This window comes from Ptychodera flava, chromosome 7 (genome assembly GCF_041260155.1).
Source record: "Ptychodera flava strain L36383 chromosome 7, AS_Pfla_20210202, whole genome shotgun sequence".
Taxonomy (NCBI): domain Eukaryota; kingdom Metazoa; phylum Hemichordata; class Enteropneusta; family Ptychoderidae; genus Ptychodera; species Ptychodera flava.
The window spans coordinates 1,321,812-1,382,759 of NC_091934.1; the positions used below are offsets into that span (position 1 = coordinate 1,321,812).

Consider the following 60,948-nt stretch of genomic DNA (forward strand, 5'->3'; position numbering starts at 1 on the left):
AACAATTATCCGAGATCGTTGATTGACCTCGATGCCATTAGCATCGCAACATACGATTCGTTGGCATCGATCACCACAATGGCATGCACATGGCAGCCAGTGTTGATCGCAGGAAGTATAGCTCGCAGGTAACTCTGTGATCTATACTTCCCCAGCGATCTATACTTTCCCTCTGCTATATCTACGCTTCTCCAACGTATTTTATTATTACCGTTCAATTTATAAATTCGATTTAATACTAAATCACACCAAAACAATTATCCGTGACCGTTGATCGATCTCGATGCCACAAAGATCGCAACACACGATTCACTAAGTAGTATCACCACAATGGCAGCCATTGTTGATTGCAGGAAGTATAGCTCGCAGGTAATTCTGCGATCTATACTTCCCTAGCGATCTAAACTTCCCTTTGCGATCAACGCTTCCCAGATGCATTTTATTGTTTCGTTCGATTGATAATTCAAACTTAATACTGAACGTTTGAAAACAATTATACAGGATCAAAAAAATTCGATACCACAAACCCTGCAACATAAAATTCACATCCATCGCCAAGGGGAAGCCATGCAGTGTTGGTCGCAGGAAGTTTACCTCGCCGATACCTCTGCGATCTATACTTCCCTTGTGATCTACGCTTCCCAAATACATTTTGCTGATTTCGTTCAATTTATAGACTCCAGTCAATACTAAGCCATTCTAAAACAATAATTAGGGGTTGGTTATCGATGCCAAAAACCTCACGACATAATAGTCACAGGCGTCACAGCCCCGGGGTCACAGCTCTTCATACAGGTGCAGCCAACGGAGCTATTCATCGAAAAAGCTATTCCAGGAGCAATATTTGAGGGCAGGGGAAATTGTAATTTTGCTTGGGCAGGGGACATATTTTTAGGTGGCAGGGGAGCAAATTTTATTTTTTTTGTCGGGCAGGGCAGATATCGGTTGGTTGTCCCGGGGAGAGGGCTTTGCGAAAAACGAGGAGAGGGGGAGCTACTTTTAAAACGGGTCAGGGGAGGTTGAGCCATGGTGTTTTCATGGTAGCTTCATGTCTGCAGGGGAAATGGAATGACAAAATTTGTTTGGGGGGGGGATTTTTTGCAGGGTAGGGGAAATCGGCAAGTTTTTTCCGCCACAGGGCAGGGGAGCTTCAAAAATTGACAGTGGGGAGGGGGAAAAGGCAAAAATAAGTGGGGAGAGGGTAAAAATGAAGTTTTAGTGCGGGAGGGCAAGTCAAAAAGTTTTCAGTGGGAGGGTAAATTATGAATAGCTAAATAATTACCCTCATGACTTAAAATTAGTCAGTTCACATTACTTTTTAAGCACAATATATCTCATCATAGTAAGGACCCCTTTAAAAGTACATTGTTCGTTGGCTGCACCTGTTCATAGCCAGTGTTAATGGTCGCCGGGGAAGTGTAGTTCGCAGGTATAGCATGAGCCTGGTAACCATAACACTTCCCTTCGAGACCACGTCAAAAGATAAAAATCCGAATTCTTTAAGTTTGGGTGGGGAGGGTTTTGTGGTGAGGGGGGTTTAACCAAAAAAGTTTCATCCTGCAAAATATTCTTGTTTGAATTTGTCTGAAAGACATTTATATATTGACCTGCTTATATTAGGCCTACAGGGACTGATAAGCTTTTTTAACAGAAAGAAATGTTTTTTTTTTCATTAGAACATTGTCGTTATTTGCATCTTTCTGTCCTGGTAATGTTTTGAGTATGATTGGAAGTATCACAGTGAAGATTAAATGGGAACCTCTGATTATTGATATTCATCAATTAAGGTTCAATGGAGGTGGGCGTTTGGGTGTACTTGGATCAGAAATTTTGAACTTTTGACGTCGTCTCTTATGCAGGTCATCTATTTTCCATTGTCATCTATACTCCCATTGCCATCTACACTCACATTGCCATCTATACTCCCATTGCCATCTATATACGTTTCGATAAAAAATCCATTAAAATTTGGACAGCGAGTCCCGCATGTCAATAGCCTATTGACAGGCGCGGCGTGCGTTGCAAGGTGCAATCGTACGCGGTAAACTTCTACAATTACTCAAAATTACGACTTTATTCATATTAAGTGTACAAAAGGCTTTATCAAGCAATCTAACAAGCATTGCACAGTTTATTAGGCTTAAATATGGTGTATTTTGGCGAAAAACCTCCCGCGTGTCAATAGCCACATCCTGGCTATTGACAGGCGCGGCGTTGGTGCAACATATCGTACACGGTAAAGTCTACAATTACTCAAGATTGCAGCGACTTTGTCCATAATTGAGTGTACAAAGGCTTTATCAAGCATTCTAACAAGCATTGGACAGTTTATTAGGCTTAGGCCTAAATATGGTGATTTTGACGAAAAACCTCCCGCGTGACAATAGCCAACTTTCAAGTTGTCTATTGACAGGCGCCTGTCAATAGCCGGATTCTGTCTATTGACAGGCGCCACGGCCTAAAATAATAGAATTCTTCTCCTTTCTAACATTGGAAAGGTTACTAAACATGGACAAGAAGTTCATCACATCCGTAAGCATAACCTCTCTGTGATTGAGTGATCGTAAAAACCACCTTTCTCCCATTACATTTTCGTATTTACCAGACTCCATTTTGAAATAGGCAGTGTAGTCTGAATAGAACTCGCTGTCATGCATAAGTAGCAATATTTGCATAAATCTAATTAATTATTCATGAGTGGAAGAGTAGATCGCAGGTAGGGTAGGTCGCAGATCACCGGAAATGAATCTTTTCTGAGTAAGTAGCCTAATAGATACTGAATTGCATGGTTCGCATGCCCAGCCCGCCTCACAAAACGTGTACAATTAACAGTAAAAGGGGTGAAAAATGACTTATTGTCCGGACCAGAAGTCAGGCTTTCTTGACACACAAGACGAAACGTAATGACACCACCGTCAATCTACGCAAGCACAGTCCCTCTATGGATAGAGGGACTGTGACGCAAGTTTTGTTTTACTGTGGCGTCCATAGAAACCTATGCTCTTCGAAAAGGTCTGGTCAATCGAAACTTGAGACTCAGCCAAAGACGCGCAAAAGTTCGGCGAAATACTGGAAAGACATAAATATGTAAGTGTTTACAGATTGTTCCGACTATAATGAGCCGTGCAAACAAACGTCTTGAACAGCTAAACTAACGATGGAGGCAGTCCGATTGTAAGCTTCATGCAAGGCATTGCACGCTGTGACCGACGGTACGGAGATCAAGTTTGCTGAATGAATTGAGAGAGAAAAACATACATAAATAAAAATTCAATATTTCGCCATCGTAATCATTGAATTAGTCGTTTCTTCCATTATGGAGTAGGCCTATTGCGAAAATTTCGTTGAAAATAAATGACGGGACTGCTTCTGCTCCGTCTACTCAAACGAAGTTTGGTGTACGGCCGGGCTACGCTGTATGTACAGGATAGGCAATACATGTACAGCCCATCAACTTCGCATATCGTTGCCGTAATTGAAAATGCTCAGAAAGGAACAAATTATATCTTGAATACAGTATAAAAGTCTTACTTAGTAATTTAAAAGTATTTCCAAATAATATCAAACGTAACGGGTATCTAATCCTCAAAAGGACTACCGTAGTACAATTACCGGCTAGATGCGAGCACAACATTAATGGTGCTCCAGACATGGTAGAAGTTCGAACACAAGAGAGATCCCGGCCAGCCTCACTGCAAAGTCGACCCCGTGCACACTCGGCCCAACAGCAAACTAACCTCTTGGTGTGATTCTGTTGTTTACTTATTTTTTAAAGAATTCATGACACATATATCTGCACAATTTTCTTAGGCTGTAGTCTAGAGACGTTCGGAGTGAGCTATGGCGTACTGCTAAGCATGGACGTAGCCTAGTATTCGGTCCATGCGTAAGCCAGGCCCCAAATAACGTTCTGGCTATCGACACGATGATCGTATTGGTAAGCAAGAAAAAGCACCTTATCGTATCGTACCTTATCGACACAATCATGATAACTTGCGATTAAATGCAAATTGTACACTTAATATATGTCACCATTTTGCTGTATCAAATGGTCTCAAATATATGGCTTTCGTGTTGTAAAGAGTTTCCTCGTGTGACTAAAAGTGTGTTCTCCATAATTTAGCCTTAGACCCACCTGTTCAATTGACAATTGAATTGCTGACATCCCTTGCTAAAATCCTATCGCTGTTTTATAATAAACAACCAATGAAATCGTGTTCGCGATCTCAATTTTGCACGTTTTCGAGACTCAAACTGCCCCCCTAAAATGAATTCGAGAACATATACAAACAAAATTGCAGCTTCAAACATACAACAACACGAGGTGTGCGGATGAATGCTCCCCCCCCCAGCAAGTGTGTTCGAATCCCACTCCGGATGAACATTTTTTCTTCTTTTTTCTCTTTAATTCTTTCCGTTATTTTGTAATTTTTCTCTTCTCTCACCCTCTTTTTTCCGATTTTTTCTCTTTTCTCGTTACTGTCATTGCATTTTGACAATGTCCGCTGATCTTTGATGAAGATTCAGAACTTTAAATTTACAAAGTATCATGCCTTTAGCTATAAGGAAGACAAGTGCGCGGATACACATTAAAGTAAATTTGCTTGCCCGACGAGGCATTAACATTACTGTTATCAGTAAATTTGTTGATACGTTATCGGTTAGGAAAAATTACTACGTTATCGGTTGATTTACTACGTTATCGGTAATTTTTTACTACGTTATCGGGTTTGATACATTATGGGTTAGTTACTACGTTATCGATTGTAACATCAGGTCGTAAATAATGACGGTTTCCCTACTTTCTGCCAAAGGCCATCGCGTTCACTTGCATTCGATAGGCTGCCGTGCATTGCCAAAATATGTTGCTTCGATTTTGCAATCACCTTGCCGCTAATGCGGCAATCAGCTGAATTTTATTACTTTAAGTGACTCAATGTTGATAGTTATTTGCCTACAGAAGTGAGCCAAGTGCATATAGTGTCGTCTTGATTTTACATCGGTACCGGGAGTTCCTGTGTGACCTTGTGCAGGGTGCGCATCCGGCTCTGCCAACTTCAGTTTGAATAATCCGTATATAACGCACACATTGTACCAGAATAGAATGTCAGCCTCCTCTCCCAAAGTTCTGTATCCTCTGAAACACAGTAACAGTACGTTTTTGAGCAGAGGAGAACAAAATAAAATCATTTGCAGGTAATTCAGCCAGCGACCGTGGACGTTTGCCCGGGCAGGGCGCGGCATGGCCCCAGGAATTTTTTGGGACTGTTGGCTGATGAGAGCCTCTTATTATACGACATTGAACTATTCTAAGGTCTTAAAATACGTTTAAGAACATTTTTCTTTTATCGTTTCCTAGGAACGTTCCTTGTCTACGATATTCAATTACCATATTGTCGTTTTTCTGAAACCGTACGATGACGAGAGCTGTACTTCCATGCGAGCGATCACTCGAGCCATGCATGCTGCAAGACGTATACATGTGCGTTGTCAACAAACCCGCGCGGCAATCCAACTCGATCGGGCAGTATTTAGCGTTTGTATGTCAGTACAGAAGCACAAATTTGGCTTAGTTATTTCTTCACTGAACAACATTTCAAGATGGATGAAAGGGAATAACATGTAATTTCGAACAAAAAAGGTTAAAAGTTAAAAAATAATGGGGCTTTAAGGCCAGGAAGAAAAAATAAAATAAAAATAATCCACTGACGGAGTGTGTTAGTTGACGCATGGATGTAAAAAATCTATTTTTTACATCCATGGTTGACGTAAACGCATTTGCTGTCGACGTAAAACTCAGAGGTCAAAGCTAATTTCGACCCCTTAGCATTCTAGTAAAAATTGACACCACAATTTTTGTGACGACATTTGACGTAGGCATGACGCTGTGTGACGTAGGGGTCTTGTTTCGTGTCATAAGTCGAAACTAATGAAGTTGAGCTTAGGGAGTTCTATGAGGGCCCGTTCTGGTCAAAATTATGTTTTATTAATTTTAGTATGTTAGAATTAATTTTATGTAGATTGGAATTAATTTACTAGCACCTGGAATTAATTGTATCTTTCTTTTAATTAATTTTTATATGCTTTAATTAATATTGTGTAGTCATACCGAATTAATTTTATGTGTTCCAATTAATTATTTCTGCTTATCTTTGCTGTAATTAATTTTATGTAGTCTAGAATTAATTTTGCTAACATTTCAAATTATTTATTTTATGTGCCGGAATTAATTTTATGTAGTCTAGATTTAATATATTAATTCCTTCAATTAATTTTGGGTTCAAAATGTTTTCACGTGCTGCAAGTTGAATGTTTTGCTAGAATTAATTTCTACCAGTGTCTTGAATTAATTTTGTGTTCGGTCTAAGTAATTATCTGTGTGTACGCTCGAATTAATTATATGTGTTCGCTCGAATTAGTTTTATGTGTTTGCTCGAATTAATTATATGTGTTTGCTCGAATTATTTTCGGCCGATCCCACAGTCCTTTGCGCACACTTTCTTAAATCAATATGGCGGCTCCTGACCCGGAGTGGTATTATTCAGGCGCGCTCTCGAACCGTGATCTGTAAAAATGGATATCAATAAACTGATCACAAAACTTTTGTGGTGTCTCCTGTCTGAGGGATCTTGTATGTGATTGCCCATAGAGCCAAGCCCAACCAATTTTGTGTTTTCACCCTTTCTATCGGGCTTTGCCAATCATCATGTACTGTAGTGTAGTGCATTGTACTGTAAGCGTACGCAGCATTCAAGGCGAAAATGAAATCTGCTGAACAGATATCTACGAATATGAAAACCAATAAAGAACTTAACAATGACCACCAGGAAATGTCTCCAAGCTTGATTACTGTGAAATGTCCCTAATTACAAATATAGCATTCGGCAGTTTCACCTCTATCTGTATATGTATACAGATAGACACAGAGAAACTGTCGCTATACGCGAAGCCGGCCTGTTTTCTCCTCCGGTATACAGGCCGGCTTCGCGTAGCGACAGTGTAAGCGCCTGTGTCTATCTGTATTACATATACAGATAGAGGTGAAACTGCCGAATGCTATATTTGTAATTAGGGACATTTGACAGTATTCAAGCTTGGAGACATTTCCTGGTGGTCATTGTTATTATAAGTTCTTTATTGGTTTTCATATTCGTAGATATCTGTTCGGCAGATTTCATTTTCGATTGCTGCGTACGCTTACGGTACACTGCACTACACTTCAGTACACGATGATTGGCAAAGCCCGATAGAAAGGGTGAAGGTTCACGTCTGACGTAAACACAAAATTGGTCAGGCTTCGCTCTATGGGCAATCACATACACGATCCCTCAGACAGGAGACACTACAAAAGTTTTTGTGATCACTTTATTGTATTGATTTCCATTTTCACAGATCACGGTTCGAACGCCTGAGTAAACCACTCCGGTCGGGAGCCGCCATATTGATTAAGAAAGCGTGCGCAAAGGACTGTGGGATCGGCCGAAAATAATTCGAGCAAACACATATAATTAATTCGAGCAAACACGTAAAATTAATTCGAGCGAACACATAAAATTAATTTGCTCAAAGACATAATTAATTCGAGCGAACACATAATTATTTCGACCGAACACAAAATTAATTCAAGACACTAGTAGAAATTAATTCTAGCACACATTCAATTAATTGCAGCATGTGAAAACATTTTGAACCCAAAATTAATTGAAGGAATTAATATATTAAATCTAGACTACATAAAATTAATTCCGGCACATAAAAAACATATAAATAATTTGAAATGTTAGCAAAATTAATTCTAGTCTAATAAAATTAATTACAGCAAAGATAAGCAAAAATAAGTAATTGGAACACATAAAATTAATTCGGTATGACTACACAAAATAAATTAAAGCATATAAAAATTAATTAAAGAAAGATACAATTAATTCCAGGTGCTAGTAAATTAATTCCAGTCTACATAAAATTAATTCTAACATACTAAAATTTATAAAACATAATTTTGACCAGAACGGGCCCCCATAGAGTTCAGTACTTGAAGAATTCAGTGACTTGGTTCAGAAATCGCTGACCACTTGAAGGATTCAGTGAGTTGGTTCAGAAATCGCTGACCACATGAAGAATTCAGCGAGTGGGTTCAGAAATCGCTAACCACTTTGAGGATTCAGTGAGTGGGTTAAGAAATCGCTGACTAGTTGAAGGATTCAGTGAGTGGGTTAAGAAATCGCTGACTAGTTGAAGGATTCAGTTAGTGGGTTCAGAAATCGCTAACTAGTTGAAGGATACAGTGAGTGGGTTCAGAAATCGCTGACCACATGAAGAATTCAGCGAGTGGGTTCAGAAATCGCTAACCACTTGAATGTAAGTGAGTGGGTTCAGAAATCGCTGACCACGTGAAGGATGCAGTAAGTGGGTTCAGAAATCACTAACCACTTGAATAATTCAGTGAGTGGGTTCAGAAATCGGCAAGCCGAATGTGGATGACTAGTGGAATAATTCGGTCAGTGGTGTAAGAAAACGGATGTTAATTTTGGCATGCATTACGCGCCATACTTGGGGGTGTGAGATTCTATTAATCTCACCAATGAGTGCATTTCTCACTGCCCACCGATGAGAATTCAAAAGTGCTCACCGGTAGCAGTGAGAATGACAAGATATTCTCACCAATTGCAAGAAAGCGTCACTTTCTCGCTCCAGTCTCGCAATTTTTTCCTATAGTGACACCCCCAGTGGCAGTGCTGTGTGCGTCCGCACTCTGGAATGGTAGTTTTAAATGCGATTCACAAACTCACTTTTTTATCCAGTTTTATTTGTAATTTTTATACGAATTCCTTTCGTTGATTTTATTGTTTATAATATACTTTGATTTTCTCTTTGGCTTCATGTGCACTTGTACTTTTATAACAAAAGCGGACGCTAGACGCGTAATGTAGGTGTCGGCATTCTAATTTGAACACTATACACGCGATTGTGCAATACCTTAGTCCAAGCTTAGTCAAAGCTTATATGAAGCTTGGCGCCGAAGCTCAGAACAATGTTTTGCGTGCCAACCTTAAATTAAGACTGGGACGCCCAAGATTAGCTGAAGCTTATCCTTGCACACCTTTGTTGAAGCTTAGGGCAAACTAACCTTTATAAAAGCTTAAACTTCCAAATCTTGTTCCAAGCTTGGGCAGTAAAGCTTGAGCCGAACTTTACGGATAAGCTTTTTATCATCCTCGTTTCTACTGTAGCTTTTGGGTCCCTTGACCCAGCATTTGACCTAAGGGTTATTTTTTTGCTCAGTTTAGGGAGCCGATTTTGCTGCAGAGTCTTGCAAAATTATTGGTTTGAAAGTTATGATCCACATTTAAGTAAAAATATAGACCAGTAGGCGGGCTTTGGATAAAATAACCACGAACGCGTTGAAATATGTTTGCGTTGAGACCGACATCGCGACGGGAACACCTCTTGTCATCACTGTCCAGTACGCCCGGTGCTCATGTCGTCTGCACAGCTGAAGAGTGCGGCTTGATCGACTGCATCACTTTTATGAATTAACCGCTATATGACAAGTTTCTTGTTGACAAGGTTTAATACCGATGTACTGAATTATATCGAGTATAGCCAAAATGAGCCACAAAAATTCGACTACACTTCTGAAAATACACGACAGCGAAGAGATGCACACACCACACTTTACGATTTGTAGTGACTCAGAAAGTTCGTGATCCTGTTCCTTGTAAGTTTTTGACACAAATCATATTACGTAGTAAAGATACTCCCACGAAAGACAAACTCGTTTAAACAAGTTTAGTCATATTTAGGCAAGCCAGTGACAAAAATATACGATCAGACGATGTAAATACCTTTGAAATGGTTTATTCGTATATTGCAACAAAATATACACAGTAATCAGTATATACACAAGTTACGAAGTTGTACTCACTTCAAGTATTCCCTAATCCGCTCACAAATTCCTTTCTAAGATGATAAATTCGGCATATTGGACGTGTTAGGAAGGACATGGATAATTCTTGAGGATGAACTGACTGACACAACTATACTATTACAGTACATTTACCAATGATTTTGACGATGAGATACAGCTGGATATTGATACACTACCTAATTAGGTTTGTCAGTTTGCTCTTGAATTTACCCTTTTAGTGGTCAACTTTTACAACTTTGCGCCAACATCAGACAGACTAAGGGACGGACCATTAGATCTTGGGAGGGGGGTGGTCAAAAACAGAAAAAAAAATTTTTCAGAGCAGAAAGTTAGGAAAAAAAAAATCTTCAAACTAGTTTGCAAAATAAAAAAAAAACAAATAAGAAGACAAAGGCGTAAAAAAAAAAATCTGCAAAAGTCTTTAAAATTTTGAATTTTTTTTTGATTTTACCGACAGTAAGCAACTTTCTGTATTTTTAATACATCCTCCCAGCACATTTTTAATTTTAATTTATACATTTAGAGTGACTGTATCCCTTATACTGGAAGTTGTGATTATCTTATCTTTTCAGGACTTTTGTATTCTGATCACTTGAAAATTATGAAATTATAGAGCCTGTTTTCTACTTGTTTCCTGCGTACAAACCAAGCAGGTGCACTAGGTAAAACATTGAAACTATGGTATGGTTGTCAAGACAGAAAGTTGTATTTGCCTTTTAAGATCAAGGTAAACAGATGCAGGCCACATCAGTTTCATTTTTTTCACAGCATTTTATTACAATGATGAATGCAAGAATGGGTGAACAAGTAGAAACACGTCAATAATGATAAAACAACATATCAAGTCATTATGTATTATTTTGCTTTTAAAAAGGCATTTTCAATTCTTTTTTCTCAAAAAACAGCCTCAAATAACAACAGCAACACATGTTTTAACATTCAACAATACACTACGTAGAATGCCATCTATCCAACAAATCCCAACACAAAAACACATAAAAGGGTTGAACTTTGAAAGTTTCTCGATAGCAAATACTGAATAAATCTGCATGGTTAATCGTTTTTGTGTAGCAAATTTCAAAGAAATTGGACAAGCCCTTTCAGAGAATACAGATTTTTTGACCATGAATGGCATAAATTGCCCAAAAAGACAAATATTGAAATTTCAACACATCTATACACGTCCAATCAATTTGGACATGCTGCTACAGAGAAATAGATGTTTTGATCAAAAAAGGGCAACAATTGCTCTAAAAACACAAATATGCAAATTTCACTATATTATTTAGCTTATTTTAGCTTCTCAGCTTGTCAAAATTAATTGTAAATCATGAGATATGCATGATGTTTGGTGGGGTGAATGTAGGCATTTCACCACGCAGTAGAAAGGGAAGCCAGGAAACCAAAATAGTCAATTTTCAAAACTATACGAAGCTACTGAGGAGCAAGAAGACCATGTTTCAGAGGAAGATGTGTAATCCGAAAAAAATGCTCCCAAAGTGCCACCAAATAACACCATTTTTATCTCTATTTTTCAAAAGCTCCAACAGCAGGAGGGGGGACACCCCCCTCCTGACCTCCCCCGGCAAAAATACTCCCCAAGTGCCACCAAATAGCACCATTTTAATTTCTATTTTTCAAAAGCTCCAACGGCAGGAGGGGGACACCCCCTCCTGACCACCCCCCGCAAAAATACTCCCCAAGTGCCACCAAATAACACCATTTTTATCTCTATTTTTCAAAAGCTCCAACGGCAGGAGGGGGACACCCCCTCCTGACCACCCGCCCGCAAAAATACTCCCCAAGTGCCACCAAATAACACCATTTTAATCTCTATTTTTTCAAAAGCTCCAACGGCAGGAGGGGGACACCCCCTCCTGACCTCCCCCCCCCACAAAAATACTCCCCAAGTGCCACCAAATAACACCATTTTAATCTCTATTTTTTCAAAAGCTCCAACGGCAGGAGGGGGACACCCCCTCCTGACCTCCCCCCCCCCCACAAAAATACTCCCCAAGTGCCATCAAATAACACCATTTTAATCTCTATTTTTCAAAAGCTCCAACGGCGGGAGGGGGACACCCCCTCCTGACCTCTTCCCAGTGACCACTTGCGTGGCCGCTTGTGATGCTTGGCACCACATGTTTGCCCTCTTTATCTTCAGACAGCGACGAACGAAAAAAAAATTATAAATCTGAAAATTTACTCTGAAAAAAAAAATTTGAACAGCTAATCTCAATTGGAAAAAAAAAATTCAGAAATTTACAATAGTAAAAAAAAAGTTTGCACAATTTCATTGTGACCACCCCCCCCCTCCCAAGGTCTTATGGTCCATCCCTAAAACAGCAGGTGACGCAGCAAGATGTCTGTAAACTAATTTACTATGTAGTATGTTTATATCTTTACAGCAGCTATCAGTTTCAATGGTGACACACACAGGCCAAATGAAAATATAACATAGCTAGATTTAGCAACTATTGCCACTACCAGCGATTATAGTACTAGTGACAATTATATAAATATAACCCTTCAGGTCGTCTACTTCAAGTAAAATTTATAAAATAAGTACACGTCCCATTGCACAATTTACTACTTTTTTGTGTGATTCATTTTGTACTACTTTTAGATTTGGGTTGGATTTGAGTTGAAGAGAAATGTTTTAGTTTTGAATTATTTCTTCGTTCGACGAAACACTTGTCTGAGTCTTTTTAGACTAGAAAGTTGCTGACCCAAAGCCCTTGGGTTGTTAGTTTTATATTTTATTTTTCTGTTAAATAAAAACGTCGGATCAACTAGAAATGAGAAACACTCTTACAATGTTACAAGGTTTTTATCGCTACAATCTTGTCAATATAGAAAACTGTTGTCTGAGTTTTTTTAGGCTAGAAAGTTGCTGACACAAAGACCTTGGGTTGTTTAATAGTTTTAGATTTTTTTGTGTTTAATAAAAACGTCGGATCAACTATAGAAAAGATAAACACTCTTACAATGTTGCAATGTTTTTATCGCTTGTCGCTACAATCTTGTCAATATAGAAAACAAATGACGTTCACGAAATTGCCTGAAACCCCCAAGTTCACTTCGTACTGAAGTAGGCCCTGATATCAGCTCATTGAGAAATGTGGTGTCATTCATTTGTTGATAACCAAAGCAAACTTTGTTCATTTTACACATCACTCTATTATTTTTGAAGTCATGAACTTTATTGATATTCAACTACAAAGAACACTGTCCTCTGAGTCTAAATTTGCAGTTAACGTTGTTCTTTTACCACCTCTCGGTGAATTTGAACTGCTTGTAAAACTTGGCAACCAGTCTCTGTGTGTGTCACCATTGAAACTGATATCTGCTGCAAAGATATAAACATACTATACACGCGATTGTGCAGTACCTTTGCCAAAGCTTGGCCGTACTATAAGCTTGTGCAAAGGTACTCGTCTGTAGGTTTGGCCAAGCTTATCTATTGATAAGGTTACTCCAAGCTTATTTACAAATCTTGTGCCAAGGTTATGGAGCAAAGCTTAGGGAAAGGTTATGGTCAAATCTTTAAGTAAGCTTACCTATCACAAAGCTTCGATGAAGCTTTGTTGCAAAGCTTTGATAAACCTTGCGATATTTATACGTACAAAACATCTGACGTTTTTCACAACTCGATGTTAATTTCCGTTGGCTTAGGGATAATAAGCGTTGTTGCGGACCACATTACGCGCTTGTTTTTGTCATTATGTCTTTGCTTGCCAAGAATTTTTCTACTATTTCACATTTCCTGGGTATTTTTAAAGTTATAAATGTATCTTTAACTTAGATTTTTTAAAATTTCCCTTTAATCTTTTGTCAATTTATGAACGTTGGGTCGTATGTTTCAGGAACGGTCCCTCCAGCTGCCAGGACCGTGTTTCAGGTTTTGGTAGGGTCAATTGGGGTCACTATGTAAATATACCAAATACCCTCTCTTGTTGCTCATAAGGAGTAATTACATTATACAAATTGAAATTCAAAGAGTACAAAATTAAATTTAACTGTCAAATAATGATCAAAAGTATTTTTCCTCTGTAGGTAAATGTATGGCCCAGGCTATTGCCACGCGCGTGGCAATAGACAACCTGGCTATTGCCACGCCATGGTTTGGAACGATAATTCTGAGATGTTTTTCTGACCGATAATTGACTCTCTCAATGGTTCACGTCCTGAATCCATATTTTTTTTGCTGATAATTCGGTAAATGTTCTGAAACAAACGTAATCTGTTGCTCGACATCAGAAGTAAAACATGACCGACCGTCACGTCTAAGGGACGGACCATTAGACCTTGGGGGGGTGGTCAAAAACAGAAAAAAAAAAATTTCAGAGCAGAAAGTTAGGAAAAAAAAAATCTTCAAACTAGTTTGCAAAAAAAAAATAAATAAATAAGAAGACAAAGGCGTAAAAAAAAAATCTGCAAAAGTCTGTAAAATCTTGAATTTTTTTTAGATTTTACCGACAGGAAGCAACTTTATGTATTTTTAGTAGATCCTCCAGGCACATTTTTGATTTTAATTTATACATTTAGAATGACTGTATCCCTTATACTGGAAGTTGTGATTATCTTATCTTTTCAGGACTTTTGTATTCTGATCACTTGAAAATTATAAAATTATAGAGCCTGTTTTCTACTTGCTTCCTGCGTCAAACCAAGCAGGTGCACTAGGTAAAACATTGAAACTATGGTATGGTTGTCAAGACAAAGTTATATTTGCCTTTTAAGATCAAGGTAAACAGATGCAGGCCACATCAGGTTCATTTTTTTTCACAGCATTTTATTGCAATGATGAATGCAAGAATGGGTGAACAAGTAGAAACACGTCAATAATGATAAAACAACATACCAAGTCTTATGTATTATTTTGCTTTAAAAAGGCATTTTCAATTCTTTTTTCTCAAAAAACAGCCTCAAAAAACAACAGCAACACATTTTTTAACATTCAACAATACACTACATAGAGTGCCATCTATCCAACAAATCCCAACACAAAAACACACAAAAGGGTTGAACTTTGAAAGTTTCTCGATAGCAAATACTGAATAAATCTGCATGAATAATCGTAAACTTGTGTGTAGCAAATGCTGAATGACAATTATCTGAAGAATTTTTGCACCACAAAAAAGAGCATGATTTAAACAAATCTTAAGGGACTTATGTAGCGAATTCCAAAGAAATTGGACAAGCCCTTTCAGAGAATACAGATTTTTTGACCATGAATGGCATAAATTGCCCTAAAAAGACAAATATTGAAATTTCACCACATCTATACACATCCAATCAGTTTGGACATGCTGCTACAGAAAAATAGATGTTTTGATCAAAAAAGGGCAACACAAATATGCAAATTTCACTATATTTTGCAAACAGCTTCTCAGCTTGTCAAAATCAATTGTAAATCATGAGATATGCATGATGTTTGGTGGGTGAATGTAGGCATTTCACCACGCAGTAAAAACGGAAGCCAGGAAACCAAAATAGTCAATATTCAAAACTAGAGGAAGCTACTGAGGAGCAAGAAGACCATGTTTCAGAGGAAGATGTGTAATCTGAAAATAAATGCTCCCAAAGTGCCACCAAATAACACCATTTTCATCTCTATTTTTCAAAAACTCCAACGGCAGGAGGGGGGACACCCCCCTCCTGACCTCCCCCTGCAAAAATACTCCCCAAGTGCCACCAAATAACACCATTTCAATCTCTATTTTTCAAAAGCTCCAACAGCAGGAGTGGGGACACCCCCCCCTGCTGACCTCCCCCCGCAAAAATACTCCCCAAGTGCCACCAAATAACACCATTTCAATCTCTATTTTTCAAAAACTCCAACGGCAGGAAGCGGACACCCCCCTCCTGACCTCCCCCCACAAAAATACTCCTAAAGTGCCACCATATAACACCATTTTAAATTCTATTTTTCAAAAGCTCCAACGGCAGGGGGCAACACCCCCCTCCTGACCTCCCCCCGTGACCGCTTGTGTGGCAGCTTGTGGTGCTTTGCACCACATCTTTGCCCTCTTTATCCTCAGACAGCAACGAACTAAAAAAAAATTATAAATCTGAAAATTTACTCTGAAAAAAAATAAGCACAGCTAATCTCAATTGGAAAAAAAAATTTTTTTAGAAATTTACAATAGTAAAAAAAAAATTTTCACAACTTCATTGTGACCACCCCCCCCCTCCCAAGATCTAATGGTCCATCCCTAATGAAAACGCGCAACGGACTACATCCATTGATCTTCGGGTCATCATCATCGTTTGTCATCAGCAATCTTTGCCTCGCACATGTTTTCAGGGAAAAAGAACGATTCGCAAAGTTTTTGCGACTAGTCTTTACTGTCGTTACCAACCTGGAGCTCGACCATTCACTTCACATAGCTACGTGTAGTATGGCTTCAATCATGCCTTGCATAACTTGTGTTACATGAAAAATGAGCGAAACTGAAAGACAAACATTTTCTCTCACAAATGTCAACCAGTCGTCCAACCAGTTTCTTTATACCAAATCAAAAAATTAAAACCGGGAGTCACTGTAAGAAGTTTCGTGCCACAGAATTAAACATTCACTGGGGCCTCCATTCGAAAGTTCTGACGTCGCGTATAGCACATGCACTTAGTTCGTTGACGTGATGACGTACTGACAGATAGGTCACGTGGTCAAATGTCATAGACTGCAGACGTTTGCGGCAGGTCAGGTTGGTTTTCTCGCCCCGGAAACATTTTCTCTTGGGTTAAAATGAGTAAATTTTGAGTTGCTTTCCTGACAAGTTCTTTTTAAATGGTATCTTTTGTCATGATGCATGAATGAGCATGCTGTATACTGTCAATCGCAGAGACTGCACACAGACCGGTCGTCCCCAAGCTTCGTCGACCATCAGGCCAACGTCCCGAGCGCAAGGTGAATCTTTACAGAAATATACAATTACACTTACTTGAGCCAATTTCTACACAAACTTGGAAAAGTTTAGTTCAATCAGTTGACAAAATCTGTCTCCAAAAATATCTTAGCGTGTCAATAGCCACCTTGGCTATTTCCACGCGCGTGGCAATAGCCAACTTGGCTATTGCCACGCGCGTGGTAATAGACACTCCGTAAATGGGTATATATGTGTACTTACTTGAAGGTCTCCGTTATCCCTGTTACCCAGACTGTTTTGCGCGAGTCACGTGTTTGTAGCATGCTTGCTAGCGCTTCAGTGTCTGAGTAGGTGGGTCGTGGGTCTGGAAGGGGGAGGGGGAAAGGGCACAGGTTATAGGGGGGGGGGCGGACGCGGACGACCCGCATACCATGGTTGGATGATGAGGTAATAAGTTCTAATGTATGTCTATTTGTAATGTGTGCAAGCGGTTCGATATTCTATGAATCCCTTCATGGTAAAGGAGACGACACGCCAAGTATAAGTGTGCATGCACGTGGTTCACTCATTCAGCACATGGACTCAATTTTCGTATATTTTAGCTGATGGTGCTTGTGACTGCGCGCTTGTAAGCTTACTGACGATACTATGTTTCTTTCTTTATTTTATTTAGTGAATGTCAAATGCTACATTATGACGATCCAATGTGGACTTGGTTCGAGTTTGTGATTGTTTGAGTGGTGACTTGACCACGATGGGGTGAAGGCTCTCGCAATTACAACTGCGCAGTTTCAAAGGTAACGTGTTAAATCGCCAGGAAAACCTAACATGCATAGGCTGCCAAATTCCAAATAGGTTCGTATGAAATGGGAGAGACACAAGCTAAACTAGTATAAATGATTTTCTTTTTTAGTGTTCCATGTTGTACGCAGTGCCTGGGTATGTGGGTTGGTTGACCCACATGAGAGAAAACCTGGAATTATAGGTATTGTATGCTTGAATGAAGATAAAGTACCAAGCTTTAATGCGGCAGTCATCGTCAACCCCCACCCTCCCCACCTCGGGTCATAGTGGGGGATTTGGAAATTAATCTTATGAAATTTGCCAAATGCCACACTCCCTGGGGCAAGAACAATTCAATCCCCCACTGCAATTTTTTGGACGTTCTTAAATTCTGCACTTGTTTGTGAAAGTGAGTAGGGGGATCAAAATGAGGCAATTGCCCCATCCCCCCAGGCAAGTTCAATGGCAAACACAGTCTAATCCCCCACATTTGTCCCGTATCGCTTGAGTTTGGGTCCCTCGGGGATTACATTGACTGCTGCATAATACTTTACTTTTATGTGTGTAAGTTGTCCCTGGTAACTCTTCTGAATCCCTCTGTCATAACTATCGTTGATTTGCAGCTGACTCCACGTCAGCACGCTATGCATGTGCATGAAGGACTCGATTTTGGAATAATTTAGCTAATGGTGTTTGTGCTTGCGTGTACGTTTTTCTATATCTTTCAGTGAAATCCAAATGATCCCTAGAAACAGGCAATAACCATTTAACCTTTATTGTTCAGAAGCTTTGGGATCCCTAGAATACGAAATGGAATTTTTAACAGAAGAAAAAAAAAGGGATGCAATAGCTGTTATGGTCATGTTTTGAAGGGTACCCCTAAAAATCACGATTTTGCAACCCTCATGCATTTTCGTCAAATTTGTCTTCTTGTTAGTCATCTGCTGAGCTTATTTTTTGCTTACGTGTTCACACACATGAGCATATGGTTTATCGCTGTCTGTATATGTGTGTGTGTGTATGTCTGTATGTCTGTATACCCGATATCTCAAAACTGTTGAAGGGATGTCAACCAATTTTGGTGCACAGCATCAGGATTTAAATGGCAAGAACTGTAAAGGTTTTGGTGGATGTGGCTTGGATATTAATGAAGTTAAGAAAGTTTTTTCTGTTAACGCGGCGTATGACAAATGAAAACGATCGACTGTTTGAGGGCACTGTGAAATGAGATGGTCCAGGTTTGCTGCCGCTGGATAGCTCTGGTTTCAACCACGGTCCCTCCGTGTTTCATTCTTGTATTGAACATTAAAAATATGATATTTTATTACTCCTTCAACTCACTATTCAAGATAGAATATCGTTTAGCAAATTAGCTTTACCCTTGGTGATTGATTGTTTCTCTCGCTGCTCGATCGCCAGAAATGAGTACATACGTTCTCTACCTAGCCTCATGGCATGGCATTATCACTCGCCCCGATCCCTAAATATGGAAGTGCTGATGAATAATAACTTTGGGTCAAAGGTATTGAAGTGTCCAATCAGGTTTGTGCACAGAGTCCAAGGCCTTTACCTACTTCATGTACTTCTGTCGTGTTTTGATTTTGCTTCGCCAAGAAACATGCTTGCCATTGTCCATAAAAGTATGTTTCCTCTCATTTGTAAACATTTTAAAATTCTGTGTCAGATTAAAAAGGCGAGGTTGTTCGTGAAACAAATTCCGGGATAGGCTTTGGTATGCATACGATCAGCATCGTGGCAGTGCATGTAGCGTACCATGCTTGTGTAACTGCCGAGCTCAACCTGCATTCACGGTTGGTACTTATGTACAATCATGATGTGTTCAATTCTGATGAAGATTCATAAGTCTTACTTTTCCAGTCTTTTTTCCGTATGATAATCCCGACAATTCGTGTTACGGTTAGACGTGGTGGCCATTTTATGATAAGTTTTCAATACTGCAAAGCTACATAGCGTCACTATTGCGCGATCGAGGTAGGCCTACAGTGTTGTTGAACGGGATACAGAAACTCTGCAGAGGGAGAAACGATCGTTGGCATGAATAGTCAATGTACTTCAGCACGTAGTCCGCAGATTGCAGATTGAGAAAATAAACGTGTCCTAGTAAATAACGGAATATTTATGTACATTAACTCGATATTAATTGATACTGACAAAAACTGAATTGTACGGAAAAAACAGTCTGTAGAATAGTCCAAGTAGTACTACCCGAGACAAACAATTTTGATTTCATTTCACAAACTTCATACTTCATCGAGTATTGCATATTTCAGCCTTTGTGAAGTTATTTTATTGATATTTTCAAATTTTGTCTTGGCTTTGTTGTGGAACATGTTGAATCATCTCCGCGGACATGTAGGCACCGTAGGCCATGGTGCAAACATTTGGCGGCCAAATTATCATTTCAAAGCAAACAGTTCTATCACAGAAACACCATCGGGATGACATGTTCCCCAAGCGAGCTACCTTCAGAAGTCTAGTTTTGTCCCAAAAAATGTCAACTTTTAAAACCCCTCACTTATTTACTGGTGTTATTCTCAGCATCACAAACATATACGCGTCTGCTATGTATCACAGCAAATAGTAATATTTGAGCGCCCCGTAAACGGGATCCTCGTTTATTTGCGATCCCGGAAATGTGTCTTGCGTAAACCCTTTCACCCCCAGTTCCCTGTATACAGATCCAACTTTACCATAGAAAACAATGGATTTTGGACAAACCATGGTGGTGAAAGGGTTAACGCATTTCCTATCCATAGCGAGGGAAACTGCCCGCGTTCCCATGCACCTTCTTTCCATGCCAGTGCAACGCTATCTGTGCAAAATTTGTGGTGATATGCTCCTGTGTGATGGAAAACCTCTCTTATTCTAACAATGACGTAGTTGACTTTGGACTTCAATTTCGTTATATTTAAATGTGATGTCCAAGCAGCGAGTTTGGGTTGGCACGCTTATAATGCAATCTTCGCCTGCCTGCGGTACGATATCCCGCATAAGGCATAAGATCACTAGAAAGATTGCAAGAAACCCTTATTTCAACTCTGTTGTCATTTTTAGTTGCCTTCACTGCTCATCGGAAAGACTTTTCCAGGATTGGAGGCCATGGGAATGTAAATCTGTATCTTTCTCTGTACTGCGCCCATTATAGATCGCCTCTAACTCCTGAAAACAATAGTAGAAATCAAAACCACGCAGTCCATTTGCAAGCAAAGAATTCAAAGATCAAATTCCGCATGCGGGAAAATTTGGCCACCGATGAAATTTTTCGTCTCAAAGCGTTAAAGTTGACTATGCGAAATCTGTGTTGCTGGAAGCCTTTTTGTTTGCCAAGGACCTAAAAGTGGGCCACCTGATGGGCACAAATGATTGCATAGTTTACATTGAAGATACTATGATATAACGTTATCGAAAGTCATTAACTAGTTTTATTTCAGCCAATTCCTTATTTACATATGTAATGAACATTTCTAATTAGGGATATATATCTGAATTGACTCAACCAAAGTTGATGAATCTTGCTACATATATTTCAGATACTATAATACATGTCATTGAAATTCGTTAAGAATTTTTGCTTCAGCCAATTTCTAATTTACATATTTGATGAACTTTCTTAATTACATGTAGGGATATTTATCTGTATTGACTTGACCAAAGTCGACAAAACTTGCCATGTACATTAAAGATACTATGATAGAAGATTATTGAAAGTCATTTGACATTTCTATTTCAGTCAATTCTCAGTTTGTATATTTAATGAACCTTCCTAATTATGGATATATACTGGCATTTACTTGATAAAAGTTGGTGAAATATGCTGTGTACATTCATCATTATACCAGGTTATAACAGTATTAAAAGTCATTTTGCATTTTCACGTCAGCTAATTCATAATTTGCATAGCTAATAAGCTTGCACGGTTTGGCATATAGAGCCTGAAGGACTTGACCAAAGGCAATTACACATGCTATATTGTGATACAATGACAGTACTCAAAGAAATTATTTTTATTTCAGCTAATTACATATTTGAATACTTAATGACCTTTAGAATTGATCTGTGGTGAAATTCATTATGTTGATCATAACACTCTCAATGAAGTTGCAAACATGTAGCAAAGGTTCACAATTGCATATAAATACTATATATAATGAAACACGTGAGCATTTTCAGTTCATATCTGGTTCAATTAACATAACCTCACTTGTTTGATATCACTAGAAAGGCAATTTATTTCTCTTTAAAATGACATATTGTACTATGCAATATTTTCTATGGTTTTTTGTGAAATATGACCAAAACTTACCCATACCCCAAAGTTTAACAATGCAAATTACACACCATATGTTTTATTTTGGTGAGTAAATCTAAATCTATTTACAAGATATTTCTTATGATTTGCATTGCATTTATATATACTTTTTGTTTTTCTCACTACAGATCTTTCTACCAACTTTCGAGTGTTCACCAACTTCAAGTTGCATCCTCCACCTCTACAGTCATGTGCTATGCTGATCGCTTGTATAATATGTTGCGGGGAGACTGGTATATATGTTTCTTCTTTAATGACAATCTGACACCCGAACAATTCATCTATATCAGGGACAAGATTTTCAGTCATCTGAGGTTGGTATTTTTGTACGTAAACCATACCTACATTATGAATGTTGTTGATCCTGAGTTCAGCTATATTAGTGACAAGACCCAGTTTAACCTGTTGAGATTATAAGAAAAATTATTCATTGTTGATTGATAAAGGTCATAAGCATAACATTTTAATACCAAAACAATGCTCATTAATCCAGTGTTCGCACTACTGATCGCCAGACGGCAAAATGGCGAATTGATTCACTCATTGGCGACTCTGACACTCAAACAATCTCCAGACTGGCGACTCGAAATTTCTCTGTATGGTCACTTTGTTCAAAAGTGTTCTGTTGTTTTTCGGTAAATTTTTTGTCAATGAAGCTGCACCCTTACCAGGCTTTCGTTGTCTTTATACAGAACAGATGACCCCAAGTCAATTGTTTCGAGTGATTTGGCTACAACTGCCTTGTGTCTGGTGAAACTTCCCTCTGAAACGGTCTGTTCGTCAACTATGTTTCCGGTGAGGTGAGTATTAACATATTGCGTTAATTCCTGTGTTGAAATCTTCAGTTCGTAGATTGGCCATTGGAACTTATGTCTGTTCTTACTTCTTTCGGGCTGTATCAACATTCCAGCTGATCTAATAATGCTTGTCTCTCTGCCGAATAGGAAGTTGTTGATCGATGCTGACTCGCCAAGCGTTTTCACTGCCGATCCTCCTTCACATCTACGTTAAATTATGATATCTAATATTACTGATATGTTTGCCACTGCTGAAGCACTTGATAAAACAAATGGACGTTAAGAGTTGACATTTTGTCAAATGATCTTTTTTTTTACCTTTTAACTCTGTGCAATAAATGAAAGGTCTTTTGTATCACCACTTGCCCACACTTTTATGGTTATAATCTCAGTTTGTTGTTTTTATTAAAAAAAATAAAGCATAAATTTTTTTGCTCTTAATTATTGATTTATGTGTGCAACCCATGTGCTAAATGAGTACTTAATAAATTTAAAAACAGTTTGTCACTCTATTCACTCACAAGGTATTATCTTGACTTTGCCATTGTCCGCCATCTAGTATGAAGCGCAGGACTTCCTGTTTGGCGAGACGATTTACAGTATCCGAACTTGGATTGTGTCTATTGGAGTACTCCTGCACCATTCTTACACGACTGTTCTCCTCTTCAAATTTTTCTGCTTGGTACCCTTGAGTGTGGCCATGTCTTTGTATGTCTTCAGCAATGTGTAGGAGGTAATGTGTTGTTTGTTTCCTGTTTGTATGCATCATGTAGAAAAAACAATCCAATATGTTTTTAATGTTACTATGACTATATTTATTTCATAAGGTTGAATATTGACCAGTCAAATCTTTGTTGTAAAATTTTTGACTTCTCACAGAGGTACAATTATGTTGGTATGATTTGGGTTTATTGACAGAAGTATCTAAACAAGATTTCAATAATCTTTTTGGAGACAGTTACTCTGTTAGTTATGTTACGAATATGCTCTGGTTAGTCTCTGTCACCTAAGTTATTGTCTATCAGAATGTACAAAGTATGTTGACGATTAATTGATGAATAGATAGTACATGTGAACAGCTCAGTTACCAAGACAAATTATTTTTTTAGCTACAACAGAAATACTGTTTACCTTATCATTTTGCTTCCAAGCGCTCTTAGTTTCATCATGAACTGACGTGTTACTGTTTCCATGTAGCTTATTTCTTCAGGAGTATATGATCCCTGTTTGTATATATGGTGAGTCATCTGTAAATGGTTTTGGATAGAATATAAGGTGAGTAAATGTGAATGTCACGTTATATATTATAGCCCAAACATGGGACTGTGTGCCCGAGGTTAGGTGACCATTTGCCCGACGTAAGGAGGGCAAATTGTCTCCTGCCCCAAGGGTACATAGTTCCTCGTTTGGGCTATAATGTTTTTATTACATGCCTCTCTTACACACATTTGTCTCTCAAAATATATTTAAGTTTATTGGTAAATGATAATAAAATGCTTTTATTTCCATCTTAGACGAAAAACCGTTGAAAATGGAACGATTTTCACCATGGAATGGCGCGTTGATATATTTAAATTACTGTTATGCGGTTTATCAATTTTTTTCAGTAAAATTTTCCAAAAACCGGATTTCCTATGCAAAACATGACATTTCAACATTTTTACATCAAAAACTTTTCCAGTTGAAAATAGTTCCGCTTCACTTTCAGTCTAGTGATGACTTTGCGGCCTGTGACGTCATCAACGTGTTACCATCGAATCCTATGGAGCGTGCAATGTTCGATATATGATGCATGTAATAATATATAATATTACATGTCTCTCTTACAAAGTGTTCACTCAAAATATTTAGATTTATTGGCAAATGATATAATCAAATCCTTTACTTCAATCTTAGACAAAAATCAGTTAAAAACGGAACTATTTTTATAATCAAATGGAGCATAGATTGAAAGTATTGTTATGCAGTTTATCAATTTTTTCTCTGAAAAATTTTCCTTAAAATCGGATTTCGTATGCAAAACATGAAATTTCAATACTTTTAAATCATAATGTTGTCAAGTTGAAAATGGTTCCGGTTCAATTTCAGTCTGTAATTACAATGCTTGACAGATTTATGTATAGGAAAGGAGCTCCTACAACCTAGATTATTTTATCTAACACCTGTTTTCTCACAGTGATATTTAAAGGCCTTTACAAACATGTTCTTTAGTGTCAATGGTTGTTTCCAGGTCAATGTTATCATTGATGATGCTCACCTCCGACAATAAGCAGTACGCCTTTATGTAGTCAATGTTAACTGACTCGCATCGTGCTAGGTGAAACGGAGCAACTTGCACCTGTCAACAGAAACATATACATATCTTATTTTTAATTACTAGACCTAACCCAAGATGCCCTTTGAAGATAGTTACTATATGATCATCTGTCATGTTGCATCTGTCATCCAAATGAGTAATTGTGTACTTATGGAAATGGCAAACTGCTGAGCAAAGTCCATCTTTATCAGGATGGCATCAAAAAGGGGGGATTTTCCCCATCTACAAGAAATTTTATCATCGTGTGATCAATTTGTATCTCTCAGTGTGACTGACACCATTTCATGTGGGGAAAGTTCCCCCTTGAAAAATTATTAGGGGATGTCAACGTGGAAAAAGAAGGAGAATCCTCTCACCACCCTTACTATATGATACACTACTCTGACCTTAGGACAACAATAATGTTTCTAATGAGTTGATGAAGATTTGGAGTATGTGTAGAGTATTGTTTTGTTGTTAGTTCTCCGTTTTGTTTATGACTCATTTACATTGACTCTATTTTTAGCTCCCATAGCCATATGTATATATGGCAATGGAAGCTATTCTTATAGGCTAGGGAAATGTCTGTATGTATGTATGTCTGTATGTCTGTATGTCTGTGTGTCTGTATGTCTGTATGTCTGTCCGTCAACATCAAAAACTCCAAAACCGCTGTACATTTCATCTTGATATTTGGTGTGTACATGGATGATGGGCTGTAGATGAGATTTTGTTCAAATGAAGTTGTCATTGCCAAAAATATGCAAATTAAGTGAAAAAATGTAAAAACAGTCAAAATTGAAAAAACTCAATAACCACTGAGCAGATTACATGAAAAATTAGCATGTAAGTACTTTGGGCTGACATGAAATGATTGTGCACATCTTGGGTCAGTATCTTAGACTTGCTATTTTTCATGAATTTTTTTGTATTTTCTCCCATTTTTGGTCAAAAAATCTCCTGCTCTGAAACCACAAGTCCGATTGATTTGAAACTTGGTATGGAAGTGCATAGGAGTGACCTTTCCCAAATTTGGGCAAATCGTGGTGAAATTTGCATATTTTTAGTTTACACGTCCATAGACTCCCATGTATAAGGCAGATCTCCATAGACTCCCATGTATAAGGCTACGAAAAATAAAAATTTAGTTTCTCATCGTATTCATATTGCAAAAAGGATGCAGTAACACAATTTTTAGTCCCCACGGATGAAGTCCAGTGAGCTTATAGATTGGGTCATGTCCGTCTGTTCGTTAATCCGTGAGTCCATCCGTTCACGCAGATATCTTGGATATTTTGACAAAATGTCATGTGACCTTGATGACCTTTGATCTCAAATATACATATTTGTCCATAACTCAGTAACCACAAGTGCTACCACCCTTCATATATGGTATGATGGGACAGCTTGTGACGCCACATATTGTACCTCATTAATTATGCACATATCTAATTTTGAGCGAGCCAATAGAGCTAGAGGTCTGATTTTTGGTATATAGGGATAACTTAGCAAAACAATTTTTTTGACAAAATGTCATGTGACCTTGGTGACCTTTGACCTCAAATATACATATTTGTCAATAAATCAGTAACCACAAGTGCTACAGCCTTCATGTATGGTATGATGGGACACCTTATGACGCCACATATTGTACCTCATTAATTATGTGCATATCTAATTTTGAGCGAGCCAATAGAGCTAGAGGTCTGATTTTTGGTATATAGGGATAACTTAGCAAAACAATTTTTTTGACAAAATGTCATGTGACCTCGGTGACCTTTGACCTCAAATATACATATTTGTCCATAACTCAGTAACAACAAGTGCTACAGCCTTCATGTATGGTATGATGGGACACCTTATGACGCCACATATTGTACCTCATTAATTATGCACATATCTAATTTTGAGCGATCCAATAGAGCTAGAGGTCTGATTTTTGGTATATAGGGATAACTTAGCAATACAATTTTTTTGACAAAATGTCACGTGACCTCGGTGACCTTTGACCTCAAATATACATATTTGTCCATAACTCAGTAACCACAAGTGCTACGGCCTTCATGTATGGTATGATGGGACACCTTATGACGCCACATATTGTACCTCATTAATTATGTGCATATCTAATTTTGAGCGAGCCAATAGAGCTAGAGGTCTGATTTTTGGTATATAGGGATAACTTAGCAATACAATTTTTTTGACAAAATGTCACGTGTCCTCAGTGACCTTTGACCTCAAATATACATATTTGTCCATAACTCAGTAACCACAAGTGCTACAGCCTTCATGTATGGTATGATGGGACACCTTATGACGCCACATATTGTACCTCATTAATTATGCACATATCTAATTTTGAGCGAGCCAATAGAGCTAGAGGTCTGATTTTTGGTATATAGGGATAACTTAGCAAAACAATTTTTTTGACAAAATGTCACGTGACCTCGGTGACCTTTGACCTCAAATATACATATTTTTCCATAACTCGGTAACCACAAGTGCTACACCCTTCATGTTTGGTATGATTGGACACCTTATGACGCCACATACTGTACCTCAATAATTATGTGCATATCTCATTCTGAGCGAGCCAATAGAGCTGGATGTCTGATTTTTGGTATATAGGGATAACTATAGGAGAGAAATTTTTTGACCAAATGTCATGTGACCTCGATGACCTTTTCCCTAAAATATATGTTTATGTCAATAAATAAGTAACCACAAGTGCTATGTCCTTTGTATTTAGTAGGATGGGAGACCTTATGACAACACACGCTTTACCTCATTAATTATGTACACATCTAATTCTGGGCAAGCGAATAGAGCTAGAGATCTGATTTTTTTGGCATATAGGGATTAATTAGCAATATAATTTTTTTTTTCAAAATGTCATGTGACCTCCATGACCTTTGACTTTGATTATACATATATATGCATATTTCAGTAACCACAAGTTCTATACCCTCCAATTTTGATAGGATATTAGACCTTAAGATGTCACATCTTGTACCTCATTTATAATGCGCATATGTATTTCTTGGCTGGCCAATACTGCTAGAGGTCTGATCTTTTTCCCGATTTAGAACCGTAACTTAGACATGCCTCATGTGTTTCAAATTGAGAACAACAACATAGACCTATGTGCCCATAGATCTCAACATATACACCCCAGTGATACTTCTTAATGACCACATTTTCCTGCCCCATCAAGACTAATACTCCTATTACAAGTGGGGACTATGTCATTGTAAATGACTTGTTGAGTTAATGGTTGTATCACAGTATTCGATATATCTAATTCTGTATTTTTTCCATTTATATTCTGAATAATTACATTAAACATATTTCACTGTCTCCAGTACATTTCATTTAAGTATTTTCACTTCATGCACTTTATCCCTTTCACACATGTTCAAATATCTGACCAGAGAACAAACACTAAATAGTCCAGGATGGGAGCTACAGTGTCATTGACGCTATTTTTAGGCTATTGTTGTGCAGTTATGAATGGAAGATTATCAAAACAAGTCTCCAGCATTTACATATTTGTAGGTGAGTATTTGTTTTATATGACCATCTTCATAGATATTAGTATTGAAATTTGATTTTTACCTTCTCGTGTCTATTTATAGACAGAGAAGGTATTAGAGTTGAAAACCAGTATGCTGGTGTCAACTACTTCCGTCTGTCAATACTTCCGTCTGTCAAGATCCGTTGACGTTATGCCATTGTGATGGGTCATATCATAAACTGGTGGGGGTGTTCATGGTTCAGGTTGAGGTGTAGGAGAACGATTTTGAGCTGTGACAAAAATCAAAAGGGACTTAGCGGCATAGCCACAGTGTTACATGTAAGCCTTTCTCCAAGGTTCTTAGTTGACTACGATCTATTACAGACTACTGAGCTGACGTTAGGGGTACTCACTTTGTGTTTGCTCACTCTGTGTGCGCTAGTGTTCGGTACTGAGTTGCGTGGATATGCCCTCATGGCCTCACGTGATATGGGCCCGTTGCATAATCTGCAGATGATCATATGCCTCTGAGTCTGAAAACGGTCATTGTGTAAGCCTGTCGGCATTTTCCTTGCATTTTTTCTCATTTAATTTTGCAAAATATCGGCGAGTACCTCAATATTTCAAGAAACCTCTTTCTTCCCAATCGTTTTCCTTGAGTTTCAGAGTCATATGAACGAAAATGAGTGAAAGTTTTAGACAGGAAAATCGGACGTCGGCCATGTTCAATGTTTACAGTACAATCAGAAGTTTATGTGGAGGAAATAACTAACAAACACTATTCATGATGCCCGCCCTCTAGAGGCAGACCTTCCTATATGAAGTACAACATTTGATGCTTGTGGAAAGCTTGACCACACATAGGAGCATTTTAACTTTTAGAAAATGACAATTGAATAAGAAGCTATTCTGAAAATGTCAAATACTGAGAAAAAATGCGCAAATATTCAAAATAAACAGGTTAACTGACTGGTCAGCTATAAAAAACAATGAAAATGTTTATGATCAAAAGTTTTTGAGATGCGTCAATACAATTTTTAACAAATACAGAAATTATTAACATTATAAATATAAGACCAAACTATTTTTTCAGGGATGGGACAGGTTGGAAATGAGGGGTGAGAGACAAAGGCACTCCTATTGCTGCATGTTGATGCAGCCACACCATTTCATTTACAGCATACTTATTCACTGTGTTGTGTTCAAGTTCCATATTGTACTGACTGTCATACAAGGATAACATAAGCAAATCAAATCAAATTAGAAAAGGATCAATGCTGTTGTGTGGATTTTGCTGAACTTGGCTGATTTTAATATTTCGCCCTACATATTTGGTATCCAGCAAAGGCATATTTTGATGTAAAGTCAAAATTAACACTACATTGCTGACAATATATGTTACCATTTCTGCATGAACTTTTCTTTTTTAAATTATAGAAAGTACTTCGAACAGATTAACAATTATCGTGATGTCAACCCATGATTTTATATCATAAAGACTGTAATTCTGCCAATTTTTTTTGTTTTTCAGTCATTTTATAAATTTTGCACTGCACAAGATGATTGAACAAATTGCAATGTTTGAATTTGTAAACTCAAAGAATAAAAATCCTTTGGTCACAGATTAAATTATTTTTTGAAAAGAAATTTACTCTTAAACACTTTTAGCATATATTCTTTACACGGTCATGTATTTCAAGGAAATATGCAGATGCCAGGTTGTGTATTTCACATGCACTCAGGTCAGTAGGGAAGTGCGTCATTACTATTTTGGACTGTTAATTCTTATTTCTGAATTATTTTACCTTTTTTCCACACTGAACTATCTTTAGGCAGTTTATACTGTAGCTTAGAATTTTCTTTGATTGATGTATTTAATCATCTTTTGGGTTCTTTGGGTCCATATCTCACCTCATGCCCCTACATCATCAACTATTTACCAATAACTCCATGCCAACAACCAATTACCTGACCTGGCCACGCATTAGAGAAGGTACAGCGTCATTGACGGTATTTTTATATTGTGCAACTTGCAAATATAAACAAGGTAAGTTACTCCACTTAAGGTAAGTTACTCACCCAAAGTTTATAGTGTCTTCCAATAAAACTATTGTAGCGTACCATTGACTTAGATGTTAATTTACGTTCAAATGACGACCAGTCAAACTCATCAATAGACAGTTGTAAAACTTCTTTGTCATTCTCACTCATGATCTCCATTATCTCACCCAGCAAGTTCTTGTTGGGATTAATTAAAATCGCATGTAAACGGTCCTGGGGAGTATCTCTTAAAGTCAGAAAAAAATAATGAAAGGTTGGAGTTAGTAGAGCTGTGAGGTAACTTTTGAGGTTTGTAGGAGTGTTGTGGTCAAAATGTTACCCTTTAGAAGTGTTCACTTTGTTTCCTCTGGCTAAAATTACCTGTTAGCCATTCTGGCTAATTGAGACCAATCTTTATTAGCCAGAACTAGCCATCCACATTTGCATCAATTCAGCATTTGTGATTTTGGATAACTGACAGTTGAATATTTAGTGACAGTCACATTCACAAATAATATACTCAGGTGGATCATATCAACTGCCACAGTAAAGTGGCAAAAAATGGCAAAATAAGTTAAGAACAACTTCTGTGGAACAAATTGCTTCCTGGATCACTTGTAGCATTCACAAAAAACTTTATTTCCTGAGTACTTGACACTTATGTGACTTCTGTACCACAAGTATTGCATCATTTACAGGGTAACCTCAAGATATTCTCTGCCTCAGTCATCAAGTGCTTTTCGTTCTCTAATCACAGAGTCTAGATAATATTTCACATAACTACCTTCTCTATAATATACAGAGGCATTTCTGTTTGGTTTTCAATACAGCCGTACTATTTGATACGACGACATCAGTGTTACTGTCTGTATCACATCTTGGTAGCAACGACGACTTGTTTTATGTAACTATCATTACTGTGCACAGAAAAACAACAATAACTTGGCTACATATATAAGATTCAGAAGGTTAGATAAAAAAGAGTTTATCGAGGTGATTCAGTTAGACCAGGATATATTGTTGTGAGCAAAGCGAGTACCGTATTATATTGACCTTTGTTGCGATTTTATGAATGAATCAAACTAATTAGCATCTGAATGGCGTGAAACAGGGTCGGGGATCAAGGGTTATAATATTTTTTGCTGTGAGTACAATTACTCTTCTTGAATTAAGAAGCAAAACATGGCCGCTATACTTGATTCAGCATGATGTTCTTCATACTCGTAAACTCAAAATCTATGGATTTCGTCAACACATTTGTTGTACAGATTATTGAACCATGAACAGTCTAGTTCGCTCTACTTTTTACCTAGTCACCATTGATTTGATTATGTATTTGGCGTTGCAGTAAAACCTCCAAAGCCAAGGAATCGTGATCCGACCATGACATCAGAAAGCAACAACGATTTATTTTACGTGAGTATGCAGGGTTCGGTTCTCCAAGTAAAGGAACCGTGAAGCCATGCTTTATGATATTTGAAGAAGCATTACATTTCTGACATTTGATGACTATAACCTATGAGTTCATTTCAGTTCAGTTCAGTTCGGTTAACGGGATTAGAAATCCTTTCAGGATTCTGGTCATCCCTCTAAACTTAGAAGAAGATATCACACGATTTAGGCAAACGCGCGTGAACTCCGTTTGGCTGCAATGTTGATATCTTTTCTTATGAATGAACCGTACATGAATAGTCATTTACATATAAATAGATGTGTACTGATGAGCCTCGATCGCAAACACAATCTGAGCGTATCGGTTTATCTGTAATGAAATACACAAGACACGACACAAAGTAAATACAATAATCAATTTCATTATTCTAATCATGGTTTCAATTTAATACAGTTAAAATTTAAGAAATAAATAAATAATGAACGAAGTGAGGTAAACCACTCTGGGTGGATGGAGAGTTGATAAGCTAATGAATATGTATGTATACCCTCAGCTGCATGGGTCATGTCTACCTCTTGTTTTCAATAGACTGCTTTCTGGTATTTTTTCTTATTATCAGGATTCTCAAGGAAGTATTGAGGAAATCCAAAGTGAAGAAATAAGTCGTGATAATGATACCAATATAGGTTTGTAAACAACAAACAGATTTACCTACAAATTGAAAATACATATATTCCATTGTACAAACAGAGATGCCACATATTTCCAGTTATTACAATATACACACACACACACACACACACACACACACACACACATATATATATATATATATATATATATATATATATATATATATATATATATATATATATATATATATATATATATATATATATATATATATATATATACAGTTTATGTACTTAACTATCCATTGTTTAGACTGTAAAGTAAAATTTAATAGAATTAAGTATGTCCTTTTAATAACATTTTTATATGTGAAAAACATCTGAAACAGTCACATCTGTTTCTTAAAAAATAGGTCAGTTGACAAAAGAAAACAACACTATGTTAAAAGAGATTTTGAAAGAACTGAAATTACTGAAACGAAGAGTTGAAAAATTAGAAGAAAGAAACCAAATGGAATGGAAAGTGGAAAGAGCCAAGTGTAAGGTATGATGTAACCAAGGCAATAGATTTTTGTAGGAAAAGTTCAAACTCTATTGTGTCAATTATTTTATCAATATGCTTTATATTTCAAAATCCTTAACCAGGCAGCCAAATCATGAAATTGACAATCTTTTTTGGCTCTCATGAGATTATTCTGAACGCTGCTGCCCAATCAAGGAATAAACAAACACACCAAGACATAAAACAAGTCTATCAAAATAAGCTTATTTTAAAATTTTTATTGTTCAGACAAAATATTTTGATTTACAATACTTTTTTACCTTCTCGTGTCTATTTATAGACAGAGAAGGTATTAGAGTTGAAAACCAATATGCTGCTGTCAAGAACTTCCGTCTGTCAAGATCCGTTGACGTCATGCCATTGTGATGGGTCATATCATAAACTGGTGGGGTGTTCATGGCTCAGGTTGAGGTGTGGGAGAACGATTTTGAGCTATGACAAAAATCAAAAGGGACTTAGCGGCATAGCCACAGTGTTAAGCCTTTCTCCAAGGTTTCTTAGTTGACTACAATCTATTACAGACTACTGAGCTGACGTTAGGGGTACTCACTTTGTGTTTGCTCACTCTGTGAGCGCTAGTGTTTGGTACTGAGTTGCGTGGATATCCCCATGGCCTCACGTGATCTGGGCTTGTTGCATAATCTGCAGAGATGATCATATGCCTCCGAGTCTGAAAACTGTCATTGTGTAAGCCTGTCGGCATTTTCCTTGCATTTTTTCTCATTTAATTTTGCAAAATATCGGCAAGTACCTCAATATTTCAAGATAACCCTTTCTTCCCAATCGTTTCCTGGAGTTTCAGAGTCATATGAACGAAAATGAGTGAAAGTTTTAGACAGGAAAATCGGACGTCGGCCATGTTCAATGTTTACAGTACAATCAGAAGTTTACGTGGAGGAATTAACCAACAAACACAGGAGTGTTCATGATGCCCGCCCTCTAGAGGCAGACCCTCCTATATGAAGTACCACATTTGATGCTTGTGGAAAGCTTGACCACACAATGGAGCATTTAAACTTTTAGAAAATGACAAACTGAATAAGAAGGTATTCAGAAAATGTCAAATACTGAGGAAAAATGCACAAATATTCAAAATAAACAGGTTAACTGATTGTCAGCTATAAAAAACAATGAAAATGTTTATGATCAAAAGTTTTTGAGATGCGCACATTTTAACAAATACAGAAATTATTAACATTATAAATATAAGACCAAACTATTTTTTCAGGGATGGGACAGGTTGGAAATGAGGGGTGAGAGACAAAGGCACTCCTATTGCTGCATGTGGATGCAGCCACACCATTTCATTTACAGCATACTTATTCACTGTGTTGTGTTCAAGTTCCATATTGTACTGACTGTCATACAAGGATAACATAAGCAAATCAAATCAAATTAGAAAAGGATCGATGCTGTTGTGTGGATTTTGCTGAACATGGCTGATATTTCGCCCTATATATTTGGTATCCAACAAAGGCATATTTTGATGTAAAGTCAAAATTAACACTACATTGCTGACAATATATTTTACCGTTTCTGCATGAATTTTTCTTTTTTAAATTATAGTATATTAGTACTTCAAACAGATTAACAGTTATCGTGATGTCAACCCATAATTTTACATCACAAAGACTGTAATTCTGCCAATTTTTTTTGTTTTTCAGTCATTTTATAAATTTTGCACTGCACAAGATGATTGAACAAATTGCAATGTTTGAATTTGTAAACTCAAAGAATAAAAATCCTTTGGTCACAAATTAAATTATTTTTTGAAAAGAAATTTACTCTTAAACACTTTTAGCATATATTCTTTACACGGTCATGTATTTCAAGGAAAATATGCCTATTAAAAACAGTAATTTCTTCACTTTCAATTTTTTTTCAATACTATGACAATTATCAGCCATGAGGTTATACAAACACAAGACCAGATAGGCGTTTTTCATCATTTCCACAGGACTCTTTGGAAAATCCATTAAAAACAGTTAAAAGTGACTGGAAATGATCACTTGGTATACATTTAATTTACAGATGCCAGGTTGTGTATTTCACATGCACTCAGGTCAGGAAGGAAGTGCGTCATTACTATTTTGGACTGTTAGTTCTTATTTCTGAATTGTTTAACTTTTTTCCACATTGAACTATCTATCTTTAGGCAGTTTATACTGTAGCTTAGAATTTTTTTGATTAATGTATTTAATCATCTTTTGGGTTCTTTGGGCCCATATCCCACCTCATGCCCCTACATCATCAACTATTTACCAACAACTCCATGCCAACAACCAATTACCTGACCTGGCCACACATTAGAGAAGGTACAGCGTCATTGACGGTATTTTTTTTGTTTTCCAACTTTACATAAAAAAATACAGACATATAGATGACAATTAAATAATTTTAAAGTAAACTTTAGTTAAGAAATGATGTAAAATAATACTAACCAATACAATTTTTTTCAGCATGAATATCTGTGCTACTTGAAGTCATATTTCACAAGACATCATTATTTATATTATGATGACCTTCCTCGAGAGTTCGTTGTGAGTACCTACTTATATTACATCAATGTTAAAGTACAGTAACTACCAATAAGAAATAGTAAACACATATTAGCTGCATGGACATAACATAGTCACTCTAGTATATTACATTAAGTAGTAAAACACCAGCTGAAACTGTGGACATTAGAAATACACCTGTTCATTTCATGAATTGACAAAGAGAAGCATAAAATACTGACTGTTTCACCGAATAAACGGAATCATCGAAGTGTTTCTATTGATTAGATTGATTTTTTATGATATTCATGCAGCATGCAATTAACATTTCATCATTTACTACATGGAGCACAGGTCAAATGTCATATTTCTCAACACATCTGCCAACAAGTCAAGGACTTTACAAAACACACAAATCATGCTGAAAGTACCAGTGTATGATTTTCCAGCTATCATCTGAAGACTTTTTGTCATCGTGATAATGAAATTTATAGCAGTTATAGAAGTTGTCGTTTAAAAAACTATCATACCATATCTTGGAACTAAAATGAACATGCATATATGATTAAAAAATATGATTCATTTCCAATTTGACATTGTCATATTTATATAATTTCTTTCTTAAGGAAAAAGTGAAGTCTCTATTAACCAGTGAACTGGGAGATACTAGCTCGTCAAATCTACAAAAAATGGTCTGCTATGCACTCAAGAAATTTAGCAATTGGAGAGGTGACATCCGGACTAAGGTATGCAATGTAGGTCTCACATAAATACAATCATACACACAAAAGAATACACATGCACTTTTTTTACAAATACATAGGTACATACACACACATAAATACATACAGACATGTATATATATATAATATTATATATATATATATATATATATATATATATATATATATATATATATATATATATATATATATATACAAACCTACATACATACATACTTAAATACATACATATACATACATACACACACATACACACAGATACATACACAAATACATACATACACACATACATACATACACACATACATACATACATACATACATACATACATATATACATACACACACACATACACACACATATGTATACAAACATACATACTTACCTACACATACATGCACACACATACATACATACATACATACATACATATACATACATACATACATACATACATACATACATACATACATACATACATACATACACGCACGCACACACACACATTCATACATACATATACACATACATACATACATACCGTACATACATACATACTTACATACATACACACACACACACATTCATACATACATACATACATACATACGTACATACATATTATATTACATACATACATACATATATACATACATACATACATACATACATACATACATACATACATACATTCATAGATACATACACCCATACATACATACATACATACATACATACATACATACATACATATATTGAAACAATTGTCTATAACAGACACATTCTGAATTTGAAAAAGTGTCCTTCTTATAGAAGTGTCCTTGGTAGACAGGTAAAATTCTAATCACAGTGTTATTTTGGTTTAGAAATCTTACATTAATAATATGGTGTAACGATAAGAGAGGTGTCTGTATAAAAAACAGTTTTCACTTTCCGTCCATCCGTCTGTCCATCCATTGATCCATCCATCCATTCATACATCAATCCTCACACAGCATCCATGTTTTAAGAATAAATTAATCACTTTATCTTTTAGGTGGAGTTTGCAATGAATGCATGTGTGTATTAGGATGACACACATTGAAATGATTGAAGATGAGTATAAGTTGGCAGTCACATGGCTGCAATTTACCATTTAAATTGATGATACACAGGGCACGTTATTTTAATTCGACGCAATTTATCTCAATTTTATATTTCATTATCGTGCAGCTACTAAGGAGCCAATCCAACCGGGGCTTGGAAATTAAAGAGCTTAACAAATTGTTGTGGAAGCCATACTTTCCCATTGAAAGTATAAACCTTGAAATCACTCTCAAGAAATCATTGATGATGGTGAGTAGCCTATTTGTATTTCTAAATTGGCTTATATTTGAGAAAATGATTTATGATATTTGATAAATGATGGCGCACTGTTACATTGGGCATATATAAACTTCGAGATGATAAATTCCAAATGCAGATATATTTATGTAAGACAAAAAGTATAACGTGGATATACTCAATATTGAGAAAATAATGACTAAATGAATAATCAATATTTTCACTCCAAAATACACTACTGATGTGTTAAAATTTAGTTGTGTCCTCTTTAAATACATCTCATAGATGATAATGACTATAAGTAACATTATGGTTTGAGACACAGATATAAACTTGTTAAAATAATGAAAGGTGTGCCAGGTAATTTATCCCATCTGCTTCTTCTAATTGATGTATGTAACTGAAAACCTCAATATGAACCAAATATTTGTTGATGTTCTTAATAGTAATGTCAACAAAAAATAAGGTTCCTTCAGAGGCTAAAGTCATATTTTTCATCAGCTGGGTTGACGTGCCTTAACGTTTTTTTGCCTTTATGTTCTACATGCTCATGGGTCCAGATAAATAATGCATGTACAACACAATATATCCATTAAAGTCTGAAATGAAAAATGGAGCACATTAAATTTTGAGGTTAATTATCTTACCTGAATCAATATTTCTATTCATAAGTATCCTCTAATTAAGCAATAGAGCACACCCAACGAGGATTACCACAAGAATTTGACCAGCTCACGACATATATGCACGAGCGATAGCGAATGCATAAATAAAGTGAATTGGTCAAAATCAAGTGATATACCGTCGCTGGGTGTGATTTATTTCTATTATATCATAACAGTATATTGAAATTCTGGTGTGGGACAACATAAACTGAGTTTTGCTCGCGTATGCCAGCTGTAGTATATCGCCAATATACCAAGGTTCTTTTCACGTCTCGACCAATCAGATTGCTGTATTTTCTCCATCAATATACTGGTATGACATAAATAATATTATATCATACCAGTATATTGATGGCTCCAATGAAGCGATCTGATCGGTCAAGACGAGAAAAGAACCTTGGTATATTGGCGATATAGCAAGGATAGCACACGCGCAAGCTCTCTGCAAGAGCAAAAATAAATATGTTGTCTTTCCATGCCAGAAATTCAATATACTGTTATTATATAATACCAATAAAGCTCACCCAGCAATGGTACACCACTCAACTTTGACAAGTTCACTTCATATATATAATCACTATCGCTCATGAATATGTTGTGAACTGGTCAAAATCTTGTGGTATACCATCGCTGGGTGTGCTATTTAACAATTGGCAAACATTAGGAAAAATTTCAAATTCAATATCATACTTACATTTACATATATCTTTATTACAGCGAGCATTTGCTCACTCAAAGGACCTATTTGGTCGAATAGGATCAAGACAAGACCAGGCTGGGAACAACTTTTGGGCCAACTTTGATTCGTTCTTCCAAAGGTGTATAGAGGATAGGAGAGAGGGTAAATGGGAAACATGGTTCCAGAGAGATGAGAGGAGAAGACTAGCGTTTTTGGGGGAAGAGTAAAAAAATACGTTGAATTGGGAAGTTATAATGTTTGTTGTTCTTTAAATTATATATTTACTATTTGCAAATAGAAATTATTTTTACTTGTTATCTTTGCAGGTTTTGAAAAAAAGACTTTATTAAAATATTTAAAATACAGTTCATGGCTGTGTGTCTTTAGATCAGCATACCCACAAAGGTAAGCTCAGTTTATTAATGTACTTCTGCTTTGATTTTTCTATTTCACCAACATTAATGTCTGCAGGAAAATTATTCAAAATTAACATAAAACAATGATGAATATGTTCATCTGTCAAGTTGACAACACTTACCTGTTTGTGCCAACATCAAACATGATTTGAAATTTAACATTTGTTCATTCAGAGGAATTCCCATTGTTGCTCCAGGCTTCAGGATGCAGACATATACGAATAGAAAAAACATGAAGATTCCTGACTAAAAGCAGAAGTGCAGGGGTCAATTTGACTATATAACTTTTTTTTACATTAAAAGAGACAGTAGAATTGACCCCTAAACTGGGCAATTATCACACCTACCTTATGTCTTTTTTCATACATGTGGCTTGTCGATACGAAACCTGATTAAAAACTGATGAAGTTTTCCTCATTTTTGCATTCACATTAGTTTTTGTAAGGATGTCGCTGCTATCATTGATATTTATAGCACAGAATTCAGTCAAATATATCCTGTAATTTTTCAGGGTTTTAAAATGTACATCCATCTTCTATGTATTCAAATGCATATATATGTTGAAAATTCCATAACTAAGAACATGTACATATTTTTAGGCGTACAAGTGTAGAAAAAAAATTATCCTCTACCAGGATAAAAAGATTTAAATGTTTGTTATGGGGTCATCTCCACCAATTGACCAAATGAGGCAAATATTTTCTAATACAGAAAGTAACAAAAGACAAAGTCTCAAAGTAATGGAATTCTGCATATATACGAATTTGGAAAAATTAAAGATCTATGTACACTTTCAACCCTTTCAAAATTACTTTTGTCTGAAACCAGTGCTACAAATATCAAAAAAACGACTTCAACATGAAAACAAATATGAATACGAAAATGAGGAAGCTTCAGGGCTAGTAACCAATCAAAGCTCACCAGGAAAAGGGTCAACTAAAGGTCATGACCCGACCTGTCTCGAATCCGTAATCTACTAAGCTTAGAATAGACTTAATTAAAACAAGCTTCGTCAAAGATTGGAAACAACCCTTCAGCAAAGGTCAGTACTCCTAAGCTTTGACTAAGGTTGGCACGCAAACCACTCGCCCAAGCTGAGTTGCCAAGCTTGTTCTAAGATTGGGCTAAGCTTCGCCAAAGGTACTGCACAATCCCGTGTATATATACATAGCAAATTAGTTTACAGACATCTTGCTGCGTCACCTGCTGTTTTAGTCTGTCTGATGTTGGCGCAAAGTTGTAAAAGTTGACCACTAAAAGGGTAAATTCGAGAGCAAACTGATAAAACCTAATTAGGTAGTGTATCAATATCCAGCTGTATCTCATCGTCAAAATCATTGGTAAATGTACTGTAAATGTACATCCACGTTGCATTCGTACAACTTCAGGCGAGGCCGTACAAATATCTGTAGGTTTTCCTCCGGGAGCTGCGCGAGGTCGATTTTGACCGGATTTTGGTGGGCCTCGTAACTTTAATGAAGGGCTTTGAGTATTTTTCAGAGCTGAAAAATTACTCACTTTACACACTCCAGCCTATGTTTCACATTTAATTCGGTACTTCATATAAATATTAACATCCTTCAAATTATGGAAACCCGGATTGACATCTTAATAATTAAATCGCATAATTTGAAATTTTACCACAACCACCCAGTGAAGTGGAATGGCCCAAAAGCGGAATAATATCAACAAGTGAAACGGTTGCCATCACTCCTTCGCAACCAACTTTCTATATGAGAAATGCCGCCAGGGAAATGATCAAAACTAATGTATGCATGTATGATAAAGGGGTTATTATACATAATGCGTTTGCATTTTGGACACATCACTCGAATACAATGCGATATCGACCAAACTGCATATCTGCGTTTTCCGCCGTACGTAACAGCTCCGTTGTTTGTCCTTAGGTGAAGGTTAAATGCCAAGCTTCACTGAAGCTTAATCCCAGCTAGGCTTGATTTAAGATTTGGTAATAACCCTGTTCCAAGCTTTGGACACAATCCTTATCTCAAGATTTGCAAACAAGATTGGATTAATCTTTATCGACGACAAGCTTGGCCGAAGAGCATTGGCAAACCTTCACCCAAGCTTAGAGTACCGCCAAGCTTGGACTAAGGTTCTGCACAATCGCGTGTGTTTAATATGGTGTTAACAATATGAGCACTATAGCTATAGTGCTCATATTGTTAACACCATATTAAATATTATAAACACTGATGTTCTAAACCTTAACACGGTGGGTTATTCTCCTTCAAGAGTTCACAAACTCGGCTGAACAGGGTGTCGACGTGACCATGTACAACTAGGCAAGTGCGTTAACCCCTCAGCTCTCCAAATCTGCCACAGTTTTCAGCTCATCTCAGAAAGTCTGAGTACCAATACTCAATCACAACCTCCGTAAATACCCAGTCACCCCGCAGACCGAAAATGCCGAAAATTCAACCACCCTCAGGCAGCAAATAGAAGCAAAGAAGCATCACCGCGTTCACTGGGACTGCTTCAGATCAACCGGACACCCTACAGCTACACGAACACGAGAACAGCAACGGGGAGGAACCTTTTCCAGATAAAATCACCATGGAAATGCTCTACAGAAGCCTGGAAAGTCTGCGAGCAGATGTCACCACGATCAAAACCAAACTCTTCACTGTAAAGTTAAGTGTTCAAGGATAGAACACCAATTAAACGCCTTTTTGTAACACTTTTTGAATGCGTCTAGACGTTCAGAAATTTAACACTACGTGTTCAACCAACGTTCAATTTTTGAACACACGTGTGCAGATTTTGAACGCTATGTGTTCATCAGACATCATATTGAACACCATGGTGTTCCATATCAAAACACTCGTTGCACATGAAATGTGTTCAAAAAATTGAACGCATGGACGCCGTTCAACGATAAGTGTGTCAAAGGCTAGAACACATGATGCGCGCTTGTTGAACACCTTTAATTTTTGGCGTTCAGGGGGTGTTCAAGCCTGGAAATAACATTACAGACCACTGATATTCAGTAAAATTATTTTATTCTAAAAATACACAAAACATTTACACGGTAAACTACAATAATTTACTGTAAAATGGGCAAATAAACATTGCAACTTTGTATGTAAAGTTTGTCAGAGGAAACTATCAACGATGTTAACACCCTCCTATCAAAAACATAAGCAATAGAAAATCCCCATAAACACTGTAGATCGTTTTAAAAAATATGAACAAAGTAATGACAAAACAGGTTTTACTTAAATATTGTGGATTACGTTTTATGTTCATACTTGTTTAAAACTTACAAAAATCATCTGAAAAAGCTCAATTGTTGCATTATTTTCAGGATGTGAAAAGTTGGAAATCGAATAGTTGTTACAGAAGCTGATGGTACAGAAATTGAAGAAGATGAGTGTACAGGTAGCTGTCTGGGAACAATCTTGAGAACCTCAGTTCATCTCTCATGTAGATCTAAACTTTAAAGAGCCAGTAACTGAATTTGATAAGTTTCTGTATTTTCGTTCTGGATTAAAAACTGTTTCTTTAGCTTCACTGTCGGCGACGAGGAGCTTATCTAATAGGTGGATGTGTGCAATCATCCTCAAATTTTTAAATCCCAAGTTTCTTCTTCAAAACGGCCTGTCCAATTCCTTTAATATTTGGAGTACAGGGATTACCCTAATCAGATATTTTCAAATTATCATGAAATATTCAAATTTGTATTTTTCATGCCAATTTTTGTCATTTTTGGTAAAAATTGTTTGGGATATAGTTCTCTTGGGATAGGCTTTCTCAGATTGTTCAAATCATGCAGAAATATGCAAATTTGTATTTTTATGTAAAGTTTTGTCATTTTTGGTCAAATTGTTTTTATCTACAGGTTCATAGGGATAATGAGAATGTGATATATTCAAGTTATGACGAAATCTGCAATATTTTATTTTAGGGCAATTTTTACCATTTTTTGTCAAAAAAAATTGTTTCTCAGAAATTACTTGCCCAATAGCTTTGATATTTCTTGACACATTCTTAGCGATGATCTTAATTGCATGTGTTCAAATTATGAAGAAATCTTCAATTGTAATTTTTTTTGTTATTTTGGCATTTTTGTCAGCTATCAAAGATTCTCTACATAACACAGTGAGCTTTGTCACCTGCTAGGTCACTTTTTGTATTCCTATATCGGCATGGAAATGGCTAGTATTTAGTTTGTTGCCATTGGTTTCAGATGGCAGTTTCTTTTTACAAGTGAATTTCAAGAAAGACTGAAAGTTTGCAGTTTTATGTTGTGGAACCACAGTTGCTTGTTTTCTCCCATTCTGCTCTGCGTGTATACATCCCATAGACATATGTATATATGCATTAAGTTGGAAGACTGGCACCAGGAGATGTGGAGACCTGAATTCAATTTTTGATATTAATGATGAGAGCATACAAATCGGCCGTGTCCAAAGTTGCTTGTGGTTGGATACTTGGCTAGGTTACATTCACAAATACTGGTGGGGAGGGGGATGGCTTGAGGAATTCAGGTGGGGATACGAAAATTCTGGGGGTAGCACTAGGTTGGGACTTGAAAGTTTTGGTCTGTGTAGAAGGGGGACATGAAAATATTTTAGTTCCGTTTTATTTTTTACATTTTCCTATTCCAAGGTTTGGTACCTTTCTTTCAATGAAAACTGAATAACATTTGTATGTCATCCAATGATTGAATGTTAATAATAATTAAACAAAATCTACAACCATTTTGTCGCATTCCAAGACTTTTATCGGGAAAAAATCTAAAAATGTATGAATGCTATTGATTCTTGGTAAAAACAAACAAGCAAGCCTTATAATGGGACAGAGGTGAATGCTATTGATTCTTGGTAAAAACAAACAAGCAAGCCTTATAATGGGACAGAAGCTGCAACTTTTGGTAACTTTTTCAATATTTCTATGCAGTGTAGCATATAGAGTTTCTTGCTTTCTCCGTACAGCATGCTGAAACACACAATATTCAGTTTGTCAACAAAGCCTGTATATATAAATATTGGTGAGTATTGAATTAGGCCCCTTCAAAACATAGTGTGGTTCCGATAACATGCTTCTTAAAAATAAAGTAGTTAGGTAGGAAAAACTATTTTTTTTGTCATTTATTTTTATTTCACCAAAAAAAACCAGTATAGCATGTAAGTAAATTGCAAATGTTCATGCAATTGACTCTTCAATTTTTCCCATATAGAAACGATACTGAAAACACATTGTGTTCAGTACAGTATGCAGAATAGCTCACCATGTCGCTGACGAGAACAGGCTTGTGCAGGCTGGACTTTCCTGAACGATGACGTTATATCTCTCTGACTCTTGCAAGGTTTTACTTTTTTCAAAGGAGTTTTCTCAAAATTATCAGGGAAACTACAATTTGTGTTACCTTCTGTGTTGATGGACCCATAAAAAGTTTAGGGTCAGGGGGTTTAAAATAGGGTTGATCGGGTTACGGGAACCACACAATTTTTCTTCATTGGCCTTAGCGTCAAGACTTTAAAGTCAATGACACAAATGCACGGCACACACACAGGCTGTGTAGGAAAGCTGAATACTGGACAGTTCAACGTGCTGTAGGGAATAGAACGAGAATGCAGTTGTACAAACTGAACAAAAATATTGTCAAAATACAAAGTAAATATAGCCTCTGCCCTGCTCCTACCTGCAGGCACAGGTGCTCAAATCAACCAGTGATCGCGAAGCCCCCTGTAAGTACGTTTACAGGGGGCTTCGCGATCACTGGTTGATTTGAGCACCTGTGCCTGCAGGCAGTGTCACAGTCACTGCATACTGGCAGTGGCAGTTATAGCTCTTTACTCGTAGTTGAAGAAGAATATGGGTCATATAACTCTCGTGACAGAGAAACATACTTTAATACAAACAAGATCAGGCCAGAGAGTAAGACATGGAAGACAGAGACTTGACAGTTATCAGGGATTTTTTAATTCTGGCATATATTAAAGCCCCAATAGCTGTGGATTTTATGCATTATTTTCATGATTTTATTTTCAAACCAGAGTTGGTTCACATGTAGATGTGCTAACTGAAGAACATGTATAGCATTGTGACTGCATGCTGATTTGGACCATGCCAATGTGTTTTACAGTTTATTATAAGCAGGTGCCACACTCATAAAATGGCACCCCCACGGAAAAGTACAAAAGATGCTGTATTTCCTGCACATATATATCGTCATAAAGGAAACAAGCATGATGCCACTTAATTGAATGCACAACACACGATGGCCAACATTTTGTTGTTGTTATCTTTATTTTCTCTGTCACATGATTAGTTTTTGAAAATGGCGGGAAATCTACAATCATGATGTTAACGTTTTAATTTACATGCCACTTTGACACTTATGACAGTGTTATACACTTTTCCAGCTCTTATTCAGAGAAAAATCTTGGAAAACTGAGGATATTTAGAGAGTGGTTTATTACACATTTGTAGCTATTGGGGCTTTAAAGAAAAAAGATGGCGGTCAACGTGCTTGATTTTCTACAAATGTATGATGACAAGTCAAGGAAAATCAATATATGAAACCATACATTTTAAGTTCATGCTGTGTATAAAGTTTTCAAAAACATTCTCATTGTACAATAACACAAAATTAAAACTTTGAACAGTAAAGACTCTAATTTTAAAAATGTGTGACCATAAATGCAATTTTTTTTACCAAATTTGGCATTATTACACCCTGAAATTTCAGAGATTAAAATGATGGAATATTTTAAGCTCCAGCTTTGTCAACTTTGATAAACTTTTTTAGGTAGCATCTAATTCATATATGTCTTGAACTGTTGGAAATATATGTTTTTTGCTCGTCACTGTGCTTAGTTTTTCACAATTTGGCAAAATGTAGCATGGAATTTAAAATTTGCATACTCTCTCATGATTTTCATTTTGTGTGCTCTTTAGCATGTGTGAATGACTTGGACAGAGCTGGATAACTCAAGTTGGCTTAGACTAATAAATCCAAAATGTTCATTGATGCATTTAAAAATGAATCAATATCAATTCAGAACTTGCCTTACGAATATGGCTGTACAAACTACTGACAACAAGTAGTATGTGATGTACATCTGGGAGCAGAACTGCACAATACATGTTTATTTTTTCTGTGCATAGTGTTAACTTCAGTTTTTCCAGACTTTCTTAAGTCAGGATTTTGCCGTACCATTCACTTGTAGTGTTTTTTTACTTTTCTTTCATTTTGCCTTTTTGATTCACAATTTCTATTTTGTTGCTTGTATACTTTTCTGTTTTCTTTAATAAACCAATTGTCTTCTCTCAAGGCTCTTTTCCATTTGTATTCATGTTCATACATTTTGGGGTTTTTCCCTCATGACAGATTTCATATAGCTGGTTGTATTTCCTTCTACACTCAGTTTCATAGACTCAGTTGCAGTAACTGAAAGTTGAAATTATTGGCCAAAAATTTATCATGTCTTGCATAGTCTTGATTTTCTGTTTGATCACAAATATTTTCAGCAAATATTTTCAGCATAGATGGACAGCCCTTGCAATTCATATGGTGTCGTTCTATGTAAGTCTCAAATAGCGCACACAAAAAAAATTAAGAATGTCATGTTCTGTGTTAAATGACAATAAAATACCAGCACCAATAACATCTGTCAATTATGCTAATTAGCTGCTACACCATCCAGTATTCCTTGGGAAACACTGATAGCCCAATAAATATCCCTTCTGATTGGCATTTTTATGAAAGCCTATATTACAGCACATCTTTCTCCCATACTTGTATATCCTCTGTGCTTGCAGTGACATTCCCTGTTTTGCTCAACTATACTTGTTAAAGAGCCACCCAGCCCCACTCGCAATTCTCATGAAAAGAGGGTTCTGTAACAATTGTATAACATATAACCTATACCACTGTGCAATTCACATGTAGGACACTACTATTACTATCCATTATTCACGTCTATCCTGTAAATATTTAATGAGATAACAGCATTGACACTAGTAACATACAATATTAGGATACCTGCCCTAAAGCATGATAATACAGTGTAAAGCACTTTAGAGCATTGTTGTAAAACAAATGACGAGCAACTAAACAGACTCGGTGGGAATCTAGTGCATTGTGTACATACATTGAAAGTTTCAGTGAGGAATTCTAAAACTTACCATGTTAATATAAATGTGCACATCTCCACATATGGTATGGGGCATATGTCATCAATAGAGATCAACTTAAAATACATGAGTACACTATATACTGCTACAATTTTCAGACAGTCCTTATGAATGCAAACAAATGAAATGACATGACCATAATTGATACTTTTCCTCTTTAAGTTTAAAATTATGTACATCTAACAATAAGAAATATTCTTAATCATGCAGTAAATGATGGCTGGTTAAAAAACTTTGAATTCATCTGAAATTTTACAATTTCTACACTGTTCTGTGCATGTTGAATTTTCATTCTCTTCATCTCTTTGCCTACCAGACATGATGAACATGCTCCTAGTCTGCAAGCAATTACGCTACACAGTGTATGATAGTATGTTCTGAATTATGCTTTTCAACTTTTCTTGTAAAATTCTATTAAAGTGAATAATAATAACGTGATTCACAAAATGATGATAATACCGGTATGTCCTTGACATCTTACAGTTTGGTACTTAAAGGTGCAACAAATTTAACCTCTATTGTACAACGAATCTACTCAGACATAAATCCTGGTATTTTGTGAATAACCTTATATTATCACAAATATCCAGGGATACCACAGCGTTCCATTGGTGACATCTAATGGGTGACTACCATGTCCTTAACTATGAGTAGAGGTGAACATTTGGGACCAAAACTATGAGTAGAGGTGAAAATTTTGGACCAAGTCCAACTGTCCAAAATATACGACTGTAAAACTTGTCTCTCAGCTGGCATCTTTTATTTAAGATGCCACTACTAATTTAAACTCTTCCCTATCTTTACTATAATGAGGGTGTTTTTTTAATAGCTAAATTAAACCTGCTGATTGCAATGGAAATACAAAATTGCTAAAAGCATACAGCTAATTCACAAAGTGTTTTATTTCTGTGGATCATTTTATCTTGAAAAAAAACAGTAAAATAACATGAAGTCAGTGTTCTCAATAAATTTTGCCTTAATGTATTGGTAAATGTCAAACTTTGTTTGATTCAATATTTCAAAACTGTAGGTGTCGGCCTCTCAATTGTTTGTGCATGGCCACCCAAGTGAAAATCAGTGACTGGCTATACCCATTGATACAGGTAATTATGCAAATTCCTTTGAGCCCTGAAAATGTGATGGGAATTTCAACTTGTACCTGAAAATAACTTGCTATCGTCATATTCCTGACTTGGTACTGGACCAATGTACTGAATGCAATACAAATGTACATTAAAATCAGAATGCAGATAAAAAGACATGTCTGATTCACGTAACAGGAAAACCAAAATTCTGTATACCACATCAAAAATATGTTCCTCTACAAAAAAAAGAATTTAGTAACTGCACCCATGTGCTTCCTATCAAACAATCTTTACATAATACATGTATATGCTATGAAACCAATGTGGATGGCATTAACCTATATTCTGGTCACCCATACTATCCTTCCTCATGATGCTTACATCCAGTGTAATGCTGACTGGTGTTACCGTAGTAACAGGTGTTACCCTGGGTATCTTAAATTTTGATCTAGGTGTATTCCCCACACTTTTAAAACCGGTATAGCATGATCTTGTCATTCCTAAATGAGGAAAAGAAAAATTAACAAAAAGATCAAAATCAAGAAACAAGAATGTTTTCAGTTCACATTAGTATAGTTATGCACCATTTTGATATTTTCTTCCAAAGAGCTATTAAACTTAGTAAGATAAATGGGTATATTTGATTTTAACTGATCGATAAGGATTCATGACACCACATATATATACCATCATACTTTTACCAATGGGACATTGCTACCCATGGTAAAGTTAGCCTGACAGGAATTCAGAGTTCAAAGGCATCAAAATGAAAATGTTTATGGTCTGTGTATATAATTACATGCATTAACAGCAAGTAAATATGACAATTCATCAGATGTGGAGTATTGATCTTAAAACGTTTTTTACATCATAGAATTGCTACAAATGTTATTCAAACTAGAACTGTGATCTCACCTGTGGTTGTATATGAAGTACAAGTATTTCCATAGCTACTGTAAGCACTGTCAAATTTATTATTCTTGAATGGCATTTTCAGAGGTGACTGACAAGTTGAACTTCTGACAGGAATAAACATAGGTTTGCCAGCTCTGGATGATTCCCAATGACTTGGTGGTTTCATTAACAATGCTTCACCACAACTCAGACCCTTTGAGCATCGGTCAAATCCTGGTTCAGGAATTCTGATTAGACTCTGCAAAAGATATTTTATCAAAATATGAAACAGACTCTTTGCTATACAAACAAAAGAATGGATCAGTAAATATGAAAGTAAATGTGCTAATTTTGACACATTGTTGTCCTGGCGATGATCGTGAGTAACCAAAATTTGTTAAAGGTAAAATCATGTCATTTTAAATATACAAACTTGTGAGTTACATGACTTTCCTAGTTAAATTCCATCTTTAAAATGAATCAAAATGGTCCCATCTTGCTTAAATGCACTCAGTTTTTTTTTGTTTTGGTGCATTATTCTGTATCAGGGGTTCACTAACCAAAAAGACACAAAAGGTATGATAAACAACTCAAGGTGGCTGGAAAGGCTAGAGCGTCAGTTATAAACTTCAATAAAACTATTAAAATATAACAGTAGTCAACATTCTCTGTGGAATAAAAAAAACTAGACATTTGGGGTCAAAGGCATTGCAGAGTTATAGCCTGTTGAAACTTCTGAAAAACTGACCAAATAAGAAGAAGTTGGGGAGTCCTTAGTGTATTACCTATGGTAGAGGTCCCCTAGCTTTTAATAAAATGTTTAAAAAGGGAAAGTCATTATTTGCTGCTTTTTCAGCAAAGTGTGACAAGGCAGTGTTTGCATTCAGAATGAGTGACTGCTATTGTAAATGCATTTTTAGGTTCTTTGAGTGTCAAAGAGGTGTCAAAAGTGAGATTAACCAAAAAGACTGCTCTGTGACTTCAAAAGAGGGGTGCAAATATGGCTTGTTTTCAACATTTTTGACAGAATAACAGTTTCCTACATAATTGTATATCAATTTAATCCAACCTTTGAAATGAGATATGGACATGGAATTTTTACAGCCTATTAACAAGGTTACAGACAAGATGACTATGGCACAATTTTCCTGTATTTGAAGTACTTTTTGAAAAATCACATTTTATGTAAACCCACGTAAAATCATAAAAACAAATTTTATTAACAAATCCTGCCGTACATATCATACAATTAATAGTGTCAACATATTTATAACTAATTTGGTAATATTAAGTACTATCCAATTATTATTAAATTCAAATATGTAAAAAAATATGGAAAATTAAATTTTAATATTGACTGGTGTCATATTTCAAAATCATCGCTGCAAATATACAGTTTTTATATTCTTTGGAGAAAGTATCAAGTAAGGGAGTTATCCTGAAAATTTGAACTAAAAATCTTGATTCTAACGCTTGAAACTTGACATTAACTCTGAGAAAAAGATTGGTGCAAAAATAGCCTTTCCAGCCACCTCAAATTAAAGAAAATCAATCACCAACAAGTCATCAAAATGTATTGAAATTGTCCAACTTTCACATAAAGCTGGAAAAAACATCAAACTCATCCCAGGGGTTGAAGAAACTTTGAGACCAGTTTATGAAAATGAATATCAGTTCAAGCATCCATCATTGTAGATGCATGTTCATTATCTTGGATCGATGGCAAAATAATTTATAGATATAAAATTATACTAAATTATAGATCTTTCTTTGCATTAGAAGCCTTTGTGTTATAACTTTCTTAATTGAATCATTTATCTCTTGACATATTTGAAATGACACATTGTATGGGTATTCTGGTTGACCTCTGTTTACATGTCAATCTCCACACACAGATTGAAGCGTGGTGGGGCAGCAGTGCGGCATGGATAATTCGAACCAAGCTAGGGGGTCTCCGAGTTATTGACCAAGCGCCCCCACCAATCTCTGCTGCAGGCAAATTTAAATATTCAAAACTTAGACTTCTTCGGTTCTGCGTGTGCCCAACTGACTCAAATAAACGTGGCGGACATCTCAGATTTTGATAGGAGCTATCCAGCTAGAGATCGTACTTTCCGCACACTGGTAAAAATAATACATTATACACTTAGTAAAAATAATAAATAATCTGCTAAAACTTTGATAATCGCGTCTGCAAAGCTGACAGTTGTTGGAGCATACCTTTTGAATCATCGATTAACATCCATGTAACCTAGAGTAAGGTCCATATATGTTTCGCAAGTGTTCACAGAAGCAAGGATCAATATTGAAACTTGTGGATTACCAGTATTCATTTATCTAATTTTTTTTTGTTCCAAGTATTATATATAAAAAAGACAGAAAATGTATATTATAAAATGTATATTATGGAAAATGTGCATTACCCAAAAAGTTGGTGAAAGTTGGCAGAGATTAGTGTGGGTACTGCTGAGACTCCCTAGCTAGGTTATAATTTTCCACGCCGCTAAAATTTCTGTAGGGAGCTTGTTTACATGTATGAGTGGCAAAGGACTTTGTCAGAGTTTCTCAGTCAGAGTTTCATGCCTATCAATCACAGTGACTGCAGTCTATTGTGGGCCACATTGTATATTGTCTGCAGTCTATTGGACGTGTTAAAATAATATTTTGTTTTTACTTTGACCAATAGCATAATGGTACTTGCAGTTTTGCTATGTACTGGCAGTTACTGGTGAGAATAAAATGTTTGAACCAAATGCCTATCATTCAATGAAAATGATAATGGGCTACATACTAAGCTGTATTGAAATGACGACATTGTGGTCAAATATTACACCTCGGTCACTAAAATGATTAGCAACAGCGTTCCCCGCTTTGACTGATTACAGTGATCCTGTATCATTTCATACAATATTCAGACAATTTTGGGACCAATCCTGACGGATGTAGCATGCTAGCACCTGGTATGCTCCGGGGGTACGCTTACCCATTCCGGACACCTGGTACCACCACTAACTATCAGTGGTTCAGGATGGTCCTACTTAAATTTGTAAATCGCAAATGTCCCATGGACCTGGTAATGTATTACCTTGAATGGAAATATTATTGGACCAGTTTAATGTCATAATGCCTATCATTCCCATTGGTCAAATAAAAAACTAATAAAAACATTTTCAGAGCTGGCAACTTTATGGAAAGACAGGCAACTTTGAAAGTTTAGCAGTCCTCAGATGTCTGGCAGAGGTAATATTTGATGTCTGGCAGAGGCGCTACATACATTTGATGTCTGGCAGAGGTACATTTGATGTCTGGCAGAGGTACATGCATTTGATGTCTGGCAGAGGTACATGCATTTGATGTCTGGCAGAGGTAATATTTGATGTTTGGCAGAGGTACATGCATTTGATGTCTGGCAGAGGTAATATTTGATGTCTGGCCGAGGTACATGCATTTGATGTCTGGCAGAGGTAATATTTGATGTCTGGCCGAGGTACATGCATTTGATGTCTGGCAGAGATACATGCATTTGATGTCTGGCAGAGGTACATTTGGACAATTTTCAAAAACTGCTATTATGTTAATTTACCTTAGCACTGTAGTTGCCCTGGACAGGTGAGAGTCCAACAAATGTGTACCGTGCTGGTGGATGTTGCTTCAAATATCCTGGTTCATTAACACCACGAACACCTTTAAGACTTTTCAATCTTCTTGGTTGCTATAAATACAAATAAAATTATTAACCTATTGTGCATCATCATGTTACCATGATTCATATTCTACCTGAGCTTAAGCCCGTTCACCCCATCATCCCTGTCAACTTGTCCACATAATCTCCATTAACATTGGTTTTGGGCAAAACCATGGTCATAGAAGGTTTAAACATAATTTTTTTTTTAAATTTTAAAAATTTAAAAATAAAAATATTTTTCACTCTCACTAGAGTGCCCAATTACCTTGCCCTGTCTTTTCACCTAAAGGGCCCTGTTTGTCTCTTGCTGACACACTCCAGCCCAACACGTCAGCCTTACCAGCATGCACACTTTCAACAAGATCGGTCCTATACCCAATTACTCTTTCCTACCAATCTTGTTTCTATCCACTGCCGTTTTAGGCAATTTGTACTCTTTTTCCAGTTGTCCTGTCATTTTTAACCTCATCCTCCTTTTCCTGTACCACCAAATCTTTTTTTTCCACATTTTCTTGTTTTGTAATCTTCTATCCACTTATTCCTTGATTTGAGCTACTTTGCATCCCTACAACATCTGTGTATGTTTTGCTGCTTTGTTTTTACCTTTTTATCAATCCATAAAAGCCTTATTCTCATTTTTCTGTCATTTTTATTGCTATAGATGTACATATTTTTTCCTATATCAGTATTTATCCTGAAGAAGGTGGCTTGTGTGTCGCCGAAGCAATGGTGTTATTTAAATAAAATTTACTGAAGATCAGAGGCCGACTGAACTGCCTCATTCTTTACTCTACACATCTGCTACGATCCGGGCGTGTTCTCAAACTAAACTCGTAGCTACAATGCATGTAGTTGGACCGACTGGACACAACACAACGAAAGAGTTTGCTTAAATTGGCCTGTGCAGTTGTTTTACATAGGTTGTGACTGTACTTTATCAACAAGAATATTAAGAGACTGAAGGAAAATTTATGACATAAAATGTTGAGGGATAGTACCGGTAAATACCATACAGCATGTGAAGTGCTCCAATATTTGAGGGACAAAAGATGTTAGATAAAAGTTGTTGTAATTGTTAGGATTATCATGTCCTAAGATTGTAAGGCTCTGAAAAGACATTTTCACCTAATGATTTTATCATCCTTATATTAAACATTGATATTTCAGTAAATTGCTTACTTACCTGATACATAGAGAACATTGTATCATTGTCTTGCCAAAAACATTCAAAAATTTCTCCATCTGTTCAACAAAATAAATTGACATACTTACATCCTCTGTCCAATATGTGAATGCGCACAGCTGAACACCACCACCCCAACACCACCAGCCCAACACAACCAGCCCAACACCATCACCCCAACACCACCAGCCCTAACTTCCTCCATGCAAACTGAAAAGTATACTACAATTAAGACTTTCTCTTCAATTTGTAATAAAAATGAAGTGACAAGTATTTGTTTGTTAATTTTTGTGAAAGTAAAACCTATTATTGTAAGGTTCACCATTTTTAAAATTACCAGAACATCCTTGTATTAGACTACAATATAATTTTCAATTATCTATTATTTGGTTACCATTATCATGTTGAAAGTCACATTGCAATACCTAGACAATAATTTAAAACAGGCACTGCTGCCTATGAAGATCAACCTTTGTCTTCTGTTAAACTGCAGTTCATGCCTTACAACTACATTGGTGCATTCACACACTGATATGATTTTTGCATGCCTGAGAAACAGGCAGATATATGCAACATTACAATTCTTTAATCCAATAACTATTAATTTAAACTGTAGTATTAATAATAATAAGGAAGAGGAGGAGCTAAATTCATAATATTTTTTATTATTAATATATGAGCTTGAGACAGAACAATTGGTAATTACTGTTTGAAGAAATATATTTTGAGAGTGTTCTTAGAAGAAAATATTTCAACCTTTGTCTAACCTTTGTACTTTGGGTATGTCTTCTAGGGTGTAATGTGGTTTATACAGTAACTTCTATATCATTCTTGATTAGGTACTCGTGGATATCAGTGATTGAAATACAAAACACTGAAACAATGAAATTTTGCTCATAATATGATCTGATAAATGGTTAGATTTCAACATACAACCATAAACTAAGAAACGTTACCTGGCCAATTGAGAAAGAAAAACATTGTCTGTTTTAGTTTTATCTGCACCTCTACTCTCATCAATACCATGTGAACTAAAGCAGCAACTTTGGAACAACTTGCCAAACAGCATGATTACATGAGCATGATAATAATTTTGGATAAACCAGCATTTTTACTGTGGTGAAAACTACCATCTTTCTCATGTCTCAACCCAACTTTGCATCTTCAACTGAGTCGAGGTGCTTTTGCAAATTGTGTGTAGAAAGTTATGTCAGTTTCAATCTTGGGGGATGATGTCACAAATTTCACTGGTACTGACAAAGCTATAATACAATTTTCAATAAATTTTGAGTCCTTATTTCCACAGTGCAGATGTCAGTGTTATTGGAAAATAAAAGAATTGTAAAAAATATGTAATGCAACATTCGTTTACACCCAACTGCTTGGCTGCAACTATTTGGTTTAGTTACCAGTGACATATTTGTTCTCAAATCAAACGAATGAAAGTACCCGAATAAAGGTTTATCCTAATATAATGACTTCTACTTACCCAAGTCATGTCTATTGCCCAATAGTGCCTTTATAGACACATTACTTGGCTCATGGTACGGTTCTAACCTCTGCAAAAAATCAATACCATAAAAGTACACCATTGAATCATGAAAAACTTAGTTTAAATGTTGCAATTGCGTGAAAAGAATTTGTCAACACCAAATGAAAGAGCGATGTATTCTAGCTTAACTGAAGACATTTACTTAGAGCATCATTTATAACTTTTCTCCCTTCCTAAGCACTGCATTGATTGTCATTTAGTAAAAATAATGACGTTTGATGCTACTTATTTGTTATACACTTAAGTTATTGAAAATTTACGATAGACTGAGGACAGTAAAATTCATCATGTCGGGACAGAAAATGCCAAGAAGAATGAGCTACAAAAACACTCCAGATCACTGGATCAGATTGATATATTTTAACAGTCTCTGTACAATAATTAAGACATATTCCAAAAATTTACTATAACTGAACTCTTACCTGTTGTTCGGATACACGAAGTATTGTTGCCATAATTACCAATCGACGAATTTCAGGTAACCGTTCTGGTTATAAATGGAAACTTGCATAGGTATATAGACCTGTTACTGTTTGAAATCTTGCCACATTCAATAAACTAGTAATTTTACCACCCGTCTCGTAAAGTGAAAAAGTAAATATTCCTTAGTTAAATATCAAATACAAGATCTGAGTTGCAGAATATTTAGGTTGTATAACTGCAAGTTATGAAAACCCCTTGGTTTCAGACCATAAAAATCAACACACCAGTCCTGATGTTGCCATTAGATGACTCCCTAGCCGTTACATCATCCTCTGTAGTTCACCAAACAATATACACATTGTTGTATGGCAATGGTGTTTTTTATGTGATAAAACAGACAAAGATCAACTCTCTCATATAATTCCAGGACATACCATCCTTGTTATTGTACAACCTAAACCTAGAAAGGCATTTCTATGGATCCAAACCTGTTTGCCTTTCTTTGTTAATAATTTTAACCTCAATAGATTTAATACATAGTCTGTTATTAAATTATTTGTAAGGGGCTGTGATAGTTTGTGACACAGTTTCATCCAAAATTTAGTGCACTCTAATCACTCCTGTATAGTACAACAAAAGTATACTTTTTATTGCTAACCTGTACTAAACAGGGGTGCCACTACCTGGTACTTTTCGTATGTGGGTTGTAGTGTCAAAAGTCAGGTCTTGAGGTGAATTTATTCATAACGGAATCTTTTGGATTTCGTACACATCAATACACTAGTGGCATTGAAATATCTTTGCAGTCAGTAGGTTGGCCGTGATTTGTCACGGATTAAACTGACTTACCATACCCTGAATTTGAGCCCATTACAGTGGGAGTGTATATTTATATCATTTGCCTATTTTTATTGGACTTTACACTGTTCTTGTACCATGAACGTTCCCGATAAAATATCCTATCATAATCCTATCCTATTAAACTTTTGAAATTTAGAAATCCCAAGCATTTCTAGAACATTATACTGTATATAATTTCAAGTTACCCGTCTGTCAACCCTGATGAATTTGAGTACCCCCCCTCCCTAACACAGAAATTTTGATTGACTCTCCCTCAGAAAAGTTAAATATCAAGACATGTATTTGTAAAATTTACAAAGATACAGCAATAGTAAAGACCTTTCATATCCTGGTGTACCCTGCTAGATTACCATCAGTTATCTCATAACAGTTGAAAAAGGTGAAACCAACAAAATGAAATTCCAAGTCATAACAAAATGTACATATAAAAGCTAACGCTATAAACCGATATCCATAGTATTGTTTACTTTGGATGGGTATCATGACAGGGTTTTCACCAAGATATCTGACAGGGCAGAATTTGAAAGTACAGGGGGAGAACATGTGGGAGGCTGAGGGGGAAAGTGTCAATGGAGGTTGTACTACCCTCTCGCATGGATAAATTTCTGAAATTGATGTGTGCAATGGTGCAGTCTGGTGCAATATGAGATGTTTTTTCAATTAGTATTACTAAATAAACGTGTTAGAACAACCGAAGGGGAAGAGTACGAGAGGAGGGATATCCCCTCTTGCATTGAAAATTTTGAAAAATTGATGTGTGAAATGGTGCAATCTGAGAGGGGTTTCAATTCATTTTGCACCAAAAATTGAGTAACTCCACTTCTTTCTCTTCACATTTTGAGCAACCCCTCCTTGTAGCTTTCAATTTTTTGAGTGACCCCCTCACATTCCTCCGACCCCTAGGCTGTAAATAATAATGTTTCCCTGATTTCTAATAAGTCCTAACAATAATGTCTAATAAGTTCATCAATAATCTTGCAGCAGTATAGGTTGCTTCTATTTTCTTTCAAACTTTCTGAAGCAGATACTGTGTTGCCTATAGAAACATGTACACTTTGTGCTGCTCTACATTTCTTTCCAAGCTGGCTTTTTTCATGTCATGTAAAAAAAAAATTGAACAAAGAGATTGGGGAATAGGCATGCATGAGAAAAAATATTCCAATGAGAGGGAAAGTGAAAAGTCACCACAATTGGCATGGTTTGAAAATGGATTCTGTGCAGGGAGAAAAAAATAGAACTGCCCCAGGTCAATCTTCCATACCCCTTGGATATCAAATGGTCTTACCCTATGACATGGTTATTGATCATTGGACTTGTGCCAATAAGGAGGACTTTTCACAAGGGGGATAACCATTTGATTTGGGAGGGGGGTGGAGGAAATAGGTATGGTTGCAATATTTTCTGTCACTGTGACAGCTATTTTTTATCTATTGTCAGTTCTGGATCAGGTTATGTTTTCTGTATGCAAATGCAATGCAACTTTGTTTCATTGGTAATGAATTTTTTTAAATCTGGTACATAAATTCTACTAACATGTCACTGGTACAAATCAATTATTATTACAAGAGTTTTCAGGAAAGGCATCTTGTTTTGTGGTCAAGACAGAACTTGTATTTCATTTAAAGCGCAGTGGTCGTCGCGCCGCGCTTGCGTGTTTTTTTTTGTTGATAAACATAAATTTTTGTAAACATAAGTCTTCTCAACATCAATAGGAGTGAGATGGGAGCAGTCCCCCACTTTGTTAAGGTCCTTTGTAAGACTCAACATCATGCAATAGTAAAATATTAAGATCGGAAACGAACTTCAGTGGTATAAACTCGTGTAGAGCTACGAACATTGGGACACTACACTCAGCACGTATGTCGCTGAGTTCACTGTACGCAGACACAGTGAACAAAAAGCTTTGATCAAGCTGGTTATACACAATGCTATGTACAGTACAGTGAAAATACATAACTAAAATGATCAACATTGCCTATATATGTAGACCAGCAACAAGCACAATGCCTAACACAAAAATTACACTCAAGACCATGATCGGCTAGCCTGAGCAGGACACGGGAGATGTTGTTGGGAGACGGTCACCGCGTTGACGTACACGGATATAGAGAATCCGGTCCCACAACGTACCGGCCGGCCCGCGACGACTTGGCCCACAACCAACTGTTGATCACCATGTCTTACTTCTCCTAGTATTACGTGGTAAGAAATAGTAAATGTCAGGAAACAATAGACAAAACGAGCGGGTTTTCGCGGCATTTGGCAGGAAAATTGCACGGCTACACCGTGCATAGACGTATCGAGAGATCCTGTGCCCCGGGCCTGTGCACGGTCATGGCAGTGATCCAACCGCTATCGCGCTAGCTGGTGTAGGCCTACCGGTGCTGGGCAAACTTCGTTGTTGTACCTCCTGATTGCCGGGTAGGTCTGAATCCTCTTTCAAGTGAGATAACCCCCACATAACAAGAAGACCTATGAAAGGTCCTTCGCTTGACTTGATACCTGTACTCAGAATTCTCGTTTGCACCCCAAAACGGGGTAAACTTTGTTGTAGTTGAGTTGGATTCTCCACAGCCGAGTGTAGCGCGCCATATACCCGGTTTGACACGGACGTTCATACAGACTACGGAACGGAACAGATGCAGAGATGCTTCTTGCTGCAGCGGGCATTGCTCTGCGAGCTGTAGATTTCTGTAGTTTGAGTTGTTGTCTTTGTACAACTTGTTGTACTCCTGTCGGCCTCTTGAAATGAAAGCTCTCGTCCTTGCTAGCGATGTTGAAAACTAGAGCCCGGTCGTTGATAGTCTGTTGGCGTATACATGCGTACATGCGTACGTCTAGCTCTATGGCTCGAGCGATGACAGTAACCGAGCCCCATTCAACTGATTCAAGAAAATCATGAGCAAATGTGATCTCAATCCAGCGTGCAATTATTGTTCAATATTCAGCAGATATTTAACTTAGATTAATTGACCTTTTATTGCGTGTTACATTTGGTTAGTTGGTATGCTTCAATAATGCTTGTGACAGATCAGCCGCCATTTTTACAAGCGGCAATATCGCAAACATTACAATCAACCCGTAACATGTGCGGCGTTCTTGGATTTGTTTACAACAGAGGGGGACCCCCTCAGGAGGATGCGCAGCGCGACGACCACTGCGCTTTAAGTTGTTGTATTTTCATTTGTAGGAAATACCAGTTTGTTTTTCGAAATAAAAACATAGAAATACATTTAGAGAATTATATATTGTTCATAAAATTGGGTTAACGAATGCACTCAATTTCTTTAAAATTTTAACTATTTATAGAGCAAGTATAAATGCTTATTGCAAATAAACCTACAAATATGTTTTCAAGGGTCTAGCTATCACTGCAATGAAAACAATGTGTGCTATGAAGGTATATCAGACTTGTTGGTATATCAGACTTGTTGGCAAAAAAATAAGATTTGTAAACACACCACAACTGTATTGTGATACACCAAAGAGTGTTTTATTGCGAAAATGACAAAGTCACAAATACAGAATAAATTGTACATGCAAAAAACATTTAACATGCTTCTCAAAAGTAAACTAATGCAAGAATTAGCACTAAAAATTTGGGGACGGCATCAGCGTACAGCGAAC

At 36.6% G+C, this 60,948-nt stretch overlaps 2 protein-coding genes and 1 long non-coding RNA gene across 15 annotated transcripts; 1 reads left to right on the top strand and 2 right to left on the bottom strand.

The window, feature by feature from the left end:
• The first annotated feature begins 16,614 nt into the window (after positions 1 to 16,614).
• On the top strand, positions 16,615 to 39,421 carry LOC139137837 (uncharacterized). 13 transcript variants are annotated; one of them, XM_070706133.1, is made up of 16 exons: positions 17,131 to 17,247; positions 17,474 to 17,597; positions 17,714 to 17,785; positions 22,042 to 22,227; positions 22,606 to 22,713; positions 23,235 to 23,443; positions 23,908 to 23,985; positions 28,438 to 28,561; positions 30,509 to 30,567; positions 31,909 to 31,976; positions 32,573 to 32,639; positions 32,999 to 33,129; positions 35,607 to 35,687; positions 36,272 to 36,391; positions 37,602 to 37,724; positions 39,095 to 39,421. In XM_070706133.1, exons 10-16 carry the CDS (start codon positions 31,944 to 31,946, stop codon positions 39,281 to 39,283), a joined length of 744 nt encoding a protein of 247 aa, XP_070562234.1. In that variant the 5' UTR covers positions 17,131 to 17,247; positions 17,474 to 17,597; positions 17,714 to 17,785; positions 22,042 to 22,227; positions 22,606 to 22,713; positions 23,235 to 23,443; positions 23,908 to 23,985; positions 28,438 to 28,561; positions 30,509 to 30,567; positions 31,909 to 31,943; the 3' UTR covers positions 39,284 to 39,421. The 13 variants fall into 13 exon arrangements, with proteins under 13 accessions (XP_070562231.1, XP_070562229.1, XP_070562232.1 ...); XM_070706134.1 differs by lacking the exon at positions 30,509 to 30,567 and adding an exon at positions 31,391 to 31,528; XM_070706135.1 differs by having other exon boundaries at positions 28,496 to 28,561.
• Positions 21,594 to 22,706, bottom strand: LOC139137840 (uncharacterized). Its single transcript, XR_011553454.1, has 2 exons — positions 22,582 to 22,706; positions 21,594 to 22,315 (listed from the first exon to the last, which is right to left on the bottom strand). It is a non-coding gene; the product is annotated as an uncharacterized lncRNA (long non-coding RNA).
• Positions 39,422 to 45,238: 5,817 nt separating the features above from the next.
• On the bottom strand, positions 45,239 to 60,076 carry LOC139137841 (uncharacterized). The gene is made up of 6 exons (XM_070706136.1): positions 56,460 to 60,076; positions 55,975 to 56,044; positions 54,486 to 54,544; positions 53,201 to 53,329; positions 49,639 to 49,876; positions 45,239 to 49,223 (listed from the first exon to the last, which is right to left on the bottom strand). The coding sequence occupies exons 1-6, from the start codon at positions 56,490 to 56,492 to the stop codon at positions 49,057 to 49,059; spliced, it is 696 nt and encodes a 231-aa protein (XP_070562237.1). The 5' UTR covers positions 56,493 to 60,076; the 3' UTR covers positions 45,239 to 49,056.
• Positions 60,077 to 60,948: the final 872 nt, after the last annotated feature.

Bases quoted from the DNA above. Each gene is read 5' to 3' on its own strand.
- LOC139137841 (XM_070706136.1), bottom strand. From the start codon at position 56,492: ATGGCAACAATACTTCGTGTATCCGAACAACAG. The intron at 56,045-56,459 runs GTAAGAGTTCAG...GATTTTTTGCAG, and splicing joins TTCGTGTATCCGAACAACAG to AGGTTAGAACCGTACCATGA. The intron at 54,545-55,974 runs GTAAGTAGAAGT...TTTGTTGAACAG, and splicing joins GGGCAATAGACATGACTTGG to ATGGAGAAATTTTTGAATGT.
- LOC139137837 (XM_070706130.1), top strand. From the start codon at position 28,462: ATGGGAGCTACAGTGTCATTGACGCTATTTTTAGGCTATTGTTGTGCA. The intron at 35,688-36,271 runs GTGAGTACCTAC...TTCTTTCTTAAG, and splicing joins ACCTTCCTCGAGAGTTCGTT to GAAAAAGTGAAGTCTCTATT. The intron at 37,725-39,094 runs GTGAGTAGCCTA...TCTTTATTACAG, and splicing joins TCAAGAAATCATTGATGATG to CGAGCATTTGCTCACTCAAA.